The 72,089-nt window shown below is 40.6% G+C and overlaps 2 protein-coding genes across 2 annotated transcripts; both read right to left on the minus strand.

Moving 5' to 3' along the window:
- Window positions 1–16,740: 16,740 nt before the first annotated feature.
- Window positions 16,741–21,739, minus strand: LOC127527366 (olfactory receptor 1-like). The gene is made up of 2 exons (XM_051925937.1): window positions 21,622–21,739; window positions 16,741–17,703 (listed from the first exon to the last, which is right to left on the minus strand). The coding sequence occupies exon 2, from the start codon at window positions 17,674–17,676 to the stop codon at window positions 16,741–16,743; it is 936 nt and encodes a 311-aa protein (XP_051781897.1). The 5' UTR covers window positions 17,677–17,703; window positions 21,622–21,739.
- Window positions 21,740–30,158: 8,419 nt separating this feature from the next.
- On the minus strand, window positions 30,159–41,900 carry LOC127527362 (olfactory receptor 1-like). Its single transcript, XM_051925926.1, has 2 exons — window positions 41,666–41,900; window positions 30,159–31,429 (listed from the first exon to the last, which is right to left on the minus strand). Exon 2 carries the CDS (start codon window positions 31,400–31,402, stop codon window positions 30,452–30,454), a length of 951 nt encoding a protein of 316 aa, XP_051781886.1. The 5' UTR covers window positions 31,403–31,429; window positions 41,666–41,900; the 3' UTR covers window positions 30,159–30,451.
- Between the last annotated feature and the right edge of the window lie 30,189 nt (window positions 41,901–72,089).

The raw sequence follows: 72,089 nt of genomic DNA on the forward strand, positions 1-72,089 counted from the left end.
GCCAAACGCGCACATCGTACTCTCAACCAGAAGTGACTTCATCAATTGCTAAAGACAGAAAAAAAAATCAATAACTAATCCAATAAAAAGAAGGTTAAAATCTCAGGCAGGTTTTATTTTCTAAAACAGACACGAGCCCCAATGACTCTTTCTAGAACCTGCCATCTCCTCAGCCTATTCCATTAGGACTTTGCAGCATGAGGAGACACCTTCCGACAGGTGCAGTCAACCATTAATCCTGGGTCCAGGTTCCTACTGTCAGTCCCTTGGCATCTGGAGGATTCCCTTCTGAACCCCACTCACGTCTCACTCAGCCTGTCCATCGGTGTCTATCCGGGAGACGCTGCATGACAGGGCTGCTCCTACTTCCCTGCATTGCAATAAGGAGTGACCCTTCTCCAGTCCCACACTGTAGTATAGGCTAACTTTTGACTGCCTGCCTCCATTGTAACTAACACAGGTTCTCTCGGTCCTGCCTCTTTTCTATCCTCTTTTTCTCTCTTCATTGTTTCTTTACTTGTTTTTCCTTTCTTGATCCTCTCTGATCTTTTCATTTTTCCCTTCCCTGTTGTACAGGCTCCATTTATAGCTCTAATAGGATGCAGGTGCTATCCTCCATCTAATCTGAAGTGTAAATTAAGCCCTTGACTGACCCGCTCACATTTGTATGTGAATGTGCGATCAGCCAAGCACCCCAATCAACCTTGGAGCAGCACGTACACACTCACATGTGCACCCACACTCGCTTGGACTCTCGATTTATTTATTTAAAAATACACAATGCCACAAATCTCTCATCACAGCACTTTCTTGGAAAATAAACTAAGCTACATGTTGAAACACTTGATAGAACATGAACTAAAAACAAAATGATGTCATACAGAACTTAACTGTAAATTATTGGGAAATGTTTATTTATTTTGCATTGTGACAATGCAACACTTTAATACTGGTAGCTATCAAATATATATTTCCATTTTATCCAAAGTTCAATTTTATGAAAGAAATACAAAGGATTAACTTGAACAACTTTTTTGGATGTTAATGAATATATTTAATTGCCCATTTCTAAACATTTTGTAAATGCTGTTTTTTATTTCGCTGTTTCTGAAGCTGTAGATGATGGGATTCATCATAGGGGGGATGATGTGAGCGATAATTACTAACGTATTGGAGGATTCAGTCGACAGCTTAACCCCTACCCCAGGTAAGACGTAGGATATCAGCAGTGGAAAGTAAAATACGCACACAACTATCAGATGAGTTAGACAGGTGCTGTAAACTTTTCGCTTTCCATCGTAAGAAGTGATTTTAAGAGCAGTCTGTGCAATCTTAAAGTATGAAAAAATTATTAAAACCAAGGGGCCAACACTCCCCATCGTAACCATTGTAGACAAAGTGGTTAAATATTTGGGATCATCATTACAGGAAATTCGGACTGCTGTAACATAATCACAAAAACAATAGGGAAGGACATTGCCTCGGCAGAAAGAAAGCTCTGCAATGAGAAATACATAAGGTAGAATGAGTATTGTACTAATAACACCTAACACTAAGACGCTAATCCCAACAATTTTATTCGTAATAATGGAAGGGTATCTCAGGGGATAAACAACGGCTATGTAGCGGTCACAAGCCATAAAGGAAAAGAGAAAAGTCATAGACACATCCAGATAGCCAATGAGAAGCATCTGAAATACACAGGGTCCATACAAAGTAACAGGGAAATCTAACATCACAGCCACAAGTTTTGGAGTCAGGGTGGTGCTGTTCATCAAGTCCATGGCTGCCAAGGTGCCGATGTACAAATACATTGGGGCTTGCAGTGTGCGATTCATTTTAATGACCAGAATTACTGACAGGTTACCGAAGATAGTCACAATGTAGATGAATATAAAAATGTAGACCGTCTTTTTGCTTTGCTGGGTGTCAATCACACAGTTCAGAACAAACTCGGCCACGGTGATTGTGATATTTGTCATCGCAGTTGAAGAGGTGCTCTTTCACCTACTAAAACAATGATAATAATCAATTCCTTTACATCTTAACATTCATTTTATTTTATTAATTTCAATGTTTTTAAAAAAGAGCAGGTTAACAAACATTAAATAACACCTAACAAATGATTAGATCTTGTAAATTCACCTCATCTTATCTCATTTTCTGAATCCACTTCTTCTGGTGAGGGTCACGGTGAGCCATGCAGGCCATGCAGTTCAGCCCAGACTTCCCTGTCTCCAGCTACAGACTCCATCTCTTCCTAGGGAAATCCTATGTGATCCTAAACCAACTGAGAGATGTAATCCCACCAGTGTGTCCTATGTCTGCTGCAGGGTCTCCACCCAATGGAACGTGCCTGGAGCAAGTCTAAGGGGAACTACCTGGGGAGCAGTCTTATGGTACTCAAACATTACTCTGAATCTCTCCCAAATTGCTAAGCTTCTCACCCTATCATGGAGTGTCAGCCCAGCCCCCCCGAGAAGAAGCCTCATTTCTACCACTTATAAATGCATTCTCATTCATTTGGTCATTAATCACATCTAATGATCATGGGTGAGGACAGTAATGAAGAACCAGAAGTAAATCAAGACTTTTGTCTTTAGACTTAGCTCCTGCTTCACCACCATGGACCAGTACAGTGCCCACAGAATGACTGCTGCCACCCCAGTCCTCTTGTCAATCTCATATTTCCCTTTTCCATCAACTGTGAACAAGATCTCAAGATACTTACCTACAGTAAGTTGATGGACTGAAACCATTCAATCCATCAAGCCCATTTGTTTAGCTAATCGCTCCCAATATTTCATCCAGATTATACTTAAAGGAAACACTAAAGGCAATCCCAACAATCCCCCCCCCCCTTAATCTGGAGAGAGCAATCCACCTTTTGAAGGTGTTGATCCTCATATCAGCCACTTCACATTTGGCAAGGAAAAGCTCGAGTGCCTCTGTAAGGTCACAGTCGAATCAGACAAAGAGGACAACATCATCTGCATGAAGCAACAATGCCACCCCTAGACTCCACAACTGGACACACTCACATCCTTTGCTTTTCCTTTTATCCTGTCCATGAAAACCATAAACCAGAGTGGTGACAAGACACAGCTTTGGCAGAGTCCAGCACCCACAGTGAATGAGTTGGACTTAACATAATGTATTCAGACATACAGCTCTCACTGCATTCATATAGGGAATGAATAGCATGAAAGAGTGGGCCTGTTACCCCATATTTCTACATGACCTCTCACAATGCATGCTGAAAGACATTGTCATAACTGTATACTTTTTCCAAATCTATAAAACACATGTAGACTGAGTTGTCAGACTCCCATGCACCCTCCAGCAACTGCACCAGGGAGAAGAGTTGGTCTATTGTCTCACATCCAGAACAGAATCCACATTGTTCCTCCTATATCTTTGGTTCAACCATCAGATGAAGTCATCCCTTCAGCACCCTTGCATATGCCTTACCTGGGAGGCTGAGGAATGTGATCCCTCTGTAGTTGGACCCCATCCTTCGGTCATCCTGCACTAAATCTAAATCAGAAACTATAAGGGACGTTGAAAACATTTCCGCACTTTTTTTTTATAACTCTATTTATTAAGAATTTCAAAAACTATTATTTTAAAAATTTTATCAATAGAGTGTGAATTTCCCCTTGGGATTAATAAAGTATCTATCTATCTATCTATCTATCTATCTATCTATCTATCTATCTATCTATCTATCTATCTATCTATCTATCTATCTATCTATCTATCTATCTATCTATCTATCTATCTATCTATCTATCTAAAACAAATGCCATCACTTTTCTGCATAGTCACCTTTGTTTGCGATGCAATTTTCCCAGCGTCGTACCAACTCTTTAATGCCCAATTACTACTTCTCCCTCCTGCCTTCACCATTTCCAATGAAAACATAAAAGTGCTGAAATTTTTTGAACGTCCCTCATATTCAGCAATTGTAAAGGTTTTTTAATAAAAAGAATGAAAGTTAACAAAGTATTTGCCACAAATCGCTCAAAAAATAATATTTAGTTAGCAGTTTGTTTTATGGGTGTAAAAGTATAGAAATTAAGTACCAAACACATAAATACAAAGAATTATAACAATTGTTATGAAAAGAAACACACTCCACTTGATGATACTCCAATTTGTTAACATCTGCAAGACTTTTAGTATTCCTGTTTGAAGAAATGTTGAAAATTATAAAACCTTCTGAGAGTACTTCCACTGTTAAGGTTCAGGTCTTTTCAAATGTGTCACACATGTGCGTCAGATGTTCATCCTCCAAGTTCCTCCCAGGTATGTGATTCCAACCCTAAACCGAAAGGCGTCAATGCCTTTTCCTCCACAGTTTGGAGAAACTGCCCAGTGAGGCAACTGACTCCACCTCTTCCAGTCCCTGGGCCATAAAAGCACGATCACCCGGAAGGAGGCGTTACTTCTTAAGCAAAGAAGTTCCTTGATCACATAGATGAAGAAACGTCTAGATTTTGTCAAGCCACGATATTTTGTTGGCAGCTGTTTAGCTTCGAGCATAGTGTTTGTTTATCATTTGAGAAAGCGGGGACAGCTGCGTTGGCGCTGCAAAATTTCTTTTCTGTCGAGCATGTCATTCCCTCAGACAATGACATGTTTAATTTTTCAGTTAAATAAAATATTGTAAATATAATATGAAATAGAACCATAAAAATAAAACAACCCAACCCACCTCATCCTACCTCATCCTTGACCAAGCCAGCACCATTTATCAGAATTATACTGAACTCTTCAATTTTGGACAATTAGACTTTTTAACACTTTTGTTCATTTAGCTTACACCCTAAAATATAGTTGTACTTTGTCAGTAGTCTCATAACTACACTAATCTGTTTATTGATTTTCGCCACAACAAACAGCATCTATGCCTAGTACTTGGGGGTCCACATCACTGACAAGCTGAACTGGTCTTGTAATACAGAGGAACTATAGAAGAAAGGGCAGAGCAGATTCTACTTTCTTAGGACATCCTTTATATACTGTACAGTATTTAACAAAACTCTGTGATGGTCAGTGTGATTTTCTACAATGTGGCTGGGCAGTAACATTATTTCAAGAGCGGCCCACCAAAAAACAAGCTAATTAAAACACATGCAGACTTTTTCGTTCATGCAGGATATTTGCACACTTTTCAATCACATCATTTAGAAATGACAACAGTTTTTATGCGCAGTGACCCCATATCAGGACACCATAATGTTTGGCACAATTGGCATCGGAGGTGTTTGTGATTCCTCAGGTGGATTTCATTGCTTTATTAATGAAGGCATAACAAGTAGGGTAGGCATCACAAAGGGTGGTCTGCAATATGCACTTTAATCATGATTTTTAATTTTAAACAAGAGCAGAGGGAAAAATCAAGGAAAAAAGGCATCTATGTCCCAAACATTAAGGAGGGCACTGCAATTTATACATCATTGTTTAAATCCTGAATTTATCAATATAGTAAGCACTATCATTGTGACACCTTTTGCAGTCATTCTAACACATAAGATAAGTTTAAGTATATAGAATGTTAATGTTTTCATACTATATTTGAAGTCAACAACTCTTGTGACACATCTTGAACTCTCCTCAGTACAGTATATTCATTTGTGACACATTTTGATAGATTAATAGGAAGAAACACCAAAAGTAATTATTGAAAACAATAATGTTAGCCATTAACCTGAAATAAAATTTTCTTTGTTTCTGTGATTTTTTTTTTATTGATTTTATTTTGTTTACTGTTCTGTTTCTATCACCAGTTCAGACAAACACAAATGTAAAAGCAAGCAGAGACAGCAGACAAATCTGACAGTGATAAATCCAAGTTGATCCAGGCTGCCAATGTCTGCAGGTTGTCACCAAAAACAATAGCAAGCTGTCTTAATCTGTATTAAAATACAAATCTCGTCCATTTTTTTTTTTTACCCTAAAAAAGCAAAATTATGTGAAATAAAAAATAAACTTATTGACATGCATAACCCCAAAAATAAACTTATTGACATGCATACCCCCTTAAACAGTATCAGAAACAGTGTAATTAAGTTACATTACCTGCTCTCTGCTGCAAGTATGAACTTTTCAGCAGCTTAGTTGTTTCTACACAGATCAGTTGGTGACTAATTGTTATTCAGTTTCTTTTCAAAATTTATAGAATTTAGCAGTCTTTGAAATTTGGCCTTTCTTCTCATGTAACAGCCTTCTTTGATCTCCTACTTTAAGAATTACAGACTTTTTTCCTTTTTATATCTCAGCTGTGTCCTTTGTGGTCCCAGTTTACAATTTGTGACTGAGGATTCATTATAATGTAGACACACACAAGAGGATTGACTGCCTCTGTTTTCTGTAAATAATCAGTGGTTTTATGTGCTGTATGTCGCTAATTGTGATTTGTGCTGTTCTGATATCTGCAGAGCACTGCGTAAACCTTAATTACTTAAAATAAAACAGTCTTGTTTCTTCAATTACTGCTTTATTTCTTCATTAGCACAATCATAAAATATTAAATGTCAAAGTTTTGTCATATATACTGATTATTTGTTTTGCACTTTTTTTTACAGGTATCCAATACATTTAAAGTCATTTAGGTCTCCTTCTATGTTTAAGTCTACCTTACATAATTCCAGTATTTGATTTAATATATATCCTATAAACCAGGGTTTGCAAGGATTATGTCATTTTCTGCTATATACACTGTGACTACCAAGTCAGAAATTTTCTTTCATTTTAAATTTTCATCCTTTTTCAACACAACACAGGCTCGGACACAAGTGTAGTAAACAAGAGGATTTTATTTGTGAGAAATTCTTACTGGCAAGTGTTTTCCACACCACAAACACAGTTCCAAAGCACACAGTACTAAAGCACTCTGCAACTCTTTGTCTTCTTTCTTTCCCTGCCACTGGTCACTGCTACCTCTACTCCTCCGCGTAAGCTTCGTCCACCTTCCTCCCAACTCTGGCTCAACTCACGTGTGGCTGGCAGCTCCTTTTATTCCAATCCCCAGGAGTGCTTCCAATGATATGAAGCTGTGGCTCCGAAGCACGTCTGGGTGAGGTTGGAGCCCCACGGAGTAGGGACTCCAAAGTCCCACAGCTCCCCCTGGTGGCCCCCACAAGACCCAACAGAGCTGTTCCTTGGTACTTCAATACCCATCATGCCTTGTGGGCACCCATTTGGAGATCCAAAGTTGGGTTCACTGTTATCTAGTATCCTGGGGGAGGCAAAGCCCTGTGTATGCTGACAAAATTCTACGAAAAAGAAGTACAATGATTATACTTACCAATGATTCAAGTCTGCAGTATCTTTGGGCTATTTGCACACTCTCTTCTGGAATAGAGTGGAAGAATGAGCTGGCATTACAACATCAATAGCAGGATTGCCAATAAAAACAGAAACTCTGCACAGTCGCACATGCTTTTTTTCCAGCTAGTGTGGCAAAAGACATGCAGTCCTTTTAAGGGAAGCGAGCCACCTCAAATACTCTGCTGGGCAACTTACCTTGTAGAAAAGCAAATTACTCTGTCTGAGCCAGCAAAATGGTGGCTTCATTGTAAGTATCTCAATTCGTTTCTACAGTTAGAGGATGTCCTCTTTGAGGGACATGTTTTCATGAAGCCCTAGGTCAACAACTGCTGGATCAAGAGCTGAAGCGTAGTTGTGGTCCTCAAGGGTTTTATCATCCTCCTCTTTGCCTGTTGTGTCATCCTCCGTCAGTCACTTTCTCCTCTCCCAAACTCCTGTTCTTGAAAGTGAAACGGAGAAATTGTTCCACTCAAACAATGTAGGAACTGCTCCCTTCTTCAAAGGTTGCTGCCCTGACTCAGACCCTGGTTCGCAAAAATCCCCTTTTGTAAAATGCTACAATGGAGACTAACCGTAACATTCTCTCTCTGGACGGCGACGATCCATTCAGATCGGCTTTCCACATTGGAGGGAAATGTATGAAAACTAAGTACCTTAGTTGTACTTACTGGAAACTTGAGTAAGTTTCTGTGCGCTGAAACTTAAACTTTATTTTCACAGACATTCTCATCACTAAACAAAAATCACAACTGCAGTATGCACAATGGAAGAGACTGAGCTGGCTGCTGAGATTTCACTGGATGTTCATCAACACCGCTATGTGCATATAGTCTGTTTATGCAAAGAACGCAACATACCCACCCAAGTAATGCGGAGTGTCAATTTGTAAGTGAGACAGCAGCTAGAGAGATCTTTAGCCAGGAATAAAGGTTTAGAGAGAGCAGCGTTTTTCCAGTCATTTTTCTGTGGTGGCACACTTTTTGTAACCCACGATTCTGTCAAAGCATTATATTTCTACAAGTGCTAAACTGTCTGAAGGGGCAGGACCCAGGAGATGGTAAAAAATAAAGCAGCTTGGAGACTGCCGTTCACACATGGCACTTAGTGAGTGCTTAGGATGCATTTTCCAGCCGTTTCGTCCGTTTGCCTGCTCATACAGGCAGTCCCCTCTCTGCCTCACTCTACTGACCCAGGGCCAGAGGCAACTCATTTGCCCACTGTCGCTCAGCTCTGCGAGAGAGGCTGACAAACATGCACCCAAGAAGATGGACCCTAGGCATGTCTCCCTGGAGCTAAAGTGCTTAAGTGCAGTGTCTGCAAAAAGGCGGGCTGCTTTTATGTCAACTTCTCCAGGTAGTCCCGTCCTCCTCAGACAGTTCCCAAGCACCTGAGGAGCATGTCTCTTTCAGGTCTGGACCCAGGGGCACTAGACTGTTATTTCCACGATGCACCAGTTATAAAACACTTGTGTAGAGTATAATTATGAAGTTTCTTGATGGTGATGAATAATTGAGAATTTTAACACAAGCTTTAATGTATGCCCATTTAAAAGATGTTTATTCTTTTAACTAATTTAGTTGAAGACTCAAGACTCAAAGACAACCATTGGTTTGATCGTTTAATTTTTACTTTGACATGTCTGTGTCTCATATGCTATGCCAATTTGATAATTAATACATTGGAATTATTTTCTTATTGCTTTTTTTTCAACTTGCCTTTTAGGCAGTGGCATAGCTAGTTGGCGGGTGAAGGTAGGCGGTCCGCCCCGGGTGGCACATTTTTGGGGGCGGCATTATTGGCCAAAAGGCTCAGTACAATTCGTGGGTTTGGAAAGATATCACTCATGAATGAAAAAGTAAAATTCTCTGATTTGTATCCACAAATGCTTCAAAAATAATTTTTAGACTGTCCTTCTGTGACGGCATCCGACAAAGCTTTTTTTTATTGCAATTTATGTGGCAATAACAAAAATAAACATAAACATTATACCGATCATGATTTCTAGGAAGATAAACAACTAATTTACAATTTATAATTTCGTTATCAATCTGAATGCGTTCTTGCTCTGTGCAGAAAACATCCCCACCTATCACTTGTGTACTACACTGGTTCTGGTATTCACAGCATAATTATATTAAACTAATAATTAAAAAAATAGCTTATCAGTGCGTCTATACTATATTCTTGTCTAGTTGATGCTTATAAATAATTATATGTGAAAAATTATTGCTGTTTCTCTATATATGAATAAATCTATGCAAAAGTCATTTTAATTTTCTATTTAAATAAATTTAAATTGTCAGGGGATTTATGCCCCTGGTAGGGTCACCCAAGGCAAACTGGTCCTAGGCGAGGGACGTAACAAAGAGCAGTTCAGAAAACCTCCTATGATGCATACAATCATTAGATGGTATTTTCCCTCTCCCGGACTCGGGTCAACAGGGCCTCCCTCTGGAGCCAGACCTGGAGGTCGGGCTCAATGGCGAGTGCCTGGTGGCCAGGACAACACCCATGTGGCTCAGCTGGGTACAGCCCGAAGAGGCAATGTGAGTTCCCCTTCCCATGGGCTCACCACCTGTAGGAGGGGCCAATGAGGTTGGGTGCAGTGTGAGCCAGATGGTGGCTGAAGGCGGGGACCTTGGCTGTCCAATCCTTGGCTACAGAAGCTGGCTCTGAAGGGTAAGGAGCCTGAGCTAGTGCATGAGGTTTAGAGGTTCCAGCTACATATAGTCGGGCTCACCTCGACGCACAGCGTGGACTCTGGAACCAGTCTCCTTGAGAGAGGCTGGACTCTCTACTACTCTGGAGTTGCCCATGGTGAGCAGTGCTGAGCAGGTGTGGGCATACCGACTTGGAGCCTGTTCATTGGGGTTCACCCTGGTAGATGAGAGGGTAGCCTCCCTCCGCATTCGGCTGGGGGGATGGTTCCTATCTGTTGTTTATGCGTATGTGCCGAACAGCGGTCTGGAGTACCAACCCTTTTTGGAGTCCCTGGAGGGGGTGCTAGAGGGCACACCTGTTGGGGACTCTCTTGTTCTGCTAGGAAACTTCAATGCTCACATGGGCAATGACAGTGGGACCTGGAAGGGTGTGATTGAGAGGAATGGCCCCCTAATCTGAACCCGAGTGGTGTTTTGTTATTGAACTTCTGTGCTCACCACGGATTGTCCATAACGAACACCATGTTCAGGTATAGTGGTGTCCATATGTGCACCTGGCACCAGGACACCATAGGCCTCAGTTCGATGATCGACTTTGTGATCGTGTCTAGGGACTTGCGGCCACATGTCCTGGACACTCAGGCGAAGAGAGGGGTGGAGCTGTCAAGTGATCACCACCTGGTGGTGAGTTGGCTTCGATGGTGGGGGAGGATGCCGGTCAGGCCTGGTAGGCCCAAACGTATCGTGAGGGTCTGCTGGGAATGTCTGGAAGAGTCCCCTGTCAGAAGTAGCTTCAACTCCCACCTCTGGCAGAACTTCGACCACTTCCCCAGGGAGGTGGGGGACATTGAGTCTGAATGGGCCATGTTCCGTGCCTCTATTGTTGAGGCGGCTGACCGGAACTGTGGTCGTAAGGTGGTCGGTGCCTGTCGTGGCGGCAATCCCCAAACCCGTTGGTGGACACCAGCTGTGAGGGATGCTGTCAAGCTGAAGAAGGAGTCCTACAGGACCCTTTTGTCCTGTGGGACTCCAGAGGCAGCTTACATTTACCGGCGGGCCAAGAGGAATGCGGCTTCGGTTGTTGCTGAGGCAAAAACTTGGGCATGGGAGTAGTTTGGGGAGGCCATGGAGAACGACTTTCGGATGGCTTCGAGGAGATTCTGGTCCACCATCCGGCATCTCAGGAGGGGAAAGCGGTGCAGTGTCAACACTGTGTATGGTGGGGATGGTGCGCTGCTGACCTCAACTCGGGACGTTGTGGGTCGGTGGGGGGGAGTACTTCGAAGACCTCCTCAATCCCACTAACATGCCTTCCAACGAGGGAGCAGAGCCTGGGGACTCAGAGGTGGGCCCTCCCATCTCTGGGACTGAGGTCACCAAGGTGGACAAAAAACTCCTTCGTGGAAGGGCCCCAGGGGTGGATGAGATACGCCCGGAGTTCCTCAAGGCTCTGGATGTTGTAGGACTGTCTTGGTTGACACCATCCCATGGACACTGGGGACAGTGCCTCTGGATTGGCAGACCGGGGTGGTGGTCCCCCTCTTTAAGAAGGGGGAGTGGAGGGTGTGTTCCAACTACAGAGGGATCACACTCCTCAGCCTCCCTGGAAGAGTATATTCAGGGGTCCTGGAGAGGAGGGTCTGTCATATAGTTGAACCTCGGATTCAGTAGGAACAGTGTGGTTTTCATCCTAGTCGCAGAACAGTGGACCAGCTCTACACCCTTAGCAGGGTCCTGGAGGGTGCATGGGAGTTTGCCCAACCAGTCTAATTGTGTTTTGTGGACTTGGAAAAGGCATTCGACCGTGTCCCTTGGAGAATCCTCTGGGGGGTGCTCCGAGAGTATGGGGTACTGGACGCCCTGATAAGAGCTGTTCGGTCCCTGTAAAGCCAGTGTCAGAACTTGGTCTGCATTGCCGGCAGTAAGTTGAACCCGTTTCCGGTGAGAGTTGGACTCTGCCAGGACTGCCCTTTGTCACCAATTCTGTTCATAACTTTTATGGACAGAATTTCTAGGCGCAGCCAGGGCATTGAGGGGGTCCAGTTTGGTGGGCCATTGCTTTTTGCAGATGATGTTGTCCTGTATGCTTCATCAGGCCGTGATCTTCAGCTCTCTCTGGATTGGTTCGCAGCCGAGTGTGAAGCAGCTGGGATGGGAATCAGCACCTCCAAATCAGAGACCATGGTTCTCAGCCGGAAAAGGGTGGAGTGCCTTCTCAGAACTGGTAATGAGATCCTGCCCCAAGTGGAGGAGTTCAAGTGTCTCGGGGTCTTGTTCACGAGTGAGGGAAGAATAGAGCGGGAGATCGACAGGCGGATCGGTACGGCATCTGCAGTGATGCGGGCTCTGCATCGGTCTGTCGTGGTGAAAAAGGAGCTGAGCCGAAAGGCAAAGCTCTCAATTTACCAGTCGATCTATGTTCCTACCCTCACCTATGGTCATGAGTTATGGGTAGTGACCGAAAGAACAAGATCGCGAATACAAGCGGCTGAAATGAGTTTCCTCTGCAGGGTGTCTGGGCTTTCCCTTAAAGATAGGGTGAGAAGCTCAGTCATCTGGGAGGAGCTCAGAGTAAAGTCACTGCTCCTCTGCATCGAGAGGAGTCAGATGAGGTGGCTCAGGAATCTGATCAGGATGCCTCCTGGACGCCTCCCTGGTGAGGTGTTCCGGGCACGTCTAACCGGGAGGAGGCCCCGGGGAAGACCCAGGACATGCTGGAGAGACTATGTCTCTCAGCTGGCCTGGGAATGCCTCAGAATTCCCCTGGAAGAGCTAGTAGAAGTGGCCAGGGAGAGGGAAGTCTGGGCATCTCTGCTCAAGCTGTTGCCCCCGCAACCCGACCTTGGATAAGCGGAAGAGGATAGATGGATGGATGGATATTTAAAAGTTTAGCATATTCAGATATGTTGGAGGGCGGCAAATTGAAGCACCACCCTGGCCCAAGCAGCACAAACTCTAACTATGCCACTGGTTTTAGGTGGCATTCAAATTCCAGTTGTACTTGCTCAAGTAGGGTTTTGTTAAAAGTTCAGGTTTAAGGTCATTGTTTATGTTTAACTATGCCATTTTTTTTTTATTTCTTTGTGTTGATTCTACATTACATTTGTGATTCAGTGTGTATTTACTTCATGATTTATGAATTAAATTTTAGAATTACATGTTGTAATGTTAGATTCAATGAATCACAATTAATTACATACATTTATACAATTAATCAATTTTTTTAATTGTACATACATGCATTTTCATATATCTGTAAATCATTTTAATATATCTTAAATACATTTCCAGATATCTTAAAGTGCATATTTCAAAGACAGAACCAAAAATCAGAAGTCATAAAAGAACATAAACTATTAATCTTCAAAAATTGAATATTTTTTCCAAAAGAAGACAACTACTAATATAAGAACATTTAAACAATCTAAAGTTAAAAATTTAGAAGATCTGAACCAAACAAGGTATATTTTCTTCTGAAAACAATTAAGAACCTACTGATAAAGGCGGAGGCCAAAGGCAATACCGTCACAAAGGGCTGTGGCCTGGAGAGAGTGTTAAGCTCTATCAGAAAATTGAAAAAATCCACCAGCAACTTGCTTCCTCTATCTCTGCAGAAAATGACATACTCTCCACTAGCACCCATATTCCCTCACCAGCCACCCTATACTCAGATTTCAGTTTACCAGCTGAAAATAATATCTCGGTGCCTATAACAAAAATCTAATTCTTTCACATGCCAATTAGATCCAATACCTACAAGTTATGTTAAGTCCTGTCTGTCACATATTTCTCCCATGATAACTACTATAGTTAACTCTTCTCTTACTACAGGCACAGCCCCCATCTCACTAAAAACAGCCTCAATTACTCCAATTCTGAACAAACCTGGTTTAGATCCAAATATCGTTAAAAATTATCGGCCTATTTCAAATGTTCCATTCATTTCTAAAGTTCTCGAAAAGATAGTTGCCTCCCAACTCCAGTCCCATCTTTCAAAAAATAACCTTTTTGAGCAGTTTCAATCTGGGTTTCGTCATAAACAAACTGCCCTGGTCAAAATCACAAATTATTTTCTCCAGGCAGCTGATATGGGACATTTATCAATTCTTGTGCTTCTTGACCTCAGCTCCACATTTGACACCATATCCCATCAGATACTTTTGAAACGACTAGCTAGTTTTGGAGTCTGTGTGGCCTTGTCCACCAATGGTTTTCTTCCTGCCTCACTGATAGGAGGCAATTTGTTCAAATAAAGAGCTTTAAATCTGAGAATGCAGTCGTTACTCAATGAGTCCCACAGGGTTCTGTTTTGGAGCCACTTCTTTTTCTCATTTATATCTTCCGGCACCATGGTATTAAATTTCATTGTTATGCTGATAACACACAGCTATATCTATCCACTAAATCCACTTCTGTTTTCCCTCCAGATACTCTTATGGCATGTCTCCAAGACATGGATGACTCACAATTTTCTCCAACTAAACAGCAATAAAACTGAGGTGCTCCTCATTGGTTCTAAATCCACACTTGCTAAGGTTAACCATTCTTCTATTTAATTAACAATATTAACACAAACATCTCTACCCAGGTGAAGAGCCTGGGCGTCATTCTTGACAGTGCTCTCTCTTTTTCTTCCCATATAAGTAATGTTTCTTGGACTGCCTTCTTCCATCTCCGAAACATTTCTAGACTTTGTCCAGTTCTTACCCAACACAGTAGTGAAGTATTGGTTAATGCCCTAGTCACCTCACATATAGATTACTATAATGCTATTCTATCTGGCATCCCACAAAAACGTATCCATCGCTTACAACTTCTTCAAAATTCTGCTGCCAGGATAATAATCTGCTGTTCTAAATCCACTGAACATATCACACCGATTCTCTCTCAACTTCACTGGCTCCCTGTTAACTACAGAATACAATACAAAATACTGTTCTTAACATTTAAAGCTCTCCACAACCTCACAGATCTCCAACAGACTTACAGTCCTGCTCGCTCACTCAGATCCTCATCTGCAGCTCTACTTCTGTACCATACATCAAACTCGAGTTCTATGGGAGCTCGAGCGTCTCTCATTGTGCTCCTCAATTCTGGAATTCTCTTCTCTCTCATATCCGTCAGCTTTATTCAATATCACATTTTAAAACTGCCCTCAAAACTCAGCTTTTCAAACTGGCATACCAGTTGTGAATTTTGCACTGTTACTGCCTGTTATCTTTGTTTGTTTGCTAATTATTGCTTTTTAATGTATCATTCTCTTTGTTTTTATTTTACTAATGTTGTTTAATTTCATTGTAAGGTGACCATGAGTGCTAAGAATGGCACCTATTAAATAAAATGTATTATTATTATTATTATTACTAGAAAACTGAACAGCAATTCACAGTGAGGAAAACTGATTTAACATAAACAATAAAGGCAATGATATAATAGAGAGCACAATAAATTCTGTAAAAATGTTTATTTATTTTGGGCAATTACAATGCCTTGAGAGGAGCTGTGGTATTGTATGAGGAAGTCAGGAGTGGCAGAGAAGTACCTAAGAGTTGTACTGGATAAGTACGAGGGAAGTGTGACTGTGGTGAGTTCTACAGTAGGAGTGACAGATGCATCCAGGGTGGAGGTGGGATTACATGAGGGATCGGCTCTGAGCCCTTTCTTATTTGCAATGGTGATGGACAGGCTGACAGACGAGATTAGACAGGAGTCCCCGTGGACTATGATGTTTGCTGATGACATTGTGATCTGTAGCAATAGTAGGGAGCTGGTTGAGGACACCCTGGAGAGGTGGAGATCTTCTCTAGAGAGGAGAGGAATGAAGGTCAGTAGGAACAAGACAGAATACATGTGTGTAAACGATAGGTAGGTCAGTGGAATGGTGAGGATGCAGGGAGTAGAGTTGGCGAAGGTGGATGAGTTTAAATACTTGGGATCAACAGTACAGAGTAATGGGGATTGTGGAAGAGAAGTGAAAAAGAGAGTGCAGGCAGGGCGAAGTGGGTGGAGAAGAGTGTCAGGAGTAATTTGTTACAGACGGTATCAGCAAGAGTCTACAGGACGGTAGTGAGACCAGCTATGTTATATGGATTGGAGACGGTGGCACTGACCAGAAAGCAAGAGACGAAGCTGGAGGTGGCAGAGTTAAAGATGCGAAGATTTCCACTGGGTGTGACGAGGATGGACAGGATTAGAAATGAGGACATTAGAGAGTCAGCCCAAGTTGGAAGGTTGGGAGACAAAGTCAGAGAGTAGAGATTGCATTGGTTTGGACATGTGCAGAGGAGAGATGCTGGGTATATTGGGAGAAGGATGTTAAGGATAGAGCTGCCAAACAAGAGGAGAAGAGGAAGGCCTAAGAGGAGATTTATGGATGTGGTGAGAGAGGACATGCAGGTGATGGGTGTAACAGAACAAGATGCAGAGGACAGAAATATATGGAAAAAGATGATCCACTGTGGCAACCCCTAACGGGAGCAGCTGAAAGAAGAAGAAGTGTACCCAGTAATTAAAATAAATGAAATCAAGGAGAGAGAGCACAGAATAAGCACTCGGTGACATTTTAATCTTGACCCATATTTGTATTGACTGTCATTTCACTGAATATATCATTCTTAATTATAATACTAATTCATTCTTTATCTATGCAGCCGAAAGAAGAAGACAATGCAGTATTGTAATTCAAACAATGAAATTAAAACAATGAAGGACATATACAGTAGAGCATTAACGACCTGAACATCTTTTATCCATTTGATAGCACATCTCTAAACATTTTGTAAATGCTGTTTTTTATTTCATTGTTTCTAAAGCTATAGATGATAGGATTCATCATTGATGGGATGATGTGGGCGATTATTACTAACATGTTGGTAGATTCAGTCGACAGCTTTACCCCTACCCCAGGTAAGACATAGGAGATCAGCAGTGGAAAGTAAAACAGACACACGACCATCAAATGAGTTACACACGTGCTGTAAACTTTTCGCTTTCCATCGTTGGAACTGATTTTAAGAGCAGTTTGTGCAATCTTAACATAGGAAAATATGATTAAAGCCAGGGGGCCTACACTCCCCAAAGTAACCATAGTAGACAAAGTGATTAAATATTTGGGATCATCATTACATGAAACACGGACCATTGTAACATAATCACAGAAACAGTAAGGCAAGACATTGCTACGGCAGAATGAAAGCTCCGCAACGAGAAATAAATATGGTAGAAGGACTATGGTACTTATAAAACTTAACAATAAGACAGTAATCCCAGCAGCTTGATTTGTAACGATTGAAGGGTATCTCAGTGGATAAACAATGGCAACATAGCGGTCACATGCCATCAGGGCAAACAGAAAAGTCACAGAAACTTCTAGATAGCCCATGAGAAACATCTGAAGTACACAGAGTCCAAACAAAGTAGCAGGGAAATCTAACATCACAGCCACAAGTTTTGGAATCAGGGTTGTGCTGTTCATCAAGTCAATGACTGCCAGGGTGCTAATGTACAAATACATTGGGGTCTGGAGGTTACGATTCATTTTAATCACCAGAATTACTGACAGATTACCAAAGATAGTCACGATGTAGATGAATATAAAAATGTACACCATCTTTTTGTCTTGCTGAGTGTCGATCGCACAGTGCAGAACAAACTCGGTCACAGTGACTGTGTTGTTGGTCATCGCAGCAGAAGAGGTGATTTGTTTCACCTGCAAAACACAACAACACAAAATAACTATAATAAAGTTCTTATTTGTCTGAAAATGCATTCTTCAATCTTCTTGAGTTGAACTGAAGTTTGTAAAGGACTTTGCTTAATCAAGAGCAGGTTAACACTTTATAATAAGGTTCATTAATAAGTTATTTAACAAACAATATTAGTTCATGTGCATTTAAATAGGTATAAATTGCCTTAATTTGTAATTTAAATGTTAATAGTTTATTAACGTTTAATAATAAGTCACTAATAAACAGAATATTATGCATGTTTATGTCTTTACAAATCTTTTATTCATTAGTTGCAGATCTTTTTGCAGTTCCCACTCTAAAGGTGAAGCTATTCATCCATTACAAAAGTTTTATTAATGAATTTAATGAGAGTTACTTTAAAGCTTTCGTAACATTTTAGCTTAGGTACTGCAAAAATGCATCTTATGCTTATGTATTCTTCAGTAACAAGACCTTAACAAAGGCTTTTTGGGTCTTCATAGCATTTAAAGCATCAACAAATAGTTTCTGCATCTCTGCAATGTGACCAACTAACAAAACATCACTTTAGAGTGGTTTGAGGTGGCTTAGCTGAGACCCATTTCTCTTGATATTTCATATTTAGTATTAGACCTGTGAATCAGTCATATTAACAAGTAGTTTTAGCACATGTCATTATGAGGCACAGCACAGAGATAAATGATCCATCTACTGATGTTTTATGAGTGTTATGAGGACCAAACGAAGCCTGTGTTAAGTTCTTGTTACATAAGAGCACATAAGCCATAAATGCATTTTGCAGTACCTAAATTAAAGTGTTACCAAAGTTTTGCACTGTTTGTTTTAATATTGTAAAAATATGGAATTTTAATACAAAAACAAATAACTTATTAAGAATTATAACAATTTTTCAGAAAAGACACGCTCATAATATTCTGTAGGAATGTCCATTTTAGTAAACCTTGGGAAGGCCTTTAATGTTCCTGCATGTAGAGATGTTAACAATTAAAAAAAATGGAGAACACTATTGTTGGTAGGGTTCATCAATTCATTATCTAAACTCAGACTGATAAAGCAGATCCAGCAGAATTCTTTTAACTAAATGGAGAATCACAAACTCGAAAAACACCCGCAGAAATTAACATCTTGACACACCATATAAAGATAGTGTTATTTATCCACAAATAATAAAATATTACAATGCAAAGACGGCAATAAAACAAACTGTAAACAAATCACTGAATCTTTAATTGTGGGTGTTCTAATCTGAATGTGAAAGAAAGAGAAAGGTGTAGCAACAACGATGAAGGATGAACATGCGTTATATTCATCTTATTTTATTCAAAAGAAACCTGCAAAGTTTTTTTAACAACGTTATAGTTCAGGTCAGAACATAAAATAGATACTAAAACAATATCTTTCCTTAAAACTTGCTGGCTACCCAATGTTGTAAATTAAACACAAGATCAAAACAAATTACCAGTTGGGGCATCTCAAGAAAAAGGATATACAGACTCTGAACCAGGTCTTCAAAATTGTCAAAAGTATTGATAAAATAGATCTAGTAAAACTCTTTCAACTAAACGGGGAATCACATACTCAAGGACACCAGCAGAAATTAAGGGGACTGAAGACAGAAAGCACTTCTTTACACAAAGAGTTGTGAGGATGTGAAACAAACTACTGAGACATGGAGTTGAAGCAGAAACCTTGAAAAATTGTGCGCAATCCTGGTCACCACACCACAAGAAAGACATAGCAGCACTTAAAGCTGTGCAGAGGAGGGCAACCAAGTGCATCTCAGGACTTGAGGATGTGTCCTACTCTGACACATATTGAGTGTTAAACCTGTTAAGTCTCAAGCAGAGGAGACTGCATGGAGACCAAATCCAGGTCTTCAGAATTATCAAATGCATTGATAAAGTAGATCGAGCTGAATTCTTTCTCTTGTGAACAGTGAATCATGTACTCAAGGACGCCAGTGGAAATTAAGGGGAGGTACATTGAGGACTGAAGCCAGGAAGCACTTCCTCGTGCAAGTTGTGGAATTCTGAAATGGAGGCAAGAAGGATCTGGATGAGACATTGGGACAGCTCAGCTATTAGCTAAAGAAACGGACTTGATGGGCTGAATGGTCTCCTCTTGTTTGTCAAATTTGTAATGTTCTCATGTTCTAAGTGCAAGGAGCCTCCGAGGAATTTCAAACTTTTGTGAACAAGATAATGTATGTTTATATTTTACATAACAAAAGGGTATTAGTGACAAGTTGTTCAATGATGAAGTTGTGTGATGGTTTTGAATTTCTTTATGTAGAAAATATTGCAAGTGTGCCTTTTATGCATTTCAGGGAGTAGAGCCGTCCAGTTTCAGTTTTATAGGGAAACCTAAATTTAACATTTTGTCCTACTAATAGACCCCCAAAAGTGTAGGCACTAAGTTATAGTTAAGCTCTAGACAGATCTTGTTAAATTTGCATCCACTCCTCTACCATCAGACAGACCTTGAGCGTTAAGTGTCTATTTGTTGCTCTATTATGTTTTTTCCAAAAATCTTGCAGGTGGCTAACTGTATTTATGTCACCCAAAATTATAAGTGACGTGTTAAATATAAAGTTGCTACAGAGGCCAAATGGAAAGACTTTATAGAAAAATTGTTGTCATTTCTCTTCATGGTAGGACCGAAATTTATGCAAATATCCTAAACTGAAATTCTGCAGTGTGCACTTTAATCACGCCTGAATTGTTTGATTTGTAATTTTAAATTGTGATGCAAAGGGGGAAATCGAGAAAAAATGTCTCTTTGTCCCGATAATTAATGGACATATATTGTTGTTTACCATTTATGTTTCAAAGTACATTGTTTTTCCTGTGTGTTTAAGAAATATCTGTCTTTATAGGTACTAATTCAAAATACACAAAATAAACCAAATTGAATTGAGTTGTATTTCCTTAGTTATTTTTTAACACGTTTGTACCCAGTAATTATAATAAATGAAATCAAGGAGAGAGAGAAAGCAGAATAAGCACTCAGTGACATTTCAATCTTGACTCATATTTGTATTGACTGTCATTTCACTGAATATATCATTCTTATTTATAATACTAATTCATTCTTTATCTATGCACTAACAAAGCAAACTATGTAAAATAAAAAACACACACTGATTCACTGACATGGCAATACGTGTCAGGAGTAATTTGTGACAGACGGGTATCAGCAAGAGTGAGAGGGAAGGTCTACAGGATGGTAGTGAGACCAGCTATGTTATATGGGTTGGAGACGGTGACACTGACCAGAAAGCAGGAGACAGAGCTGGAGGTGGCAGAGTTAAAGATGCTAAGATTTACATTGGGTGTGACGAGGATGGACAGGATTAGAAATGAGGACATTAGAGGGTCAGCTCAAGTTGGACGCTTTGGAGACAAAGTCAGAGAGGCGAGATTGCATTGGTTTGGAATTGTGCAGAGGAGAGATGCTGAGTATATTGGGAGAAGGGTGCTAAGGATAGAGCTGCCAGGTAAGAGGAAGAGAGGAAGGCCTAAGAGGAAGTTTAGGGATGTGGTAAGAGAATACATGCAAGTGATGGTTGTAACAGAACAAGATGCAGAGGACAGAAAGATATGGAAAAAGATGATCCACTGTGGCAACCCCGAACGGGAGCAGCTGAAAGAAGAAGAAGTGTACCCAGTAATTAAAATAAATGAAATCAAGGAGAGAGAGCGCAGAATAAGCTCTTGGTGACATTTTAATCTTGACCCATATTTGTGTTGACTGTCATTTCACTGAATATATCATTCTTAATTATAATACTAATTCATTCTTTATCTATGCACTAACAAAGCAAACTTATGTGAAATAAAAAACATGCACTAATTCACTGACGTGACAATAATATAAGCATAGTAAATGAGTTACATTACCTCCTTATTGTGGTCTTTGATGGCAGTACTTATTAGCTGTTCAGATGTTTCTAAAGTGTCAGATCACTCAAGCTAAACTGTACTGAAACACTGATTAATCCACATTCTATTGCTTCCACTCATTTCACTTAAAGTGAATTAAAAACATCAATAAATACTTTAAAATTTAGATTTGTTCCCCTACGTAACAGTCTTCATTGCTCTTGTGTTTTAAAGGTTAGCAATTTTGTCCTTTATATCTCAGCTGGCTCCTTTGTAGTCCCAGTTTGAAATTTGTGTCTGGGGTTTAATTATAATACAAACACATACACAGGGGGATTCAGCTTGTTTTCATTAAGTAATGAGTATATTCATGTAAATGTCTAAAAAAACTGAATTGCCCTCTGTCCTTAAGCAATGTTTTAATTGCTTCATTATCGTTACCACAATAATAAAAAATAATAACAGTCAACCTTTATCATTGGTGGCACCGTGGTAGAGCTGCTGCCTCTAAGGAGACCAGGCTTCATGGCCTGAGTCCTCCCTACTTGTAGTTTGAATGTTCTCGCTGTGTCTGAATTGATTTCCTCCGGGTGCTACAGTTTCCTCCCACAGTCCAAAGACATGCAAGTTAGGTGGATTGGCGGTACTAAACTGGCGCTAGTGTGTGCTGGGGCTGTGTGTGTGTGTGTGTATGTGTGTGTGCCCTGCAATGGACCGGTACCCTGTTAAGGCCTTGTGTCCTGTGCCATCTGGGATAGGCTGTAGCAGACCCCTGTGACCTTGATCAGAACTAAGTGGGTTAGAAAATGACTGACCTTCATCATGCATGATCAGTATATTTTTAGCTGCTTTTGAAGGTTTGTTATGCTAAACAGCATTTAAAGTCAGAATAATTCTACCCTTTTACAGTATTTCATTGTTTTACTAGAGATAAGGGAAAATATTATGTAAATCATTATGATTTATCATCAATATGATACATCATCAATACTCTGAATGAAGGCTCTGGACTTTTTTTCACCCTTTCATTTTTTCATGCAAACTGAAAATATAAAAGCATCGTGTTTTACTGATACTTGAATAATAATAATAAGAATTACTTTCACACAGATAGCATATCATTAATGTTAGCACTGTTAGAGAGATACCAGTTGAAAATGCTTTGTCAATTTTCAGGTCGAGTACAGGCATCCATCATCGTATGTCCTATCTAGTAACATCCGATCATTCTAAGGTCTGTCCGTAGTGAGTATTGTAACCACAAGGGGGTGCAACTGAGCCCCAAACCACAGACTCAATACAGCCCAAACATAATTCCGGTTCAAATAAAAGGTTTTTATTCACCTCCACCACTTTCTTTACAAGAACAACAGCCACAGTACATAAACACAAATTGTCTCATTCCACCTCCAAGAGAGTGTTGCCCGCTGCCTCCCAACTCTGACGCAGATAAATGAGGCAAATGGCTTTCTTTTAACACTGACCTGGGAATCGCTTTGAGTGTTATGCCCAAGACAACCAGACCACTCTGGGTTGTACGGAAACTAGGGCAGTCCTTCCCCAGCAGCACCCTCTGATGGTACCTGAAAACCACAGACAGGGCTGTGTTTCTGGACTTCAACTCCCTTGCCACCTTGTGGGTGTCCTAATTGGATTTAGCCCTGAGGAACAGTGCCACCTGTAGTGTGGGGGAATGAACCTCTCCCAGTATGCCTGTTCATCCTTTATGGCTTCCTGTTCAGGAAAGACTCCTTCCTCTATCCCAGCCAGGATGTCTGTCCTTCCTTTACGGCACCTACAGTATCTGTCTTATATCTGCCCCAAGGTCCGTTCAAAATACTTCTGACCAATGTAGCGGGCATATCCATTTTCCTACACCATGTGCATCCTAAACAAAAGACTTGTCACAACCCGAGGCATGCCGAAGGAAGGGATGACACACCAACATAAGTTGCTGTTTAGTGGTCCTTGAAAGGGCTGTTTATTGTCTTTTTAAGAAAGGACCCTGATCAACTCCTGCTGTTGGCCTCAGGAGATGCCTCTCTTCCTCTTAGTTTTAAGGGAGAATCACGAGTCCTCACAACACATTGACTGCCCTGGCAGAGTCTGAGTTGCTACTGCAGGGACTCATCTGCTGGTTCTCTCACAGGCAGAGTCACTAAACAAAGTTAAACTTTATCACACAATATGAAAGTGGCAAAGCAGTGAATGCTGTTTTGGGTGGTTCAGCTCTACAATAACAACAATCTTGAAAAATAAAGAGGTTTGCTTAAATATGTGTAATATTATTATACTTTTATTGTGTATAGTATCATGATTTTATAATACACTGATGATGCCTCACCTGCTGTACTATGTGCAGTTTTGATCTCCAGGCTATAAAAAGAACATAACAGTGATGGAAAAAGTCCAGAGAACAGCACCTAAGCTTATTCCAGGGCTACAGCAGATATGTTATGAGCAAAATAAAAAGAGCTGAGCCTTTTCAGAATAAGCAAAAGAAGATTAAGAAGGGACATGATTGAAGTGTGCAAAATTATGAAGGGAATTGGTCGAGTGGATCGAGACGGTGACTTTAAAATGAGTTCATAACGAACACGGAGACACAGTTGGAAATTTGTTAAGGGGAAATGTTGCACAAATATTAGGAACGTTTTCTTTACACAGAGAACCACAGACACATGGAATAAGTGATCAAGTAGTGTGGTGGACAGTAGAACTTTAGCGACCTTCAAAACTCAACTTTTTTAGAAGAAATTAAGTGAATAGGACAGGCAAGCTTTGTTGGGCTGAATGGCCTGTTCTCATCTAGATTGTTCTAATGTATATTATACTGTACAGTATATATGCCCCTATTAACTTGCATTCCCAGTGCTAGAACATAACCCAGACATAAATCGACTAATACCTGTACTTGAATACATTTTTATTTTAGGCTTGTGTTTATGAGACAAAAGTACACTACACAGTGCAAAACAGTACCTTTAGCCATGCAGCTTGACTTTCTGCAAGGACATGCTCTAAACAATTATTTCCTAGCAGGAGAGTACTATTTATACTATTTGAAAGTGGCTTTACATCAATACATTAAGAGGTTTTTGAGTTGCACTCATTTTTGTGCAAACCTGTATTTTCAGGTCATAAATGGACTATGTAATGTAATGCAGCACCTTTATCCCAGTAACTCTTCTTTCAGGAATTCCTTTTTGTATTTAATTGTGAAAAGCATAACAACACATTTCCTTTTCTAAGCTAACCTAAGCTAAGTAGAATTATACTCACATATTTCACAGTATACTGTATCAGCAGCACGTGGCCTGTCAGCTGAGCATAAAACAATTAGCATCAGTAGTCCACATAGATTCTTGCAGTTGTTTGCCAGCAGCTTCTACACACAAAACAGTGCTGCTTTAAGCTGAGCACCTTTGGTTTATTGCACGTACATCTTCCCACCTGACATTGTGCCTTTATTTTCTCAACAGCGGCTGCCTTGGCCATCTCTTTTGTTGCTGTTCACAGTGGGGTGGCAGCTCCTGTCTCATTTTGGCCAAAGTGTAAATGAGGCTTCTCTTTCTGGCCATTATATTATTTGCCATGGAAAGTGATGTGAAAATATTGATATTTTTCACCTTCTACTTAACACTAGAATTACCAGAGCCTATGAAAAAACTCGTAGATCCGTCCCACCGTAAATCACTTCTTTAATCCATTCGCAGCTCTCCGCCAGCGTCTTTTGTCTTCTAAATGTGCAGATAAAGACAAGCTGCCAGCAGCCGGCTATTCCATCCCCCCACCGACTTAGAACGTGCACGAACTTCTCCCAGCTCATGCCCTGATTGATTATCTGGAAGTGAAGTGGAGTTTTAGAGTGGAAATAATAAATCGTTATTTGGAACACACGCATTCATGTGTGTTCCGTTTCTACAGTAATCTGTGTAAACACATTTTTAAAACAGAAACGTTTTTGTCTTATTGTAGTAGTAACTGACAAAATGTAAGCATAAACTATATAATGTATGAAGCCTGAAGTCCAAATATCAAAGAAACACTTTCACAAAAGGTACAAATATAACAGAACAAATGCGGTTTTATTCAAAAATATAACTGCAGAAAAAAAAGCTGCCTTAGCACGCGATATTGACACGCATTTACAACGACTGCCTCCGTGGCGCAATAGTATCAGTTGCTGACTGGGAATCAAAAGGTCACGAGTTCGATCCCGCACGACTCCGTTTTGAGAAGTGAACTGCTCTTATTCTTACTATTTTAGAATAAAAACATACATTTGATTTCAGTCTGTAACAGCCGGTGTAATGTATGATACTTCTAAAGGTTAGCTTTGCTTTTTTTTTATTATTCAGTTTTATTTTTATCTCAGCCACGTTCACAAGCCCAAACACCGACAACATCGACACGCTATAACAGAGGTAAACTCAGATTGTGACGACCCTTCTACATTGGAGCAAGAATGCACATCGCACTTTTGTCATTGCTGTACTTTGTATATGTATATGGGAAGCTCTGCATTCTACTTGTGACTTTATGCTGTAAGAAGTAAGTAAATAAATAAAAGTAAATAGGTAAATAACATTCGAAAGCCATGCTCCGATGTAGAGTGCAAGCGACTCTACACGCTAGTGTTTAGATCTGGACAGTGTATGTGCCCCAAAAATAAGTCTAACTGCATTCTCGTACCATTGCTTGACTTGTGTTGTTTTAGGTAAATTTGAAAATAGGATTGTTGAACTTTGTTTGGCTAAATGGCCATTTTTTCTTAAATCTGATGCAAAAACATCCACAATGTTTTTGGTCCAAAAGTCTTTGACTGACAGCACGGTGTGTGCAGTTGCCTTCTTATGGTGATGAAGAAGAAGAACTGACATTACATGCATATAGCGCTTTCCTCATTATTCAAAACGCTTTACATACTCTTAACCACAACCACCTGGACAATGCGACTGCAGCCATTCTTGTGCCAGTACACTCACCTCTCATTAGCTATTAGGTGGTGAAGTGGTGAGAGAAATAATTAGCCAGCTAGGGACAAGGCATGAGTAGGAGGCCAAAATGGACAAGGCCGTGGCGGGCAATCTAGCCTTGGACATCATGATTCACTGTAGTCTTTATGAAGGATGCCAAAGGATCTTTTATGCCCACACAGAGTTAGGAGCTCGGTTTTAGGATTCAGGAGGGCACCACTTTTATGGCACTGGGCCATTTAGACCACAAGTTAAAATCCTCGGCTGGCCTCTCCAGCACCTTGTCATGGTGGACCACCTGCTCTGTAGTGCATGTGGTATAGCTGGTAAAATGCAGCATTGAGTGTGCCATTTTTTTTTCCTGATGCTTTCCCATAGATGCCTCAGCGATTCAATGTACAGTTGCTGATTAACAGTCTGTCTGTATCAAAAAAAAACAAAACTTGATTATCATTGTCTCTTAAAAAACTGCCATGGTGGTTTGGAATTAGATAGATAGATAGATAGATAGATAGATAGATAGATAGATAGATAGATAGATAGATAGATAGATAGATAGATAGATGAATACTTTATTAATCCCAAGGGGAAATTCACATACTCCAGCAGCAGCATACTGATAAAGAAAATATTAAATTGAACAATGCAGGTATACAGACAGACAATAACTTTGAATAATGTTAACGTTTACCGCCCCGGGTGGAATTGAATTGAGTCACATAGTGTGATGAATGAACGATCTCCTCAGTCTGTCAGTGGAGCAGGACGGTGACAGCAGTCTGTTGCTGAAGCTGCTCCTCTGTCTGGAGATGATCCTGTTCAGTGGATGCAGTGGATTCTCCATGATTGACAGGAGTCTGTTCAGTGCCTGTCGCTCTGCCATGGATGTCAAACTGTCCAGCTCCGTGCCTACAATAGAGCCTGCCTTCCTCACCAGTTTGTCCAGGCGTGAGGCGTCCCTCTTTTTTATGCTGCCTCCCCAGCACACCACCGTGTAGAAGAGGGCGCTCGCTACAACCGTCTAGTAGAACATCTGCAGCATCTTATTGCAGATGTTGAAGGATGCCAGCCTTCTAAGGAAGTATAGTCGGCTCTGTCCTTTCTTGCACAGAGCATCAGTATTGGTAGTCCAGTCCAATTTATCATCCAGCTGCACTCCCAGGTATTTATAGGTCTGCACCTTCTGCACACAGTCTCCTCTGATGATCACAGGGTCCATGAGGGGTGTTGGCCTCCTAAAATCCACCACCAAGTCACTTGCACTTGCATGATTGTAGAATAAATGGCAGAAATATACACCTGATCATCTTAGCAAGAGGGCTCTCGGGGGACTAATTAACCGTATAAGCACACGATAATTAGTGATATGTTTGATAACTACACCCTACTCCTGTGCTATTGACCAATTCTGTGAATTTGTGAGTACCTCCTCATATGCTATCTTGTACAACAGGTGCAGTCTGCCAAACACCATGCAAAGTTCCTGGTTGTATCTGCGTAGTTAGCCGACTTGCTAACTTCTTGAAAGATGTCTTGTGTTAGTCATGATGCGATGGTCCGGGTTTTCTCCACACTCCTTGAGGCACTTCCAGGAGACTCTTGGATGCAGAACTATTGATAACGTACCCAAGGAAGAGCTGCCACAAAGTGACAACATGCACAGTCATGAGGTGGTGTAAGTGTACAGGTGCTTTTATTTTAAAACCAAACAAACAAGGGTGTACTGTAAATTCAAGCAATAAATAATCCCCTAAAACGAGACTGAAACACACAGCAGGAAACAGTTCTATAAAAACTCGCAAGCCCTGGTGCATCCTTCTTAAAGCTGATGTCCAACAGACACAGCCAATGTTTAAAATCCAAGCTTGGGCCTCTGCTGCTGTCACAGGCTCCCGGTTTGGTGCTGCACCGATCCTTGCTCCTCTGTCTCCCATTGCCACTCCTTGGTCTTATGTGGGTGCACTTGTGAGCAACGGGTCACCTGAAAATGCTCAGCCAGAGTGACCCTCTTCAACTTTGACCCTATGCTCCTCCTCGGGGCTGTCTACACTGCTGCCTGCCTCCACTCTATTACATTGGCTTGTCTTTGCTCCTTCCATGTTCTTTTCTTTTGCTTTCCGTTTAATCATCGATCCTTCTTTCTTTCTTTTCTCCTTTTCTCTTTCACTCACGCATAGGCGCAGCGCAGCATCGTAATTACAGTCCACAAGAAGTCAATTAGTCATTTGGAACTAATCAGTCCTAATCATCCCATCAAAAATCTCAGAGCTGCACACAAATGCAGACACATGGAGTCTGAGCTGTAAAATTTATTTAGTTTGTGACCTCTGCTGCAGGGGGCCCTTCAGAAATCCCCTCTTAAACAGTTTTGCAATGGAAAAGAAACACTCTTTCAGTACTTCTTTGTGGGAGCCGCGGCCATCCTAAGGTCTCTCACTCTCCTGTCTCTCTTCCCCCAAACTCCCTCTGCTCCGGCCGCAGCTACCGGCCCGCTGGATCTGTTTGATGAAGAAGACTTTGTCTTCTTTTGAGCAGGAGACATCACGTTTGACAGCTGTTCCTTGAGAAACAGGATCACCTCTGTAAGAGCCTTATGTTTGTAACTGGCAGAACAGCAATAAAGTTTCTACTCCTTGGAAAGACTGCGGAACTCTCCTGTGTCACTTTGTGACCCAAGCTTGACAATTTATTTAAAAATGTGTCTTGTCACGGTCCTCTTCCATCACACTTGTCTGTGTAGAACATCAAGCAAACCAATGTGCCCCCTTTTTTTAATCATTAATTCCAGTTTGTTCCGGTGTTGTGTTTGGTTTGTGCTGTCGCTGACTCAACCACTCAATTATAGTATCAATGATTCAGCAAACTTTAAAGAAAAAAAATAATCTTTTAGTGTATTTTTATTGGCCCCGCTGGATTGTGACACCAACAAGAAAAACTCTTTTTCATATAAATATAATGTTAGGTTACAGGCTCACCCTGTCGATTCTTCCCAATTTTTATTGTCATCTGCTATACCCTAACACAGGGTCACGGGGGTCTGCTGGAGCCAATCCCCACAGGGCGCAAGGCAAGAACAAACCCTGGGCAGGGCGCCAGCTCACCGCAGGGCACACACACAGACACACACACACACACCAAGCACACACTAGGGACAATTTAGAAAGCCAATGCACCTAATCTGCATGTCTTTGGACTGTGGGAGGAAACCCACACAGGCACGGGGAGAACATGCAAACTCCACACAGGGAGGACCCCGGAAACAAACCCAGGTCTCCTTACTGCGAGGCAGTAGCGCTACTACTGTGCCACCATGCCGCCCATTTTTATTGTTAACTAATCAAATCATAAAGTAAAAAAACCCAAACAAAAAGTCCAGTGATTTGAAAAACAAAATGTTTAAAGTTTTTTTTAATTGTAATATCTGCATTGTGAAGAAGAAATTTAGTTTTTTACATAAGCTCAAAAACTATTACGACAAACAGCACAGAAGAATTACAAAACAGACGAAAAATTGTGACTAAAAATTGTGCTAACAAGAGAGCAATCTCAGTTAGGCGCTATAAAGGCAAATTACAAGAAGTAAATAGGACCCCCAGTCACGGTTCTTCACACACTTCTGCTGAATAATTTGTTGTCTGAAAGTCCTCAATGTTAGTGTGTCAGAGAGAGGATGTGTAGCATTGTTCATAAAGGCCAGCGGTTTTGTCTTCAATCCATCCTCCACTACTACATTTAGCAGGTCTGGTGTGCACCAAATTAACTGTACTTGCCTTCTTACTCAATTGTTGATTTGGTCAGCAATAGAATTTTTTATTTTAAACATTGAAAAAGATGCTGTGAGTTCTTAAATATTATTGATTTGGCCCAATTTAAGGGTATTTAAGTAGTTGAACTTGTTTAATGGTCAAAAAAATGTTGAAAATACTACTTTTTATTTCAGTGTTCCTGAAACTATAAATAATAGGATTCATCATGGAGGGGATGGCATGGGCTATAATAACCAAAACATTAGATGTTTCAGTTGATAGTTTAACCCCAGTCTCGGGCAAAACGTAGAATATCAGCAAAGGAAAGTAAAACATCCCGATTACAATCAGATGAGTTACACAGGTGGTAAAAATCTTTTGCTTCCCAGCAACAGAAGAGATTTTCAGAGCAGCTTGAGCAATCTTTATGTAGGACAAAACAATTATAACTAAAGGGCCTATACCACACAAAGCAACCATAGCAAATGAAATGGTTACATATTTCGAATCTTTATCACAGGACACATCCATCATGTTAAAAAAACTACAAAAACAGGACGGTAAGACGTTGTCCTGACAAAAAGAAAGATCAGAAACGAGGAACACGTATGGTAGAATTAAGGCTGTACTAAGAATATGCAATAGAAAGACAGCAGTCCATACAGTTTTGGTTGTAATTACTGAAGGGTATCTCAAAGGATAAAGAATAGCTATATAGCGATCACAGGCCATTATGGCGAAAAGAAAAGTAATAGCCACTTTAATGTAACTTATGAGAGACATCTGGAGTACACAGAGTCCATATAAAATAGCAGAATAATGTAAAAGGACAGCCACCAATTTAGGAAGCACAGTTGTGCTGTTTATCAAGTCCATGACAGCCAGTGTGCCGATGTACAAATACATGGGTGTTCGCAGGTGATGGTTCATTGTAATGACAAGAATTACTAAGACGTTTCCGATGAAAGTCACTAAGTAGATGAGTGAAAAAATGTAGACGGCGTTGTTACTTTGTGGATCCTCAATCATGCAGTTTAGAACAAACTCGGTCACAGTGATTGTGCTGTTTCTCATTGAAGAAGAACTTGCAGATCAATTCACCTAAAAATAAAGGGAAAAATGTGATTTTAGTTTTTAAAAAATATGTTGCATTTATTAATTTATGGGTACAAAATCCTTAAAGCTATAATATATAAACTGAACCAAATAATAATTCATTTGTTTTCTGGACTCTTTTCTTCCAGTTTAGAGTTACAAGAGCATCACGATCCTAAACCATTTCTAAACAAGATGCCAGTCCAATGCAGGATCATTTTTTCTGTGTTTAAAATATCGTATATATTCATGTATAAGTCGGGTCTTGAAACCCAAAAAATCAACCATAAAATCATACCCCAACTTATAGGCTCGTTCAAAAATGCGACACTTAATTTTTTTTTTTCACATCTTCTTGCCTCCTCCAATCTCTCACCAGTTTTTCAGACACATCGAATTTTGTTGTAGCAGCGCAGTTACCAATTTCTTTCGCCACTTCAATGACTTTTAATTTAAAACCAGCTTCATATTTTCTTCTGATCGAACACTCCATCATAGATAAGGGATGCTCTTACGATTAAAGGTGTATGAGGTAATGAGATACAAAAAACACAAAACAGTGCAAACGTCACTTCAGAATAGTTTGGGTATTACCGTGTGGTAACGTAGGCAGAATACATAGAAAAAGAGGACCAATAGCGTGAGTTTTCCGCATTCGACTTATACAACTAACATTATAAAATACTGGAAATTATATGATAAGATCAATTCCCGACTTATCAGCACACTTATCAGCAGGAGAATTTATCCATGAGTATATACTGTAATAATATTAATAATAATAATAGCTATAATAGCATACATATTATATGGAGAATATATTTACCAATTGTACTGGTATATTTTAGTAGAAATGAGAATACACACAAACACAGATGTAGAGAAAGGAAAGAGGACAAGTTTATGATTTATTAATCTCTTTTCCCTTACCATTTCATTTGGTAATTTTGTTTTCAATGTTTTCATTTCCTTCATAATTTATTGTGTGCCAGATAGATTTTGTGATGCTAGTCACAGAAATAACTTTAAAATTTTCCCTTCATGCAAGGTTTTTGAGAAACAGCTAATTGTGTAACATAAATTATGAAATTTTCAAATCGGTGTGTTTTGTATACTCATGCGTGCTCAGGCTTTGCTGCCTGGCAGTAGCTCGTGATCTTCTTAGGTCAAAATCATTATATTTTACAGCCATAGCTGGTACAATTTATACTAGAGACTCACTCAGCTAAAATACTGCAAGAGAATCTGTCTGATCGTGTGTGCCCGGGCAAACTCAGGTATGCCCAAGCGCCCCTTCAAGATTATGGCTTGTTTCCATGGCAATGCAACCCTATATATACCAAGCAGCAGCAGTGAGTAGAAGCTGCAGTCTTTCTAACTGATGTCAACGTCAATGAGTATTACATTAGAAATAAAACTGTTGAGTTCAAAGGCTGTGAATTTAATTTTACATAATTTCTGAAATGTCACGTCAATGTCACAATAGCCATGACACGTTTTGCTACATTTGTGGCAAGTTTATTTTGAAAGTACATATGGAGAATGACAGCATTCATAAAGAAAGCATATGAGTTATACTTCGGGTACAAAATTCGTGACTAGGACAAAGTATGGATTCCTCATACTGTATATGCTGTGCATCTTGCACTACCAGTCTGCAACCTTGGCTGAAGGGTTTGCATTCATCCATGCCATTTTCCATCTCAATGATATGGAGGGAGCAGAAGGATCATATATCTGATTGTCATTTCTGCATGACGAATGTCTCAAGATTTTCTTCCAAGGACAGGATGTTTATTGAGTACCTGAACCATGCCTCTGCAATGAGAGCAGTGCTACATGACAAAAATCTTCCTGTTCCAAAACTGCCAGAGGTGTGGCCGCTTGAGGATGAGGACAAGGAGGCAGAGATGGACGAGCCAATGCAGAAGGAAGCTGCTGCAGATGCTGACGATCCAGATTTCAAACCATTTCTTGTCTGAGATTTGGATTTATCGAAGAATAAAGAATGAATAAAGAATGAAGAGTCCTAGGATCAGTGTTGCAAGGATGGAACGTGCTGTTGCCAGTTACAAAAATTTCAGTATTTCACTGAAATCATGAAGATTTGACAAAATTCTTCAGTCAAGTTGACAGTCTGACATTTTGCAGTGACATGGATGGATTGCTTTCTGCTCTCGGATGTGAAGATGATCCAATAGAATGGCAACTGTTTATTGACTAATCATTGTTGAGTTTGAAAGCCATTTTACTGAACAATAGTAATATCTACCCTTCCAAACCTGTTGGACATTTCATTCATACAAAGGAAACAAATGAGAACATGCAGCTGCTGCTGAAAAACACTCAGTACTCAAGGTACAACTGGAATATATGTGGTGATCTGAAGGTGGTTGCAATTTTACTTGGTCTGCAGCTTGGATATGCCAAGTACTGTTGTGTTCTTTGTGAGTGGGACACCCGAGCAAGATATTCACATTATGTGATAAAGGACTGGCCACCTTACAGAAAATTGGTTCCAGGGCAAAAGAATGTTGCACATGTCCCACTGGTTGATCTGAAGAACATATTTCTTCCACCTTTGCACAACAAACGTGGGCTAATGAAAAACTTTGTTAAGGCAATTAAAAAGCAAAGTGAAGTCTTTGCATACTTGCAACAGATGTTTCCACGTATTAGTGATTCCAAGATAAAAGTAGGTGTTTTCATTGGCCCACAGATCCGAGAGTTGTTGAAGGATAGTCACTTTGATGGCCTTCTGTAGGGTGCCAAATGTGTCGCATGGAACTACTTCAAGAATGTCATTTCTTACTTTCTGGGCAACTATGAGGCACCAAACTATGTCAAACAGGTTGAAAGTCTGCTCCAGGCATACACGTCTATGAACTGCAACATGTCACTGAATATACATTTTCTTCATTCCCATTTGGACTTCTTACCAGCCAACCTCAGTGCCAAACATGGTTTCACCGAGACATTGCCAACATGAAGAAACGCTACCTGGGAAAATGGAGTCTGTCTTTGCTGGAAGACTATTGTTGGACACTGATACGTGAAGCATCAGACAGTGACTACAAATGAAAATGTATGGCAAAACATTTCTAGTTTTCTCTCGTGTTGCTTACATTGTAATATCATAGCATAGGTCTATGCCACTGGAGACATTACAATGTTAAATGTGTAACTGCTGTTTTCTTGAACACCCTACAGAAATTACAAGTATGCATTTATGTTAAGTGTGTAAAAATCTAGTGGTTTCACTAAAAATTGTAGGGGAAGCAAAATTTTCCATAAAATTTGTTGGCCAGTAACTAATAAATTATTAGTTTACCTCAATAATTAGAAGACCTATCAATGAAGATGTGAAGTTACTGACAAAGGTGAAATGTAACATTTCTCACGGTATCTATGTAATATCAGAAATATTTATTACAAGAGAGGAATATTATAATTCTGATCATCATTGAATTGTTTAAGCTGTAATATTCATTGCCTTAATCATGACCTTAAGAGAAAAAAGTACTCTGACATCTTAAATACTTAAAAGATGAGATTGTGTTTTTACGGGAGACCCACTTTTAACACTAGAATTCCTGAAGCCTACGAAAAAACACATAATCCCGGCCCAACTTAAATTCCTTCACACCTCTCCATCAGTTTCTTTTGTTTTGTAAATGTGTCGATCAGCACAAGCAGCAAGCAGCCTGCTGTCCCATGCCCCACCTTGATGGAGCTCAGCTCGGGCAAAAAGTTCTCCCAGCTCAAGCCAAGGCTCTTTATATGCGTTTGAGGTGCCTGGAGTTGTATAGGGTAAATGATACAGTATATTGTTATTTGGAATACATGCATTTCATATGTGTTCCATATCTACAAAGATCTGGGAAATTTTATTTCCTTATTTTATTTTTGAGTCATGCCATCACTATTGTGAACATGGAAACAAGGTGAATAAGATCTTAGCTTACGAAATGCATAAACAGGAAGTTGCATTATAATTGCAGATTCATAATGTAACACTGGAAAAAAAAACTAGGAAGGGAATTTTATAACTCCTTATACAGTATTCCTTTGAGTATAAAGTAGTCTACTTTATACTCAAAGGAATACTGTATAAGGAGTTATACTCAAGGCACAAGTTAAATATGTTTTTGATAAAATAAGGATATCACAGCTTGGTGACCTCAATGCAGAACAGCTTCATAAGCCTCTGAGACTTTCAGAAATGCAAGATGTAAAAACTGCACTACAGAGTAAAAAATGCTGCAGCCTTAGATGGCTATCCAGTGGGATTTAATAGGAATTAATTAACTTACCCCGTTATTATTAACAGAATTTATAGAAGTTAGATAATGATTCGGCCTGAAATATTAGAGCAAACATCAATTACTGTCTTTCCTAAGAAAAATACAGATTTGCTACAATGCACATCATCCAGACCAATTTCATTCCTAAATAGTGATATTAACTCTTTTAGGGCTAATTTTTTTTTTGTTTCTTTTCTCCCAGGGCTGAATATTTTTCCAAAAACTAACATTTTTAAAAAAAGAACACAAAGCAATTGTTTAACATATCAAATCAACAAAAAATATTTACTTTTGACAAATGTTACTGTCTTGCATGTTGTATGAGCCTGCATACTCTATGATTTCACATACATATCACATACATTTTACACAGCAAAGTCTGATCTCGCTCAAAGCAGCCAATTTCAGTCTTTGCCACATTGCACTCCTTACAATATGTGTTGCTTTGGTGCCTATTTTTCAATTGTCTGTTGCTGCACTTTCTCACATATATTGTTAGTGTGTACTGTAGAGAGACAAGTCACCCATTTGCCATCGTGCCATGCCACTGCCACCAAGTTTTCTGCCTGCATGAAAACCGTATTGTCACCTCTTTTCATCTTCTGAAACTTTATGAACTTTATGTATGGCATTAAAGCCTGGCTCACTCCATGGGATTTGCTTCTGTTTATTACAGAAGTGAATAAAACTTTGCAGCAGCACGTACCTAAGCCACCAGGGGACAAAGCACGTTTGGACCAATGCTCCCTGAAGTTATATCACCAGTTCTGTCCCATCTCTATTTGTAATGCCACAGCGCGCTTCATCTCGTCTTTTGTTGTGGGTTTCCACTTTGAAAAACGAGAATGCGATGCAAACGCAGCCCGCGATTCAAAAAAAATCTCTGCCTACCTGTTTGTCTCGTCTGACAGTAGCTGAAAAGCAGCATCAGGAGAGAGCAGCCTGAAGTTCAGCAGCTGGTGATCTGTCGTGTCCAACAGCAAGCCATGCTGTCTTTTAAACTCCGGTAGCCAGATCGGCTCTCAACGGATCAATGTCTGTGTATTTATCCCATGCGAACCTTGCCGTAGATGCATCGGCTGAGCGAAGGCACTCAACTGGCAGCAGATCCGCTGGCGCAGCATCGGCTGGTGTCTGATCAGCTGATGTCTGCTTCTCACTCTCTTGCTCGATCTCCTGATCACTGCCAATAAAATCCGATTCTGAAAAATCAAGAGTCCAACTCCGCGATAATGCGCAAAACATTGTCTGCCGAGTGTTTTCTTTTCTGCACTTGCTTCGCTGCCTTTTCACATGTCGGTGCCATCTTGCCTTTGTTTACATTTCGAGACTCACGCACACGCAGTGTTTAGTTGCCGAGTCAACGAGTCTAGCATTCCTCCAAGCACAGAGGGAATGCCTGTGACGTGACAGTGAGATTTGTCGCCATTAACAGCTGATTGTCGCCCCCTATCCCTGGATGTCGACTTTTGTCGACATTAGCCTTCAACCCCTCCTGTCGACAAAAGTCGACATCCGCCCTAAAAGAGTTAAGACACTAGAGAACATCTTAACTAGGAGAACCGAGAAAGTACTTCCCTCAATAATAACTCAGAAGACCAAACTGGATTTATTAAAGACAAATGTTTAGTTTTCGCTCTTCAGCATTTGCTGAACCAAATCTAAACTTCGAAAGGCCTTCTTATCCTTGGATGCTGAAAAAGCCTTTGACATAGTAGAATGAAGTTGTCTATTTACTGTGCAAATTTGGGTTAAGCCCCAATATATCAGCATGGGTTCACTGTATACTGGTGTAGAAGTCTTAGGCTGTATTCATAATATAAACTTGGACTACTTTGGTTTAGAGTGAGGAACCAAGACAATTATCCATTATCATCAACGAGTTCTTCAATTGCCTTCAAAACATGAACTATCCATCTTCAGAAGCAATATGAAATAAAGAGGATAATTAGAGAAGAGTTTGAACAGAAAATATCTCTTTATGCTAATGATAAGGTAATGTATATCTCCTACCCACAATCATCTCTTCTATTAGTTATGAACCTGCTAGAAGAAGTTTATTAGATCTCTAGGTTCAAAATTAATTTGATTAACAGCCTACGAAAAAAGTCATAATGCCAGGCCACCTTAAATTCATATCTACAAAAGAATTTATATAAATGTAGGATGACAGGAAATGCAAGACAAGAAATATTGAACACACAACTAAAACAGAAACATTTTTCTTGTTATAGTAATAATGACGTAGAATGTATAATGTGTGAAGACTGAAATCCAAATATCAAATAAACACTTTCACAAAAGGTATAACAAAACAAGTGCGCTTCTATTCAAGAATACAACCAAAGAAAAAAAAATTCCAGGCAATGTATAAAAATCGAAGCCTAAATGTTAATTGCATGGTTGGTATAGATGTAAGAACAGCTGCTTCTAAATCAATAGGTTAAGAGTTCAATCCTGGGCCTTATCTGCATTTACCGTTACGAGTAGTGAGCTGCTGTTATTATTACTATTATACTGTATAATAAAATCATACATTTGCTTTGAGTCTGTAACACCCGGTGTAAGGTTTTGCTACTTGTAAAAGATATTACTGAAGGGATATAAGCAGACACACAGATGCTGGTAAATCATGTTTTCTGGGAATCTTGTTGTTACTTGATTTTTTTTTTTATTCAGTTTTATTCTTGAATAAAAGCACACTTGTTTAGTTATACCTTTACAAAAGTGTTTATTTTATATTCCAGTAACCACTTGAATGATATCAAATCTGTCTCTGCCTCTTTCAAGCACGAAATGAAAACACAATTATTTGAAAACACAATGTCATTTGGACATAGTGGTTTTTTTTCGTTGTTGCCCAATCTCCACGTTATAGTGCAATGTACTGGGACAGACAGACAGATTTCTTCTTTTTGGACTCATACACCATCAGCATGGCACTGGCAAATCTAAATACTAGTGTGGAGAATTGCATGCATACTGAAGTAACTTAAGCTGCAGGTGGGAGTTCCCATCCCACTTTATGGTGCCAAGCAGAGCTGTGTTTCAGTGCAACAGTTTAATAGACAACGAAAGTGACATGAAGAAGTTGTCTTTTGTTGTGGTTCTGCCTTCGTCCAGAAACGACTTTATGACCACAGTCTTGGAAAGTCTTTCTTCTGTGGGACGACTGGGATCTTTTCCTAAATAAGAAGTAGCATTGCACACATACATGCAAATCTGTCATTTTTCAAATGTTCTGCATGGGTGTCTTTGTCATCAAAGCTCAAATGCTGTGTGATAGTCTGATACCAGTCACTATATGTTTGATTGCTGGTACAACAAATAGTTCCGAGCAGGCATCAACCACAGCACCAACTGTGGTTGTCGCTGCTTTTGTGATAAGAATGGAGATAAACAGCTTCCACACAGAGAGGAAGAGGCAAGTTCATTGTACCATGTAAATGTGACTGAGAGAATAAAATTGAATAAAAAAACATTAACTTTTACAAGTAGCAAAAATTTGTAACGGGTGTTACAGACTCAATTCAAATGTATGCTTTTATTATATAATAATAATAATAATAATAATAATAATAATAATAATAATAGCAGCTCACTTCTCAAAATGGAAAATGTGGGAAAGACCTGGGATTGAACCTGCAAGTTCTTGATTTAGAAGCAACCTTTCTTACCTCTCACCTATCCAAGCGATTGATAAATAGACTTTGGTTTTTACATATTGACAGCAACATGTAAATTGAATAATTTCTTTTTCTTTGGTTATATTCTTGAATAAAGGTGCACTTGTATTGTTATACCTTTTGTGAAAGTATTTATTTGAAATTTGAACTTCACTCTTCACACATTATACATTTCACAACAACATTTTATTAATAACTAGCTGTCCCCCATGGCTCCACCTGTGTAGTAGTAAAACAGGACAATGAGGAGGGCCATACCTAGCTCCCCACTCCTGACATCACGCTTCCCCCTCACCTCAGCCCGCAGCCTCTGTTTCGGGTTAGCATGAATATATCATCTTCTGCAAGCAAACTATGATTCTTAGCACGATGAGAGAAGTTGCAAAATCAAATGAAATGTTCAAGCAAATTATCTAAATCCATTAAGTTGTTTTCTTGTTTGCTAGCTAAGTGGAGGTAAGGTACGCCCCCCGCTACGTCGTATTTGTGCAAATAAATCAGTACCGCAAGTGATCTATGATACTTAGCACAATAAAAGAACTCGCAAAATCAACAGGAATGTTCAAGCAAATTATAGAAAAAAACACAATCTAAATCTGGTAAGTAGTTTTCTTGTGAAAAGTGGACAGACATACAGACAAACTGACATTGGATTTTATATAGAGAGAGATTACTATAACACGAAAAAAGTTTCTGAGCTCCATATGCGCAAAGCACAGAATTATTCAACTAAAAGTTATGTATCGAGCTCATCTCTCTCGCTTAAAACTGTCCAAAATGTTTCCAGGGCAATATCCAACCTGCGAACGCTGCAACCAAGCTCCTGCCTCACTGGGTCACATGTTCTGGGTCTGCACCAAATTAACATCATTTTGGACAAAAAATTTTTAAGTGCCTTTCAGACAGCCTTGGGGTCACAATCCCTCCTAACCCATTAACAGCTGTGTTTGGTGTTCTTCCAGACGGACTTGAAGTGGAGAAGGACAAGCAAACGGTGATTGCATTCACTACACTTTTGGCACGCAGACTCATTCTGTTAAATTGGAAGAATCCTAACTCTCCTCTGATAAGTCAGTGGGAAACCAATGTTTTATATTATTTGAAATTGGAAAAAATCAAATTCTCAGTTAGAGGATCTGTACAAATTTTTTTCAAAACCTGGCAGGATCTGATCAATATTATTTTAGAATAAGAGAAATAACCATTACCGCATTTAACTCCCTTCTCTATCTCTTATTTACATATATATTTATTTCTCCCTTTCCTTTGCTTAATGTTGTCTTATTAAAAAGCCCTAAGCAATTCTCCTTTAGCTAAGCTCTCCTTCACAGGGGTGGGGTTTGATTTGTTTTTAATTTGTTTGGTTATAAATTGATCTGTTTGTATGGAATGATTACAATAAAAATTAATAAAATATAATAAAAAAAAAACTATGTGTTCAGCATTTCTTACCTTGCATTTCCTGTCATCTAACATTTACCCAGATCGTTGTAGACACAGAACACACAAGAAATGTGTGTGTTCCAAATAACAATATATTATTTACCCTATACAACTCCAGACACCTCACTCCCAGATAAACAGACTTGAGCTGGGAGAACTTCTGCTGCTTTGTAATAAATTCAAATTCAATGCATTGTATTACTACATGAATTACAAAATACTTTCCAATAGATACACTGCAAATGTTAACACTGAGGTCTCTGTTGATTAGTTAGACTTCATCCCATCTTAGATGGGTAGCACAGGTAGTTTTTTTTATAATTTGTCTAAAGCCAACTTTAACTTTATTATCCCATAAAGGGTTCATTTGGTTTGTGGATCAACAATGATCTTACATAGACATGGTTTTAATTATATAATACAGTATAAAAAATAGACATACCTGAACACTTTTATGTATACATATGTTAAACATACAAATATACATATGCAAATACTTATACTATATAAAAAAACTTTTCACCCATCTATATAGTGATTTATTTGAATCTGTTGAATAATATAAATCAAATGATCTTGTATTTTATTTTGTTAATTTCATTTGCACTAGTGCTTGTGAAGTTGCCTGCATTGGTGTGCTTTGTGAAGAGCACTATATTAAAAAATGAACACTTGATTGAAAAATATTGGAAGATTTTATTTCTTTGCACACTGCACATCTATCTCTACATTCAAGCTTCCAGTGTAAATAAAACAAAACGTTATTAAAAATCTTGACTAAAATACATTAAAAAAGAAAGCTTGCTTACCTTAGCTACTGTTGTGATCTTCACTGTGAGGTGTGTCATCAAGGAATGTATTTTAAAATTGTCAAAGAGAGTAAATAAAAATGTTCATAACAGGCTCATTTTAGAAATACTAGACAACTGAGGTTTAGTTTTTGACTGTGGGGGTTCTGTTTTCATGTTTCAATCAGTCATGTTTTCTTTTCTTGGGAAGTTTAACATGTGCTCTGAATTCTTTGTGTTACGGCTAAGATGAATAACAGCCTTGAACCCCAACTATGTCAAAGAGATCCTGCTTTTTAAAAAGTGTTTGTGGTCTCATGCTGATGGTGGCTGGAGATTAGTGATGAATTACAAACCCAGGAGCATTAGTCTTTTTTTTTAACTCATTTCTTTTGAGGACTCATTATCATTACTGATGATAACAACAAATTTCTTGACAAAATATAAATAAACATTCATCGGCCCACTTTCCTGCAGCCACTTTTTCTATTTGAGAGTCATAGTCAAATCCAGTCCTGTTAGTGTACCTTGCAAGGGTGACCTACACATATTCAAACTTTGTTCCCTGGTGACAGTAAGACAAAAGTACTGATATCTGGGCCACCTTATCAGTTAATTCAAATCATGTGGATAGAATCATTGTTTTTTTCATTAATTTTCAAGAATCCCTTTTATTCATCAGTACTTAAAGTGCAGGAATATAACACAGCTTTGGAGCTGCTTAAAACAGAACACAACATCACATCCATCCATCCATTATATCCTAACTGCTGGAGCCAATCCCAGCCAACACAGGGTGCAAGGCATGAAACAAACCCCAGGCAGGGTGCCAGCCCACCGCAGGGCACACACACACACACACACACACACACACGCACCAAGCACACACTAGGGACAATTTAGGATCGCCAATGCACCTAACCAGCTTGTCTTTGGACTGTGGAAGGAAACCCACGCAGACATGGGGAGAACATGCAAACTCCACGCAGGGAGGACCCGAGAAGCGAACCCGGGTTACCTAACTGCAAGGCAGCAGTGCTACCCACTGCGCCATCACATCACATACAAATAACATAAATAGCATAAGTTAAATAACATAAATTATAAACAGTTGCAGAATAGGGGTGCTGTTGTTAACGTTGTCCTCTTCTTCACTCACCGCAGCTCTGAGAAACTGCTCAGTGAGGGTACTTAGCCCTGCCCCTTCCAGTTTGCATGATATAAGAAGTCTGGCTTCCCAGAAGGACGCATTTTTTGCACTAACAGACCTCTTTTATTCCATCGCAATAAGACAATTGTTTTTTCGGTTTGCCCAACTATTTAAACTTGTCGCCAAGAGGCATGATTTTTTTTTGGACTCTCGTCATTAAACAGGACGACCCAGTTGATGCTCCAACTTTTCATTTGTAAGACGATTTGTCATTCCTGCACCTAGCCACAACACACACACATATATATGAATATATACTGCACATAAACACACCTTCATACAGTATATGAGGGGACACATTAGTAAGATGGGCTAAATTACTCTTTTACCTGTGCTACAGATCTGGGAAAGAAGCTGTATAGGTGTCTTTTAGTTTTAGTTTTAATTGACCTAAAGCGTTTACAAGAAGGGAGTTTCTGGAACATGTAATGAGGATGAGTAAGTTGAGTCAATGATGATCCTGTTGACATGGTAGGTGAGGCCCAATGCATTACAGGTCTGCAACTGTTGGAAGAACACAGCCAATTACCTTCTCAGCAGACCTCACAACACGCTGTAGCCTATTTTTGGAGTGGACCATTGCTGATGCAAACCAGACAACAATGGTGAATTTGATGACAAGTATGAATTTCTAGAATTATACTAGGAAGGGCTGGGAAACATTTCATTTCTTTAAGTTATCGTCAAAAAGTTAATCTGCTGCAGAGCCTTCTTAGTGATGGAAGTGGTGTTGATGTCCCAGCTGAGAGTGTTTGTAATAGTTCTCCCCAGAAATTCGAAGGATTCCATCATACTGACCGTAGAATCATTATTTTCTATTGGGAGAGGTTGTAACTACCGTTTATATTTCCACCGACTTGGTGGTATTCACCACCAGGTGATTGGTAGCACACCCAAGACACCTCCTTTCTGTAATCTGTTTCATTACCATTAGTGTGGAATCCAATGATGGAGGTGTCATCGGTGAATTTAATGATTTTTACTGAGGGGTCAGTGGACCCACAGTCATTGGTGTACTAAGAACAGAGTTGGGGGAATGAGGCACCTGTGCTAATATAGAGACAGTCGTATTACATATTATTTATGGTAATAATTTACATAAAAATAATTTACAGATAGAGGCATCCAGTTCAGGTGGTAGAAGTTTAGTTAATGACAGCTCAGGGACAATGGCATTGAAAGCTGAACTGAAGTCTGCACACAGTACTCTGGCATAACATCCTTTACAGTCCAGATGCTCTAGCACAAAGTAGGCTCATAAGCATGGAGGCAGCTTATTTTATCATTTTTGAGAACATGAACAATAGGAGAAGATTTAAAGCAATCTGGAACAGCACACTGGTCAAGAGGTTGATTAAAGATGTCAGTAAAAAGAGGAGCGAGCTGGCAAGCACAGTATTCTATCATTGCGGGAGAAACTGAGTAAGAACACCGGCAGACATTTTGTAGTTCTGTCTTGCAAATGGCTTTCAGGCATTGTGTTTCTTGATAGAAAAGGAAGAAGAGGAGTGAGGCTTTTGTGAAGAGACGACTTTTGCCAAAGCCACTTCAGAATTTGAGGAGCAGAGGGATGGTTGATACTTTTCTCCTTCTTGCTCAAATCTGCTGTAAAACTTATTAAGTTTATCAGGGAGGGTTGAATCTGGGTAAGACATCTGGGAGATGTCTTTTTATAGTTAGTAACAACCTGAGAGCACTTGTTTGCTGAAAACTGGAGGTCCAGATTACTTTTATGCTTCCGTTTGGCATATCTGATTGTACTGTTTTGCTGATTCCAGGCCTGTTTTTAGGCACCCATATCACCATCACATCTATTCTACCATTTTGTTACTCACTTGTCCTGGGTAGGGTCAGTGGGTCTAGATTACCATTGCCCTGTAAAATGACATTAATTCAGTCATTCATGCCCTGAACCTGATTGATTATTCCAGTCCAGAATAGGAAGTTGGACCATTTACCAGCACAAAATTGGTAAGGAAACCAGTCCAATGTAGACCGAATGGCATCAATCTCATTGTTTTGGGTGATTTTAGGAACATTCCCAAACCAACTTAATCCAATCCAGGCTCATGCTGGACCAGAACCCATTTACACAGCAATGGACATAATCCAGGAAGCAGACATTGAGGTGCCACCAGCCCAACACTGATTAGGTAGATAGATAGATAGATAGATAGATAGATAGATAGATAGATAGATAGATAGATAGATAGATAGATAGATAGATAGATAGATAGATAGATAGATAGATAGATAGATAGATAGTGCAGTCATCTTTACCTCCTGCATGTTTTACAGGCTCTTAGGTTTTCTCTTCAGCATATCGGAGGTCTGCTCAATTGGATTTAACTTGGATGACTGGCTTGGCCATTCCAGAATTTTCCATTTTTTAGCTTTAAAAAAAAATCCTGTTTGGTCTTAGAAGTATATTTGGATCATTATCTTGCGGTAGGCCTCTGTGTTTCTGTTCATGTAGTCTTCCGCAGATAGTTGTTACTGAGACATCCACATCTGGCCCCTGAAGACTGTTTCTGATCTGCCAGATAGACGTTTGGGCCTTTTTCCATGCATGGAATAAGACCACCTCGACTGAGAGGAGACTTATTTTAGACCTGGATGGCAGAAGGTGGAAACAACCTTAAATTATAGATCCAATACAGTGATCCCTCGCTATATCGCGCTTCGCCATTCGCGGCTTCACTCTATCGCGGATTTTATATGTAAGCATATTTAAATATATATCGCGGATTTTTTGCTCGTTCGCGGATTTCTGAGGACAATGGGTCTTTTAATTTCTGGTACATGCTTCCTCAGTTGGTTTGCCCAGTTGATTTCATACAAGGGACGCTATTGGCAGATGGCTGAGAAGCTACCCAACTTACTTTTCTCTTTCTCTCTCTTGCGCTTTCTCTGATCCTGACGTAGGGGGTGTGAGCAGGGGGGCTGTTCGCACACCTAGACGATACGGACGCTCGTCTAAAAATGCTGAAAGATTATCTTCACGTTGCTACCTTCTGTGCAGCTGCTTAGTGAAGCGACATGCTGCACGGTGCTTTGCATACTTAAAAGCTCGAAGGGCACGTATTGATTTTTGCATGTTTGTTTTTCTCTGTCTCTCTATCTCTCTCTCTCTCTCTCTCTCCCTGCTCCTGACGGAGGGGGTGTGAGCTGCCGCCTTCAACAGCTTTGTGCCGCGGTGCTTCGCATACTTAAAAGCCAAACAGCCCTATTGATTTGTTTGCGTTCTCTGTCTTTATGACAGTCTCTGCTCCTGACGCACACTCCTTTGAAGAGGAAGATATGTTTGCATTCTTTTAATTGTGAGACTGAACTGTCATCTCTGTCTTGTCATGGAGCACAGTTTAAACTTTTGAAAAAGAGACAAATGTTTGTTTGCAGTGTTTGAATAACGTTCCTGTCTCTCTACAACCTCCTGTGTTTCTGCGCAAATCTGTGACCCAAGCATGACGATATAAAAATAACCATATAAACATATGGTTTCTACTTCGCGGATTTTCTTATTTCGTGGGTGGCTCTGGAACGTAACCCCCGCGATGGAGGAGGGATTACTGTAATTAAAATATTTCAAATTAAATTTGCTCTGGGCCCCGGAACTTTTGAAGATGAGATTTTTTAAACTTCAAAGACAATTTTCCTCCTTTTTCTAAGCACTGTTTTAAAATGAACATAACTTGCAAAAAAAATTTCTCAGTGAGTAAAGCTCACTCATGTGGAAACTTTTTTGTTCTTTAGGCTGATATTAGGTGCCAAAGTAAAAATGCATGTTCATGTGAGTCTTTTTTAATGCTTAAACTACAGGGGACTCATAAATATTGTCCTCCGGAAGGTCCATAGGGTTGGAAGTTCATTTCTTGAAGGCTCGTTGGAGTTTCATGAGTAAATTTGACTGGTTGGTAACATATCGAGGTAGCTTTGGGTTAGGAGCATTCTCTTCTCCTTTGAATACATTGATGAGGGAAGAGAATGGAAAGAAGGAGTCTCTTTCTCACACACATTCTGATTGTGCAGTATGCCACACCTCTACAAGGCCTCTATTAAATTATAAATTGGCAAGTGAAGAGGATGGAAAGGAGTGATTCTCTGAAGGAATATCAATTGACTCTGCAGAAGTCAGGCTTTCAGTGGGTCTCACCAATGCAGTTGCTGAAAACCACCAAACAGGGGCTCCCTTTTTCTACACTGCTAAAATAAATTAAGGGAACACTTAAATCACACAACAGATCTTCATAAATGAAATATTTAAGTGGAAAATTTTTATTGAATAATAATGTGTAATTTATTGAGAACAAGATGATGTAACAACGGTCCATGGAAACCAAAATCACCTTCCCATTCATGGCTGGATTCAACATCACACCAAAAATCAAACTCAAAAAGTGAAATCACAGGCTGATCCAACTTGCGTGAATTTCATCACAGCAACTCATAATGTGACTCAGTAGTGTGAATTGCCCCCACGTGCCTGTATGCACTCCCAACAAAGTCTGGGCATACTCTTGATGAGGTGGTGGATGGTGCCCTGGGGGATCTCATCCCAGACGTGGATCAGGGCATCAGTGAGCTCCTGAATAGTTTGTGGAGATACTTGGTGCCGTTCTCAAATGGATTTAGGTCTGGGGCACATGCAGACCAGTCAATGGGATTAATGCCTTTGTCATCCAGGAACTCCCTACACACTGCACGCATTGTCCTGCACCAGAAAGAACCCAGGGCCCACTGCACCAGCATAACATTTGAGAATGGTACTGAGGATCTCATCCCGCTACCTAACAGCCATCAGGGTAACCCTCCAAGGATATGCCTCCCCAGACTATCACTGACCCTTTCTTTGTGGAGTAACTCTCAGCCTCTTGGTAGGTGTCTTCTGTTTGTGTTGTTTGTGAAGTCTGTCAGTCCAGTCTAGCAGCATTTATTTGAAGAAGATGGAGTATCTGAATCTGCTATATGATTTCTTCTGGTCTGTTTCTTTATTTGGATTCCATCCAGGTAATGGGCCGGTGGACCAGCTCTTTACCCTCATGAGGATTCTAGAGGGAACATGGGAGCATCAATCAGTCTACATGTGTTTTTTGGACTTATAGATGGCATATGACCATGTTCCTTGAGGGATTCTTTCAGGGTTGCTCGTAGAGTATGGGGTTTTGGGTTCCCACTAATAAGAGCTATTTAGTCGCTGCATACTCACAGTGAAGTCTGTATCTGCATATTTGGAAAAACATCGGCACCGTTTCCAGTGGGTGTGGGACTTCAACCAAGCTGTGCTTTGTCTGCTATCTTGTATGTGGTTTTCATGGACAGGATATCAAGGTACAGGGGAGGGGAAGGGATCCAGGTCAGTGGCCTCAGATGACATGGTCCTTTTGGCTTCATTGGGCCATGAACTCCAGCACGCATTGGGAATGGTTTCCATCCGAGTTTGAAATGGCAGGGATGAAGATCAGTACTTCCAAATCTGAGGTCATGGTCCAAAATAGGAAAAAGGTAGACTGTCCTCTCCAAATGTACCTTGGGGTCTTGTTCACAAGCAAGGTGAAGTGGAATTTTGAGATCAACAGACAGATTGGAGCACCGAGCACAGTTATTTGGTCATTGTACTGATCTGTAGTGGTGAGGGTAGAGCCACTGACCCGCGGCATCAAGAGATGCCAACTGAGGTGGTTCAGGCATCTGATACAGATGCCTCTCTGTGGAGGTTTTATGGGCACGACCAGCTGGGTGGAGAATCTGGGGGAGACCCAGGGCTTGCTGAGAGAATTATATCTCCCAGATGGCCTGTGAACACCATGGCATCCAATAGAATGAGTTGGCAAGTGTGGTTGGGGAAAAGGACATAGGGGCTTCACTGCTAAAACTGTTGCCCCTGAAACCCAGTTTTGGATAAGCCATGGAAAATGAATGAATGAATAGTTCATTATTTATATAGTTGGCTACTCAGGTATAATATCAGTAATTTGAAAGCTTAAAGCTGTTGCTTTAACTTATTCTTTATTAGCCAGGCCGCATCAGGACACCAGCCAGAATGATTCTGCCGAGATCTTTGCGATAAGAGTTCATGAACACAATGTTTTGTGATTTGACACCCTTAATAATATGATTCCCTATTTATTTCAAATCAAAATGACAAAAATCCAAGTTAATATATCGAATGAGTTCACATTAAAAAAGAGCAACATATTAAAGTAAAGGTATATATTTTATTGTAGCATTTGCATTGCGATATTGTAGTATTGATAGATAAATATACCAACAAGTTTCTTTTACATCAAAATCTTAAGATGATATTGATGGTTAACAAAATGTTATTGATTTACACCATTTTACAAGTTTTAACTAATAAATATTTGTTTAGTGTATTTGATTCCTGATCCAAAATATTTTATAAATACTACTTTTTATTTCATTGTTCCTAAAGCTGTAGATGACAGGATTCAACATGGAGGGAATAGCATGTGCTATAATAACCAACATATTGGATGTTTCTGTTGACAGTTTTATTTTGGACTCTGACAAAATATAAAATAAAAGCAAAGGAAAGTAAAACATCCCGACTACAATCAGATGGGTCAGGCAGGTGCTAAAAACCTTTCGTTTCCCATCAAAAGAGGAGATCCTCAGAGCTGCCCAGGCAATCTTGACATAAGAAAATATTATTAAAGCTAAAGGTGCTACACCACACAAGGGGATCATAGTGAACAAAAGGATTACTTATTTTGGATCTTCATTACAGGAAACATCAACCATGGTGTAAAAATTACAGAAACAGTATTTTAAGATATTGCCATGACAATAAGAAATGTCAGAAGCAAGCAGCATAAACGGTAGAAGTAATGCTGTACTAATAACATTTAATAGTAAGATAGCTGTCCATACAGTTTTATTTGTAATTACTGAAGGGTACCTTAGTGGATAAAGAACTGCTATATAGCGGTCACAGGCCATCAAGGCAAAAAGAAAAGTAATGGCCACTTTCATGTAGCCTATGAGAAACATCTGGAGTATACAGAGTCCATATAAAATAACAGAGTAATCTAACAGAACGGCCACCAATTCGGGAATCACAGTCGTGCTGTTCATCAAGTCCATGACAGCCAGGGTGCCGATGTACAAGTACATGGGTGTTTGCAGATGGCGGTTCATTTTAATGACCAAAATTACTAAGAAGTTTCCAATGAGTGTCACCAAGTAGATGAATATAAAAATGTAGACAGCGTTGTTGCTTTGTGAATCCTCAATCATGCAGTCCAGAATAAATTCTGTCACAGTGACTGTGTTGTTTTTCATTGAAGAAGAACCCACAGATCAGTTCACCTACAAAATTAATTGACAAAAATAGAGTTTAGTTTTGAGAATATGTTGCATTACCAGTTTATTGCTACAAAAGCCTTAACGTTATACTGTACAAATTGAAACCAAAAGATTAGTGACTTATGTCTCAGAGCAAATTCCAGTTTAGGGTTGCAACATAATAGTAGGTCACGTCACTTGTAGAACTATTTTGACACTTATGGGGTGTATTGATAAGAGGGATGAGACAAGGAGAGGCTTTAGTTCGAGAACTTTGTTACTTGGTATATAAACAATTTTCTGCTACTTAACTTCAACAAAACCAAGAATCTGGTTATTGACTTTCACAATATCAAAAATCCTCTATGTCCGGTGACTACTCAGAGAGTGAATATGGAGGTTGGACTAGTCTCCTAACACACATGAATTATATAAAAAAGTGACATCATAGTAGTATCATTCACAATTTCTACAACACTGTTATGACCAAAGCGATCTTCTAAGCTGTGATTTGCTGGGCAGGTAACATCATTTCAAGTGAGGCCTTCCTAATCAATGAGTTAATTACAAAGGCCAGGCTCAGTTATGGGACTCTCTCTGGACTCGCTGGAAGTCGTAGTAAAGGAGAGAATTAAAACAAAACTGAGTGTCATTATAAACAATGCTGCACATCCTCTCTCTTACACTATGACAGTGAGGACTTTCAGCTAACAAATTATTCAGCAGAAGTGTGCTAAGAAACACTATGGGGACTCCTTTATAATAACAGCAATATGTCTGCATAGTGCCTTTCTGGGACTGTGACTGGTCTTTTTATCTTCAGTCAAGAGAGAAGCTTTTCTTCCTTTATAGTTTTCTTATAGTTTAGTCTTTCTGGTATGTACTTCACAGAAGGATTGTTGTTTTTTATAATATAGTTAGTGCTGGGCAACGATTAAAATTTGTTATTGTGATTAATCGCAGACAATCACAACAATCACTTTGTTATGTGCCAAATTCAATAATGAACTCAAAAGTAGCGTTTTGTGTGTATTTGGTTTGCAAACACTTTAAACAAATAAGGTGCTTTTTAACAGCAGTATTCCCTTTACATAGTATCAGTTAAAATATTTCTTGTAAATCTCAACTTAAACATTAATGTAAACAAATCAAATATAAAACCAAAGCTATTTGCCATGGCCAGGGTATTAACATCTTGTCTAGTTTGTTATAGAAAAACGAGTCACCCTCAGAGTCCAGAGCCACGATCACAACATTATAACAGGCACCTTCTGAGCAACAGCAAGTTAACATTTCTAAATCTTTTCTTTTTTATATGAACAGATACCAGCAGAAACATTTTCTATTATCAGGGAGTAGCATAAAGAGTCGTATGTTCAGTAGCAACTCTTTGAGGGCTAATATTTCTTCCAAAAAACTCAGTTTTCTGAAAAGCGCACACAGCAATGGTTTCACATATAAATCAACATAAAATGTCTGTTGCTGCCTGTTGTGCTTGCTCTCGGTGCCTATTTGCTGTTTGCGGTAGCAGCGGCTGTGCAGGGGGCGACTTGACGGCCAGCAGGAATGCTCGTTGGGCAGGCTGTCTGGCTGTCTTTGTGAGACAGGTGCTCAGGGGTGGCAGTTGCAGTGAGACGCAATATGGTTTGTACCTCCTGTCATCATAAGTGTCTGTCCTCCTAGGTGAACATTGCCATAGGTGCATCAGCTACACAAACGTGTTCAGCACCACGATCAGCTGGGGACCGATCGGCTAACACCGGTACCTCACTTTCGTTTTCGATATACATCTCCAGATCACTTGCATCAAAATCGGAGTCCAACAAATCAGTCTGATTCAGTGATAATATGAAACAAGTCATCCACGGATTATTTTGCTTTGAGCAGTCACTTTGGTATCTCTCCACATGCCATGTTAGAAGCTGTTTGCTCTTCGCTACTCATGCACGCACAAGGAATCGAGGTCAAATCAACAAAGATAACTTTCCTTTTAGCAAAAGCGTATCAAAACAAGAAGATCACTGATCTCTATCAATCGCTAGCGAGACTGAGTCTTTCAAAATAATAATAATAACAAAAACTGCATTATCACACGATAAAATAATTGTCGGAGTTACTTAATTAATGCGTTAACACGATAATAACACGTTAACTTGCCCATCCCTAAATATAATATTTATTTGTTCAGCTTATGTGAAAAAACAAATTTCCTCCCTGGTGACAAATAATGAGCTATCTCTCTTTCTATGTATCTATCTACCTAAGCAGGACAGATCCTGAACCAGATCTGGAAAGGATGTCAGCTAGGGCCTGTGCCCATGTCATCTCATGCTGTGAAAAGAACTTGAAGTCCACTCATACAGGTGAGATAGCTGTTTCCTCTAGGGGTTGCAATCTCCCTAGTTGGAATAAGTTCTTTTTAATTGCAGCATTTTAAGTAACCAGAAACTATACAGATATAATGTAAAAGGCGATATCCCTCCCATAGTGAAACGGTGGTAAAAGTCACATAAGAGAAAATAACTTATCTTTCTTTAATGACGATTTACGCGGCATAACAGACGAAAGGAAGCCATGACAACACTCTGTGTATAGTTTGTCATTTTCGTCGCTGCGCTGAAAGGATTTTCAGGACAGATGACGTAATCTTCCATCCATCGGCTTCAAAGTATTTGGCTCCTGCCCAAGTCTTTTATACTGTTTTCTCCACGTGTAGGACTTTACTTAGGTTCCAAACAAGGTCAGGAGATGATTCAATTTCATCTCTAACATACAGAAATAGTACAATGCCCATTTTCGTAGTTGTACCTTTCTCTCTTCAAATGCTTGCCTAGCATTTCTAAATGCTGAGAGCCCCTGTGTGCGAACTTTAGCCTGGCCTGTGCATGTGAGTGGATTTTTGTACAGAGCACAGTGACATTAAACTTATATTCTGATTACAATAGCCTGCTGCTCTTATTCTTGAGTTGTGTTCCACCTTCGTAAGCTCTCGTTTAAGAACAAGATCGAGGTTCAAGGCCCAGCCATTTGTAAATTTTTGTGGGACAGATGGACAACCCTTAGCATTTGTAAAATAAAAAGATGCTATAATTTATTTAAATGTCACTTAAATTTAAGCTCTTATTCAAAGATTTATTTCCCATCGGGATTAATAAAGTATCTATCTATCTATCTATCTATCTATCTATCTATCTATCTATCTATCTATCTATCTATCTATCTATCTATCTATCTATCTATCTATCTATCTATCTATCTAATGCCACTGATTGACTTATAAATTATTAGTGACATTATCTAAAAGTCTACAGGACTCAGTTTCATCAAGTGAGTCTTAAAACAAGGCACTTCTCTATTTATAGTTAGGCTTCCGTTTAAACAAAAAATGCTTTGTTATTACATGACAATATCTTGAAAGAGCACTGCGAATTAAACAGCTTCCATTATATTAATTGGAATTGCTGGAAGGTTATTTTAAATGAATAAAATTACAAGCGTGGCATACTGTACATAATTATTTTAAACTAGACAAAGAGCCCGTTTCGACAACGTAAATCACCTTTCAGGCCTCTAGAACTTTAATCGAAGTCACCTTTCTCTTTGAATTTTCACGGCTGTAAATCCACCGCCTGCCATGATGTTGGGGTTGGATGTCGGTCTCGTAAGGTTATTCGGGCAGCTGCGCAAAAGGCGACTGCGCATTCGGCCTTGGACGTGCACAGAAGGCGACTGCGCATTCGGCTTCGGACGGACATGAGTGAGTGAGTGAGGAGGCAGGCGAATAATGTATTAAGATTTCCTGTCCTCACACTATAGGGAGTCAATTCTTTGTACTGGTGCTATCTGCAGTTTTTATTTTCAAATTGCTGCCTGCCATAGCGAGGCTATTCATCCCTTAATTCCTTCCTGTTTACAACCATTCATCCATTTTTTGAGTTTGCTTTTACTGACATCCCAGCATCACCAGGCATAGAGTGAGTCATCCTTGGACAGGAACAAGTCCATAGCAGAACACAAAATAAAACTTAAACCAGAATGTGCAACAAAATCTGAGTTAATCCATCAATAGAAGCTGGTAATTGAAAAGCTAGAATATTTGAGTTTTAACTTTCTGCTTTTGTATGTGGGTTTTGTAAGATTTTTTTGTTCGTTTTTGAGGTGTTTGAACTAATATGATTAATATTCCTGTGTATTTAGGAAACCATTTTTGTTTTGAATGTTTTGTTTATTTCACTGTACTGTTATTTTTTCCCTTTCCTCATATAAGCAATGTACAGAAGTGATTAAAATAACAAATAAAATGTTAGGTTAAAGCATAAAATCTGTAGTATATATTTTGAGTGATGTTATGTTCAAATTATATAACACACTAGTGAGACTGCATCAGGGTTCAGATTTATAAAACTTTCAAACACACAAAACAAGGCCCGAAATGTGTGTATACAAATTTTTATGCAAATGTCAGATTTTATAAAAGAAAACTTGATGGAAGAACTTGCATATTCAGGTTAAATCCCATTATAGCGAATACCGAAGTAGTGAAATTTTCATAATAACGAATACCTTTTGTGGGCCCAGACAAACTTTCATAAAACATCATGTTAAATGAATCTTGTTTTAACAAGATGTAAATCTCACTATAACAAATGTTTTTTTCAACCAACGAAGATAATAATGCAATGTAAAAAATACTTAATGCCGCTCCTACCCTTTCCTCGCTGAGTCTCGGGAACCAAGAAACCAGTTGTCTTAAAGACAGAGACAGTCCATCGGACCTTACTTTTATTCGATGTTAATTAGTGTTCCCTTATTTTAATTCTTATTTAGTTTGTCTTGGGCGGCATGGTGGCACAGAGGGTAGCGCTGCTGCCTCGCAGTTGGGAGACCTGGGGACCTGGGTTTGCCTCCCGGGTCCTCCTTGCGTGGAGTTTGTATGTTCTCCCCGTGTCTGCGTGGGTTTCCTCCGGGCGCTCCGGTTTCCTCCCACAGTCCAAAGACATGCAGGTTAGGTGGATTGGCGATTCTAAATTGGCCTTGGTATGTGGGTGTGTTTGTGTGTGTCCTGCGGTGGGTTGGCACCCTTCCCAGGATTGGTTCCTGCCTTGTGCCCTGTGTTGGCTGGGATTGGCTCCAGCAGACCCCCGTGACCCTGTAGTTAGGATTCAGCGGGTTGGAAAATGGATGGATGGATGGATGGATGTGGGTGTGTTTGTGTGTGTCCTGCGGTGGGTTGGCACCCTTCCCAGGATTGGTTCCTGCCTTGTGCCCTGTGTTGGCTGGGATTGGCTCCAGCAGACCCCCGTGACCCTGTAGTTAGGATTCAGCGGGTTGGAAAATGGATGGATGGATGGATGGATGTGGGTGTGTTTGTGTGTGTCCTGCGGTGGGTTGGCACCCTGCCCAGGATTGGTTCCTGCCTTGTACCCTGTGTTGGCTGGGATTGGCTCCAGCTGACCCCCATGACCCTGTGTTCGGATTCAACGGGTTGGACAATGGATGGATGGATTTTGTCTTTTTTCTCTTTCATCATCATGTAAAGCACTTTGAGCTACATTGTTTGTATGAATATGTGCTATTTAAATAAAATGTTGTTGTTGTTGTTGTCTCGGCAAGCTTGCAGGCACATCATCATACACATAGCCTCACATTCTGAGTGAGTGGTCCAACAAGGTAGTTGTGTCATGTGCAGATACCAGACTGTTCGAGTTTCATAGCGCTTCTCAAAGGATTTTTTGAGATAAACAGAAAAAGTGAGAAACAGCATGAGTTTATGCTGAAAGAAAAATTAACAATCCTAGAAAAAGTTGATTCCGGAATGAAGAAAAATGACACAGTGAATGCATTTTGGAATGGTGTCTTCATCTTCATCTGACGACTTGTTTTCATTCTGTATTTTCATACCTGTACTTCTATTAAAAAAGGTTACATCTAACTTCCCGTTTTCATTCTGTATTCAAACCTGTATTTCTATTTTAAAAAGTTACATCTAATGTCTCATTTTCATTCTGGATTCACACCTATATTTCTATAAAAACAAAAGTTACATCTAATGTCTTATTTTCAAATAAAATATTTTTTGCAGTTTAAGAAGCACTGTTTTTTTTTATACAGGTATTGCCAATCTTGGGTCACAGAGTTGCACGAGACACAGGAAGATGAGTCCAGGTTTTCAAGGAAAATACAGGTACTTTATTACTGTGTAGAGAAGGCAGTTACAGTCTCAAGACTTCATTCAGAATAGGAGCTGTTAGGAGGACCTGCAGCACAGGCGATCATCCTTCATTAGCTCCCATCTTCAGATTTGAAGAACACCAGTGGCTCAAAATCACTGCTGTGGCAGACACGGTGAGATCAGGAGAGTGTGAGGAAAAGCAGATTAAAGGGCGCTGTTAAATTTTAAGCATTGTATGGCAAGCACGGTATGCGGGAACCTAATCCTGCTGAGGACAACCAATTGCTTTGCCCTTGGTTTATTGTTTACCAGACGCAGTCAAGGAGCTATGGAGCTGTCCTTACACTGGTGACATTAGACATGGTGAATCGCTGGTGGCCCCGGTCACAATAGTATACGTATTTTCCCCATATACATTACAACAAAATTTATATTATAACAAAATATTTTTATGGTCCCGTGAGTTTTGTTATAATGGGATTCCACATGTATTTATGGCAATTCTGTGCATCACCACAACACTAAACTAGCAGATCCAGTCCTCTTTAACCTTTTTATTATTATCCCTGAGATGGCTCATCCATCCTAGTGTGGTGCACACCGTCATCTCCGAGATCACATGTCTGCAACTGAACTGCAATTGAGTGTTGCAAAGCATTTGCTGCAACAGGGTGGGCTGTCAGAGCAGAACGTGTTACTACACAATGATGTGGTGACCAATCGCAAACATGTCTGTGACCCACAGTTAAAAAAACATTGGTTTAAAAGTAGTAACTTGTATTAATAAAGAAGCAAATATAGAAAAGGCTCCTTGGAGACTCTCTTTTTACTTTCAGATCTAATAAAGTCACATTTATTTTCCTTTCCCTTGGGGCCGTGTTCACTGCATTCACAATAGATAGATAGATAGATAGATAGATAGATAGATAGATAGATAGATAGATAGATAGATAGATAGATAGATAGATAGATAGATAGATATGAAAGGCACTATATAATAGATAGATAGATAGATAGATAGATAGATAGATAGATAGATAGATAGATAGATAGATAGATAGATACTTTATTAGATAGATAGATAGATAGATAGATAGATAGATAGATAGATAGATAGATAGATAGATAGATAGATAGATAGATAGATATGAAAGGCACTATATAATAGATAGATAGATAGATAGATAGATAGATAGATAGATAGATAGATAGATAGATAGATAGATAGATAGATAGATAGATAGATAGATAGATAGATAGATAGATAGATAGGGGAGCAGCCGATACTTTCCAACAAGCGCAGAATATCATAAAAAACTACTGCAGAGTGCTGGCTGATGGCTAGCAATGTTATTTCCATTCCAAGACAGCTCCACATCCAGCTATCTTAATGTCTCCATCATCTGCAACTTTTAAGGTGTTTATCACACCAACTTTAATTTTAGCTGCACATAAATCCTTCATGACCCTCACCCCACCTTCATAGTCTGAGATCCCCCTCTCTTCCCATACACTGGTCTTGCTAGGCACAAACTAAGCACACACACATTTTTTCAGTTGTCATTACATAAATGACCCTGAAACTGTTATTTTGTTCATTTTGACAGATGTCACCCTGCATTTCTTTTGGATGTAATAGTGTACAAATATCGCAGACAGTGCTTCTGCATTAAATCAACCTTATAATTTATTATGTAATGAATGATCTTGTGGGGCGGCACGGTGGCACAGTGGTAGCGCTGCTGCCTTGAAGTTAGGAGACCCGGGTTCACTTCGTGGAGTTTGCATGTTCTCCCCGTGTCTGCGTGGGTTTTCTCCGGGCGCTCCGGTTTCCTCCCACAGTCCAAAGACATGCAGGTTAGGTGGATTGGTGATTCTAAATTGTCCCTAGTGTGTGCTTGGTGTGTGGATGTGTTTGTGTGTGTCCTGCGGTGGGTTGGCACCCTGCCCAGGATTGGTTCCTGCCTTGTGCCCTGTGTTGGCTGGGATTGGCTCCAGCAGACCCCCGTGACCCTGTGTTTGGATTCAGCGGGTTAAAAAATGGATGGATGGATGATCTTGTGGGGCAGCACGGTGGCGCAATGGGTAGCGCTGCTGCCTCTCAGTTAGTTCGCTTCCCGGGTCCTCTCTGCGTGGAGTTTGCATGTTCTCCCCGTGTCTGCGTGGGTTTCCTCCGGGTGCTCCAGTTTCCTCCCACACTCCAAAGTCATGCAGGTTAGGTGCATTGGCAATTCTAAATTGTCCCTAATGTGTGCTTGGTGTGTGTATGTATGTGTGTGTGTGTGCCCTGCGGTGGGTTGGCACCCTGCCCGGGATTGGTTCCTGCCTTGTGCCCTGTGTTGGCTGGGATTGGCTCCAGCAGACCCCCGTGACCCTGTGTTTGGATTCAGCGGGTTGGAAAATGGATGGATGGATGATCTTGTGGGGCAGCACGGTGGCGCAGTGGGTAGCGCTGCTGCCTCTCAGTTAGTTCGCTTCCCGGGTCCTCTCTGCGTGGAGTTTGCATGTTCTCCCCGTGTCTGCGTGGGTTTCCTCCGGGTGCTCCAGTTTCCTCCCACAGTCCAAAGTCATGCAGGTTAGGTGCATTGGCAATTCTAAATTGTCCCTAATGTGTGCTTGGTGTGTGTATGTGTGTGTGTGTGCGTGCCCTGCGGTGGGCTGGCGCCCTGCCTGAGATTTGTTCCTGCCTTGCACCCTGTGTTGGCTGGGATTGGCTCCAGTAGACCCCCGTGACCCTGTAGTTAGGATATAGTGGGTTGGATGGATGGATGATCTTCCACTTTATCTTGTTAATTTCATTTGCATTATGGTTAGGGGGTGGCATGCCGACCACAGTAAGGAGACCAGGGCTTGTGTCCCCCTTGCATGTATTTTGCATGTTCTCCCTGTGTATGTGTGGATTTCCTTGGGTGCTCTGATTTCCTCCCACTTTCCAAATACATGCAGTTTAGATGGATTGGCGACATTAAGTTGGCCCGAGTGTGTGCTTGGTTCCTCCTGAGATGGACTGGTGCCTTGTCTATGGTTTGTTCCTGCCTTGTGCCCTATGCTAGGCCTCAGCACCCCCTCGCAACCCCATTCAGGACAAAGTGGGTTAGAAAATCACTGACTGATTAATTGACTACGGTTTGGTTTGTGAAGTGCACCCTGTACGTGTGCAGTGTGGAGGCAACGATTGATTGATTGAAAAGTAACAGAGGATTTTATTTCATTACTATAATTTAACTCTGCACATTGACGTCTGCGCCCCAAAATTTTATTAATCTTCCTATTATGCTGCGGATCAATCTGAGCCATTTGCTTTTTCAAGTTGTCGTATAAAATACAAGTAACTGTCAATTTTTCTCCCTGAAATTGTTTGACTTTTCATCATTTAGGGTCGGTGATCTCACATGCAAAGTGTGGTCACCCTAATGCATTGGCGAAAGTCTGTGCAAATAATAATAAGTTACTTTATTTATAGGTGCCTTTCAAAGCACACAAGGACACCTTACAGAGCACATTAATAACGACAGTCACAATATAAAATTAATAGAATATTACAGTACAATAAAAGCAGAATACATACAATAATAAAACTGAATCTAAATTTATCAAACAGAATAAGCCAGATTACAAAGATGTGGTTTAAGGCGAGATTTAAAGGTAGGAGGAGAGTCGATATTACGAATATCTTGTGGGAGAGAGTTCTAGAAGCGAGGGGCCACTCGACTGAAAGCACTAAACCTCATGGAGGTCAAGCAAGGAAGAGGGATAATAAGAATGATAGAGGAAGAAGTTCTAAGGATACGAGAAGCAATCGAGAAGTGAAGAGATCAGAAAGATAAAGAGGTGCCAAATTATGGAGGGTCTTGTAGGTAATAAGCAGAATCTTAAAATCAATGCGATATTTAACAGGGAGTTAGTGAATTTAGGACAAGAATAATGTGTTCAGGGTGGCACGGTGGCGCAGTGGTAGCGCTGCTGCCTCACAGTTAGGGGACCTGGGTTCGCTCCTGGGTCCTCCCTGCGTGGAGTTTGCATGTTCTCCCCGTGTCTGCGTGGGTTTCCTCCGGGCGCTCCGGTTTCCTCCCACAGTCCAAAGACATGCGGTTAGGTGGATTGGCGATTCTAAATTGGCCGTAGTGTGTGCTTGGTGTGTGGGTGTGTTTGTGTGTGTCCTGTGGTAGGTTGGCACCCTGCCCAGGATTGTTTCCTGCCTTGCTCCCTGTGTTGGCTGGGATTGGCCCCAGCAGACCCCCGTGACCCTGTGTTCGGATTCAGCGGGTTGGAAAATGGATGGATGGATAATGTGTTCAATTGAAGGGGTTCTGGTACAAATGTGAGATGCAGCACTCTGAACCAACTGAAGTTTGTAAAATAGTTTGTGAGGAAGACCAAAAAGGATAGAATTACAATAATTAAGCATGAACAAGAAGAGCAGTGCTGGTAGCTAAAAGAGATTGGCGTAAATGGCTGATATTACGTAGAAGGAAACATACAGACTGAGTACTATTATAAGTATGCGCCTCAAATTTTATGGTACAATTAAGAATAACACCTAAGGTCTTAATCTGGGAGGAGGAAGAAGAGATTAGAGAATGATCAATAGTCAATGAAATACTGCTCTCATTGAAAAATTGTTATTCAAAGATGATGCTGCAGGTCATTTTGACCCGAAAACAAAATACCCAAAACAAAAGCCATCTGCCTGGGTCATCGAGGGTGCTATGTGCTCGTACGACTTATGTGAAAAGAATTGTTTTTGATGAGTAAGGGAAGGGTGGTTTAGACTGTACAGGTGGTGATGGAATCCACTCCTCACAATTTGCCCTTCCTGAATAATGCAGCCATTGTTTTACAGTGCACAACGATGCATGTCTGAGTGAAAGAGTGAACGTGAAACCACAAATAATCCTGGACTACTGCTCCGCTGAATGAGAAACTGACAACTTGGACAAAGTTACAGCTACATTCAGCTGCCCATATTGGTTATTTTTCTCAATATTTTAGAAATGTCTGCTTACAAAGCAAAAGTCCTGTGGACAGAGATCAACCAGCAGTAGAGTAAGGGCAAACTGCACTCATGTCAGATCTGCCTGGAGAAGCTTGGCAAAGCACTTGTAACTCCAAAGAGACCCATGCCACCTCGATCCCCAGCAGCTGCAACCATACAAATGAAAGCACAAGCTGATGTTACAAAGCCCACAGAGAATCAAAAAGAAATGGGTCCAGTGGGCACTCAATGTGCTATGGCAATAAGTGAACAAAACAAAAGCCAGATGTGCCCCTCTCAAAAAGACAGTAAAACCAGCAGCAAGTGTGTACAGCACAGGAGAAAAATCTGCAGAAAGCACACACTTCGATTGTGCTTATCATGTGGAGAGCAATATACAGGAATTGTAACACTAAACTTCTGGCAAAGTACAAAAATGTCAGTAACACTTTAGTTTAGGTACTGCAAAAATGCATCTCTTACTCATTCACTCTTTTGTAAGACTTTAACAAAGGCTTGCTTTGGTCTTCATAACACTTGTAAAACAGCAGTTCTTCATCTCTGTGCTGTGTGGCATATTGACATGATGGTAAAATTCCATGTTAATATGAAGAATTCATACTAAATATGTAATATCAAGAGAACTGTGCCTCAGTTAAGCCACCTCAGACCCCCTCAAAGTGAAGTTGTGTTAGTCGGTCACATTGCAGAGATGAATTCACACTTTACTGCTGCTTTGTACGTGTGGTGAACATCAAAAGATGCCTTTGTTAAGGTCTTGTTGCATGATAGTAAATAATGAATAGATGCATTTACGCAGTACCTAAACAAAAGTGTTACCAAAATGTCTTTGTATTACATCAATTAAACTGGGTAATCAAAATGCCAGGTTAGAGAGAAGGAAAATATGTTAATTAAATGTGTATTAATTATAGTGCAACTTCCATAGGTTCTCATATTTCATCTTTTTGAATGTTCTGAAAATGTGATTCCTACCTGTGTTTGGCTTAATGTAAACTCTGTCGGTGAATTTAAACCATACCTTTAAGCTCATTTTTTTTTAAATAATTTTTTTAAACATAATAGAAGGGTTAATACAAGATGTTGATGTAAATACAATAAAGGAAACTTAAACTAAAAAACAAAAAAAGCTTACTGTACCTTGCTGTTGTGATCTCCGCTGTGAGGTTTGGCTTCAGTGAAAAGCTTTCTTAAAAATAAAAGTTCAGGTTCAAATTCAGAATATGGGTATTCTGTTTCACTTTATAGGTTCCTATAAGTTTACTTCAATTTAATGATTCACAGTTATTTGAGTGCATGAATTTTGAAGGTCAATAACACCGTTTAATGCCAGACTTACAAATAACTGCTGGGTCAAAAGATATTCTGCTCTTTTAAAAGCAAGCTTTGTGTTCCCAGTGTACAAAATGTGCATATTGTGATTAGAGAATATTTTTAATTCAAAAATCCCAGGAGGTTTATCTTGTTTCCCTATACATTTTTATCTTTTGATGATTCATTATAATTGTTAATAATAACTGAACCAAGTTCATGATCACATTCAAGTAAACATTCAGCTTGACATTTTCTGATCCTGCATTTTACTTTTCAACAAAATCCAACCCTGGCAGTGTCACTTTAGTGGTCATTAAAATTGTAAGGCAGCGGGACTAACCACTGAGCCATTGTGCTGATTTAAGATATTCAAAGTATTAAAGCATATTTATAGATGTTTTAATTGTATTCATCAACATTGGCTTACAGAAGCACATTTACATTATTTACTCATGTCTTAAACCTGTTTAGATAGATAGATAGATAGATAGATAGATAGATAGATAGATAGATAGATAGATAGATAGATAGATAGATAGATAGATAGATAGATAGATAGATAGATAGATAGATAGATAGGTGTCACACTTGGGTCAGAAAGTTGTAAAGGATCACTCAGGGTTTAGAGACAGAAACTTTATTTCAAAACAGGTGGAATAAACATAAGTCTCTTTCAGGAGCGATCCAGTCGCACAAGAGACAACTGCCACGGTTCTGCCTCTTGGTCAAAAGAACACAAAATCTTCCTCCTCAAAGAGGCGTGGCAGCTCGGGAGCCCCAACCAGAGCAAAGGGTGTCTGGGGGAAGAGGGACAAGGCACAATGAGAAACTAGGACAGCCGTGGTGTTTTTTAAATGTTCGAAGTCCCGCGCAAGATGCAGATCACCCAGCACGACAACAAGCGGCAGGCTAGCAGCTAATCCTGCAAAGAGGAGATGAAAAGCTGTGTTTGTTTCCCATTGAATCACTTTTTAAGAGGGGGTTTCGGAGGGGCGGCAGCATCCCCTTGAGGCCGTGTTCACTGCATTCACAATAGATAGATAGATAGATAGATAGATAGATAGATAGATAGATAGATAGATAGATAGATAGATAGATAGATAGATAGATAGATAGATAGTGTGGTCGAAGGTTCGAAACAACAGCAGACAAACACAAATTCAAACAAACAACTTCTTTTATTATTTCTTGATCTTTCTTGGTGAGCAGAGACCCGCTGCAGAATGCTGACAGTCTGTCACTGACGGCATCCACGTCACAGGGGGCCCTTTGCGGTTTTCCAAACCGGCTTTTATTTCCTTCTAAGCACGTACACATAGTTATCTCATTTTTGCACCTTTACAAGTAGCCTTTCCTTAGAAGAGGAATGAACTTCTGCTTTTGCTACTAGGACAGGGTGCGGTCCCTAGAAAGCTGATCCACCCTTTATTTATTTCTTTAATTAATCTTATGGCTATTTTATATAATTAGGCTCTAATGCTTAATATCCTTAACTTTCCTTCATCACAATCTCAATGCATTTCATATAATTTAACACACAGAACTCTTATACTTGCAAATACAATATACATATACACTTTCTTATATATATTTTTATACACTCAAATACACACAGATAATAATCACCAAGGCGTTTTCTTTAGATTTGTTTACCCAAATATTCATTGCACTAAGGCGTAGTCCCCAAATCTTCTTCCCCTCCCTTGGACTGGGTTAAAAGCCCTCAGCCCAAGATTATTTGTTCAACTTTTATTTGATACATTGATTCACATTTTTATTATTCCACATTCCCCCCTTTTTGAACAAAGAATAGTTCAAACCAAACAATCTTGATCGAGAGTGGTCTGAGAACATGATCTAGATTGGAAAAGAAGATTCATGTGTTCTGTATGGAGGAAATAGGCTTTAGTCATAGAGGCAGAAAAAAGCTTTTGGATAAAATGACGAATTAATGGAATAAGACAACAGCAAACCAAAAGAATAATAGCTAAAGCAACTAAAAGGGAAACAAAAATGGATTTGAACCATTGGCCCCAAGAGCCAAATGTGGATATAAACCACTCATCAAGAGGGGTATCAATGCCTGAGTTTTCAGCCAATTCCAGGGAGAGAGCAGTCAGACCAGCGAGGGCACGGGTGATAGAGCCATCAGGGGCAGTATTGTTTGGAATGTACGTGCAGCAAGCATCTCCAAACATAGCACACACACCACCTTTTTCGGCTAGAAGCATATCTAGTGCTAGGCGATTTTGCCAGGTCATAAGAGAGGTTTTATCTAATTGCTCATGTATTCCTTCAACAGCTTCTTTAGTAAAATTTAGAAAACGCTGTTGGTTGTAATATAAATAATTTATCCAATCCACATTTTTGTTTATGGTGATTATGGGAAAAAGAGATTCAAAACCAGCAGCTACTTGATCTCTGGCTTTGAATTTGTTAGGAACACCTCTAGGCACACCTATTGAGTCAATATACACACCTGGACCATGTAATGAGAAATTTGCAAATGATGTTAAGGATCTGCGAATACGATGGGGATGGGGAGAGGATGGAAGTTGTTGGCCATTTAAAGGAAGGAGACGAAAGGGCATGACCAATTGTATAGGGGTACAGGTACCAGTCCATTCAGGTGGGAGGATGTCCAGTAATTTAGATCTTCGGCACATCCACCAAACATCAGCACGGGCGGTGACGTGGGAGATAAACCAACTAATGGAAATGTTATTGGGAAGAGGGATGAATCAGTAATAGAGTCAAGAGTGCCATTTCTTGCAATGTGAGGCGTGTATCCAGGCAGGCAGTCCTTCGACCTTAACTGCATGTGGTGTAGATAGCAGCACTTGGAATGGTCCCCTCCAACGAGGCTGATGCCAGTGCTTCCTTCGAGTATCTCTAACCAGGATCCAGGTTCCCAGAGGAATCAGGGAGTCCTTTGATGGAGGACTGGTTCTCCAGGCCTGATTAACCTGCTCGTGGACTTCCTTCAGGGAGGCTCGGAGACCTGTAAGACTGGAGAGAAGATCATTGTCCACAGTATGCAGATTGACATTACCAATGACCATGCCAACAGGCATGGGCCGTCCGGTCAAAATTTCGAATGGCGACAGCCCTAATTGTCGGTGTGTCCTCCCTCTTAATCCCATCAAGGCCAGGGGTAAAGCATCTGGCCAGGTTAAATTTGTCTGCTCACAGATTTTTGCCAGTTTAGATTTTAGGGTGCCGTTGCACCTCTCTACAATACCTCCACTTTGGGGATGGTACTTGCAGTAATGATGTACATTTATCTGGAGCCAAGTGGTCAATTCATTTATTACAGAGTTCACAAAATGACTACCATTATCAGTCTGCAATTTTTGTGGTATTCCCCATCTTGGAATGATTTCTTTTATTAAGGCTTTTGCCACAGTTTTGGCATCTGCATGTTTGGAAGGGAAAGCTTCCACCCATCGGGAGAACACATCAACAATTACCAAACAGTATCGGTACCCTTTTGATGGTGTCAGTTCAATGAAGTCCATTTGGAGATGTTCGAATGGACCCATTGGGTTAGGTGTGACGGCGGGACTTACCTGGGTACCCTTTCCTACATTAAATTTTTGACATAATGCACAGCGTCTGCAGAATTGCTCTGCATATGTAGAGAAGCCTACAGCTTCCCAATGTCTCTCGACATCTTGAACCATTGCATCCTTTCCAGCGTGGTCCAGGCCATGTGCGACTTTTGCCATACCTGGAAAAGAAGCCTTTGGGAGGAAAGGTTTGTTATTTTGCTTATGGGTCCAGACCCCATCAGAGAGGGATCCTTCTTTGAACCATTTTCTCTTTTCTCTGTCCGTGGCTGCGCTCTGTAAAGAGATAATTTGATTATCGGGGTCTTTGTCATCTTTCTGTAAAAATAAAGAGATTGGTGTGTTATTATAAGCAGCCTGTTTAGCAAAGTGATCAGCTAATTCGTTTCCTTTGCTAACAGGGTCCTGTTTCCCAGTATGGGCCTGGCATTTCACTATTGCCAGTTTTGATGGTTTGGTTATGGCTTCTAAGAGGGATTCTACTAATTTTTGGTGTTGGATAGGTTTGCCAGTACTGGTCTTAAATCCCCTTAATTTCCATAATGCTCCATGATCATGGCAGACTCCAAAGGCATACCTGGAATCAGTATAGATTGTTATGACTTTTCCTTCTGACAACTGACAAGCTCGGGTAAGAGCTATTAATTCAGCTGCTTGTGCACTAAAACTTGAAGAAATTCGGTTTGCTTCCAGCAGGTGGTCACCTTTGACCACTGCATAGCTGGTTGAGGGTGTTCCATTTTCCAATCGTAAGGAACATCCATCCACAAAAATTATCTCCCCAATTTCTAAGGGTGTTTCCTGCAGGTCTGGTCTGGGTTTTAAGACTTTAGTTATTTCGTCATGACAGTTGTGGGGCTCCCCCTCTTCTTCAGTTGGAAGAAGAGTAGCTGGATTTAAGGTGGTGCACCTTTCAATTGTGACATTTGACAGGGTACAGAGTACATTTTGATAGTGTATTGCCCTAGCAGTAGTGAGATGTGAGGTTTTAGCCTGTACTAAAATGGAGTGTACGGCGTGAGGCACCTTTACTGTTAGGGGGCTCATGAGCACTATATCTGTACTGGCTAGCACAGCTTCTGTTGTGGCTGCTACTGCTCTGAGACAAGTTGGAAGTCCTGTAGCCACTGGATCCAATTTTTTCGAAAAATAGGCTATTGGCCTTTGTTTGTCCCCGTGCAATTGTGTTAGAACTGCATTCATGTATCCCCCCTTTTCGTCCACGAACAAAGTGAATGGACGAGAATAGTCAGGGAGACCCAAAGCTGGGGCAGAAATCAGTGCGCTCTTTAAATCACTAAGAGCCTTATCAGCCTGCTCATTCCACTGTATGCGACCAGAAAGAGGAAGGTCAGCAGTGTTAGCTAGATTTTGTAAAGGCTGTGCTCTTTCAGAGAAATTTAAAATCCATTGTCGACAATAACCTAAAATGCCCAATACAGACATAACCTGTTGTTTTGTGACCGGTCTGGGCAAGTTTTGGATGGTGGTTATGCGGTCTTTTGACAGAGCTCTGGTACCACACGTGATGTCATGACCCAAGTACTTGACAGTGGTCTGAACTAACTGCAGTTTGGCCTTAGAGACCTTGTGCCCATTTTCAGCAAGATACTTGAGCAGTGATTCTGTATCTTGTGTGCATGCTTTCTCTGTTTCGCTACAGAGTAATAAATCGTCGACGTACTGTATCAATGCACTTTGCCTGTCAGGCCAGAAGCCTTCCAGGTTCTGAGCAAGCGCTTGGCCATATACACAAGGAGCCTCTGTATAACCTTGTGGCATAACGGTCCATGTCCAACGGCGGTTTTGAAAAGTAAAAGCAAACCAAAACTGAGAATCAGGATGTACAGGAATAGAAAAGAAAGCATTTGCTAAGTCAATTACTGAGAAATAACGAGCTGTTGCAGGAATTGTAGAAAGTATAGTGGAAGGATTAGGGACAATCGGTGCCCTAGGAAAAATAGCAGAATTAACTTGTCTGAGATCTTGGACAAAGCGCCAAGAGCCATCAGCTTTCTTTACTGGTAGAATAGGAGAGTTTACAGGAGAATATTTGATAGGAATTATAGCCCCCCTTTCAACAAGCTCTTTATGCACAGCTGCAATTCCCAGTTCGGCCTCGGGAGAAAGAGGATATTGCGCACGGCGAGGACGGAAGGATGATTTCGGAAAAACAACCAGAGGTTCACAATTTGCGATCCTGCCAAAATCGTTTTTTCCCTGAGACCATAGGGTGTCAGGAATTGAAGAAAGCCATGGGAAAAAATCAGTTTGTAGAGAGCATAGAGAAACAGATGGTTGACAGAGGGAACGAACGACCGGCAGGTCAATTTGGATTAACACTTTTGTTATCAGATGGTCTGGAGTATCAAAAATGCCTGGAGTGACGTATAGCCAATCAGTCCTATTTAGACATTGCTCGACCCATTCCCCAAGTTCGACCCATTGAACGGTGTTAGATTTGGCCAAAGACATATGGGGGACTGAACCCCCTAAATAGAAAATGCTTTGTGAATATGTGAGGTGTACTGAAGCAGCAGCTTTAGTAGATGAAATAAAAATGCAAGGAATATGAAGGGTCTCGGGGCAAATACCTGAAGAGAGAAAAGATTCTAACCAAGGTGTGTCTACTTCAGTGGGGAAATATTGGGCAGTACAGTGTAGGGTGTCGGGGACCTGTAAGTGGGGATAAAGGCATGAGGGAAAAGAGTGCAGGGCTTTAAGGAGAAGAGTGTGTGGGGAGATGTCTGGGGTCCAGGCTGCAAAAGAGGGTTTGGGGTGTGGGGAGATTTGGCACAGGAGCTTAGGAGTGGAGCAGTAAAATCCTTGTTCTGTCAGTGAGATTGAGACTGACAGTTTAGTCATGAGGTCTCTTCCTAGTAGATTGACAGGGCACAGATGATTTAACAGGAAGCAATGAGTTAATGAAGAGCTGTCCGTGCTGAGTTGCACTTTCAGAGGTTTTGAAACTAGTAAAGTGTGTGGCTGTCCTGAAGCAGTGAGAATTCTTACAGTGTCCTTCGAGGCAGGAACCTCCAGCAGTGACAAAGTGGAGCTTGTGGCCCCCGTGTCCACAAGAAAGACAGTTTCCTTGCCATTTACTATCAAAGTCAGTAAAGGATCTGTGTCAGCATGACGGGTAAGCAGAGGAAACTGAAAGGAATGGCTGGGGGTTCCTGTCATTTCCTAGGACCACGGAATGTCATTAGGCTCAGGGGGAGGAGGTGGTGGTGGGGGGGCGCTTGCTTGGGCAGTCCCGTCTGAAGTGTCCAAATTCACCGCAGCCGTAACAAGCATATGACGCTGGTGTTTGCTCCAAAGGGTTGGGCATCTGAGTGAAGGGATTGTCAGGGTTGGAAGACAGGAACCCCCGTCCCCTTCCACGCCCTCGTCCTCTGGAAAAGTTGCCACGTCCACGGCCTTGGAACCCTCTGCCCCTGCTCGTTCCCCCTGTGTAATATTGTAGTTGTGCTGCAAGAAGCTTAGTTTGTATATCAGACTCTTTTAGCCTTGTCTGTTTCTCAGCATGCTCTGCATGACGTTTCACTTCCTCAAAAGCAGCACTTTCCCAGCCTATGCAGGACGTGCGGACTTTACTTTGAATGTCATTTCTCAGTCCCGAAACAAAAGGGGGAACGGCAGCGCGAGTCCGATCACCAACATTTTCTAAGCCTGAATGATTAGCCATAAGGTCTTGTATTCGGTGTGCCCACTCATCGACTGTCTCGTCTCTCTTTTGCTTGGCAGCTGAGATAAGGGACCAGTCTGTGCCTTTCTTATATTTCTCTGCAATAGTTTGTTTCAGCGCGTCCCATTGGGATACAAATTGGATTTCTTGGCCCCCACCACGGTTAAGGCTTTGATCCCAAGCCCAAGGCTGTCCATCCCTCAACCCCCGACTCACAGTTGTCCATGTGGTACCTAGTTTTCGTCGCAGCACTTGTGTCCACTCTGCAGCATTGGGTTTGTACATATCATCTAGCTGTTGGAGGTAGTCCACAAATTTTAACCCTCCAACCCCCTTAGGGTCGGGCAGTTCGGACACCATATCTTTTAATTCTTGAATGTCCCAATTACGATGAATCATCACAGTAGTGGGGTTATTGGGCCCTGCAGCCTGGGTGTGGTCATGACGGGGATTAGGGACCTCAATTAGGGGGCATGAGAATGTCAGGCCGGGAGGTTTTTGGGGTTTTGGGGAGATGAAGGTGAATCCAGAGGCCGGGGCCGGTCGAGAAGTCTGGCTTCTAGTTCGTTGGGAGATTGGGGATTGATCCGAACACTGATGTCCGGACCCGGAGTCTGGATCACCATCATCAGGATTTAAGTGAGAGGATGAGTCATAATGATATTGTTCATCAAAGAACCCTGCTCCGGATGGTTCATCAGCTACCTGGGGTGCTTGGGGTGCAGTGGGGGCAGGAAGTGAAAGGGTAGGTGGGGGTGAATAAATTACGGGGTATAGGGGGTCCTTCTTTTCTGTTTTCTTTCTTTTGTGCTCGGGATTGGGCTCTGCTTCTATATTAGTCTTTTGTAAAGCTAACAACATTTCTTCCTTCTCTTTCCGGGTCTTAATTTCAGCAGTGAGCAATTCATTACGCTTTTGGGCTGCCTCTAAGGTTTTATCCTTTATCACTAGTTCCCACCTATCAAACATATCCATCCGGTAAGGACCCTTATTACAACATCCTTGAGTGTTTCTACATAAAATTTTTCTTATTTCTTGTATTTCTGAAATATCCCCAGTTCCCTCAACTGGCCATCTACCACCGCTCTGTTTATTCCATTTCGTACATGCTTTCTTAAAATCTAACCCAGTTTTCTTTTCTATCAGTTTCCTGGGTGAACCTCCTTTCGGACCCGAGTGAGAACTAGAGCCCGATGCATTTTCCAAAAATAGTCCTTCCAACAGAGACTTTTGATTTCCTGAGGAAACCTTCTTGACCGGTTTACTATTTTGCTTTCCCATAACTAAATAGCACTGGACATCAGAAGAATAGATCAGCCCTCGCAACGTTCCGTCTCCAGTCCCTTCCGCTCCCGGATCAGCACTCTTGTGGTTTCGTGGCTTTAGCGGACTGACAGTCTGTTCAGCACGGAGTCCGGGCCTTTCGACAGGTTAATGCCGATCCCTTCATCAAGTGCCTCCTAGCTGGTAACCGCTCTTGGTGTCCACCACAGATCAACCCGTAGGAGCAGGAATATGACCAGACATTGGAGACAGAAACTCGCCCTCCCACACAGTGTTTTTCCCAGATACTCAATATATATTCTACTCGTCTCACTCCCTTTCCTCTATATCTAGGAGTGTGCCACTCACCCCTTTCTATTCCACTTCACAGGGAGTAACTTACTAACGTTCTCAGCACCTTACACTGTCCCCGAGGGACCCAAGTATTATTCTCTGCTTTCCAGTTTGCTATCTGTTAAGTGATACAGTATTTCATTAGTCAATTTTCTTTTCCATAAACCCGGTCAAATCCCTGAGCTAGGTCATTCACTCAATCGGATTCCCTCGGTCTACTCACCAAGAAGTTCTTGTCCTGCTAGGGAAATCCCAGTTGGTTCGACCTTCGCATTCGATCGGAGGAGGCCAGAGACCCCCCACACAGGATGCGCCCGAGGCAGGCCAGTCCTAACTTTTTCCGGAGCTGGTCCTTCCCGATTCAGCTGTTAATCGGTCCTCTTACCGGTCCTCTTGGACGATCCAGCCCGAGGAGTCAGCTGTCCGTCTCCGATCCGGGTCACGGCACCAGAAAACTGTGGTCGAAGGTTCGAAACAACAGCAGACAAACACAAATTCAAACAAACAACTTCTTTTATTATTTCTTGATCTTTCTTGGTGAGCAGAGACCCGCTGCAGAATGCTGACAGTCTGT

This window comes from Erpetoichthys calabaricus, chromosome 4 (genome assembly GCF_900747795.2).
Source record: "Erpetoichthys calabaricus chromosome 4, fErpCal1.3, whole genome shotgun sequence".
In the NCBI taxonomy this organism is placed as follows: Eukaryota; Metazoa; Chordata; class Cladistia; order Polypteriformes; family Polypteridae; genus Erpetoichthys; species Erpetoichthys calabaricus.

Bases quoted from the DNA above. Each gene is read 5' to 3' on its own strand.
- LOC127527362 (XM_051925926.1), bottom strand. From the start codon at position 31,402: ATGAGAAACAGCACAATCACTGTGACCGAGTTTGTTCTAAACTGCATG.
- LOC127527366 (XM_051925937.1), bottom strand. From the start codon at position 17,676: ATGACCAACAACACAGTCACTGTGACCGAGTTTGTTCTGCACTGTGCG.